Here is a 72,089-nt window from a genome sequence, read left to right on the forward strand (position 1 = left end):
ACTTTGCCTCATAATCTCATCAAGAAAAAAATCACACACCTAATTAAATGGGCATTTAAAAATTCAGGATGCGAATATATATGTTCAAACTCTTTTAGGTCATTTTTAAGTAACAACAAACAAAAGAACTATGTCAATTTGACCTGCTTTGATACGATAACTGCACTTGAATTTTTACTAGATAACTTTTTTGTTCGCTATGGTAATTCCGTATATCGTCAAGTTATCGGATTTCCAATGGGCCCTAACTGTGCACCACTTATTGCGGACCTGTTTCTGTATTGTTATGAGTTACAATTTATGACTAAAATCAGCAAAGACCCTTCGAAACAACATCTGATACAAAAATTTAATAACACTTTTAGATATTTGGATGCTATTCTGGCTCTCATTAAGGACGACTTAAGTATGTACACTAAAGAGATTTATCATGCTGAACTGACTTTCAAAAAAGCTAATACTAACAATGATTTACGATAAAAGAGATGATTTTTCATTTCGTATTGTTAATTATCCATTTTTAGATGGTGATGTTCCCTTGTAACCATCTTATGGTGTTTATATATCTTAACTTGTTTGATTCGCTCGCGTATGTAACAACGTATTTGAGAAAGAAATCTCTGTATTACTGAAAAATTATTACACCAGGGTTTTCGATATCACAAACTAGTCAAAACAATTACTAAATTTTATCATCGGTACAAGGACATCATTCGTAAAAATAAATCAACATGCAGACATCTTATTCGTTCAGATATTTCACATCCAATCTTTTATTGTAATATTCTATACAAAGCACAAAAATATCGTCATTCACCTCAAAGCTAACCAAACCTTTAACCAGACTTATTCAGGAGGGATTTAGTTACGATACTATAAGTTGATGGCATATTTTGGAATTAATATTGATTTACTTATAGGGTCTTTGCATCGGAAATAACCACATTTATTCTAAAACCAGTTGTTGGCAAGATACAGTTTTTGTTTTTCTCTTATATTTTATGATGGTATGATACTTAACCCCTAACGTGAGGGATTGTGCTTGATTTTCATATGATGAAGACATAATCTTTTAATCAGTTTAATTGAAGTCTGGAGCTGGCATGTCAGTAACTGCTAGTAGTCCTTTGTTAATTTATGTATCATTGTCATTTTGCTTAGTTTCTTCTGTTACCTATTCTGACATCGGACTCGGACTTCTTTTAAGCTGAGTTTTACTGTGCGTATTGCTGTGTGTTTGTTTATTCTACATTGGCTAGAGGTATAGGGGAAGGTAGAGATCTCACAAAACATGTTTAACCCAGCCGCATTTTGCGCCTGTTCCAAGCCAGGAGCCTCTGGCCTTATTAGTCTTGTATGTTTTTTTAATTTTAGTTCATTAATGTGTTTCGGAGTTTAGTGTGACGTCTATTTTCACTGAACTAGTACACATATTTGTTTAGGGGTCAGCTGAAGCCCGCCTCCGGGTGCGGGATTTTCTCGCTGTGTTGAAGACCCATTGGTGGCCTTTGGCTGTTTTCTGCTCTTTGGTAGGGTTGTTGTCTCTTTGACACATTCCCCATTTCCATTCTCAATTTTATGAGAAAAAGCAATTTCCATGCGTCTTTTACAGTTTATACATATGTCGTCCATCACTTTTGATATGACTTTTTTCTATTGTTCTCCGGGTTTAAAGTTTTCTTTTTTTTATATAGATATAATCGACATTTTCTACAAAAAATTGGTTATTATTCTGAATTATATTTTCGACTTTGCTATTGTGGTATTTTGTACTTGCAATAGTTATTTAGACTTCCCATATCTGTTTAGATTTAATCGATTTATATCGAGTTATCAAAAAGATTAATCAAAATTACAAATAGAATTCTGATGAATATTTCATAATTATTTCTTTCTTTAACAGATAAAAACAGTAATGATGTCTTAGAGTGCAAGTATTTGTTCAGCTTAAACATCTATGTCGTTATGTACCAAACGTCAAAGTAAAATTTGATTTCAATTTCCGCATAGAACGGAATACACATTCACAAAGAAAAAAAACATGATCAAAACCATACTTCCTGCCATCTATTTCAAGCCATGTCAATTGAAAAATATGGCTTTGCGTTATGTAGTTGTGTCGTTTAGTCTATTATTTTACGTAAGGCATTGTCTGTCAATTGGCTTCTGCAGTAGAACTGAAAGGTAATGTACATTGTAACATAAACATTACATAACGAATTCAAATGTTGTATGCCATAAACCCACTTGATCAAATGATCTATCAACAACTTTATTTATTTATCTATTGCTGTATTTGTTTGTAAGGTTTTCTTGTTATTTTAGTAACCGCGCAGATTTGTTATTTGTTTTTTTTGTTTGTTCGATTTTTTTTTTTTATTGTGTATTTTTAACGCCACTTTCAGCCAACTTGGCTGCTTTATGTCGGGTAGTTTTAATGTTTGGAGGAAGCTGTAGCATCTTACGAGAACCACCGATCTTTGGAAAGAATGCGGACAGTCCCTTGCAATTATGCTGCGAGCGGTTATAGAAAATACTCTGAGTTAACGCCCTTATGATCTATTTGAACATGTGTTGAACACGAAAATGCATAACATTTATCATATGTATTTCAATTGTGTTATAAGTGCTGAACCGAAAGTTTCGTGTAGTGAAACATGTTCTCATATTATGTAATTGCACGTGTTGTCAATATTAGACGTAATTGAATTGACATAAAATTGTAAAGTGTAACTTGTTCCAAACAACTTACACTAAATTAATGCTGATATGAAATGCGCACATCAATTTGATATACATGATATATGTATACACAAACAATTGTTTTAACAATATGATCAAGTGACTTCGTCAGCTTCCTTTTTTGTTTACTTAAACAACTACGGTAATTTTTTTCGCATCCAGAAACAAAATTATAGATCAACACTAAACTTCATAAACTCTTATTCCTTTTTTGTAGTGCGAAATCAAATGTTGGTATATTCTACTACAAAGAATATTTTTGCTGTGACAATTATGAGGCTCAAAAAGAAGTATGCCATGGTAAGTGGTACACATTAATAAGAAGCAGTTTTTATAAACATTTTGACCTCACAATGGTCTAAAAGTATTATTAAACCATGTGCAATTGCAAAATGGCTGTATTTTACTGAATTCTTGAAAACATATTCTGATTAGATATATGATTAATGTTACTTCTGTCAATTCTGTAATCAGATCGTTCATTATTCCTTACATAAAGCCAATCGATTAATCATTAGTATCATTAATCGCTATTGTTTTATTAATGACATTTTTAAACAAATTAGCCATCTAAGGTGTATTTTTTCATTAAAATGTCATGTAATATGCACAAACACATAACAGCATATTGATTTTGGTGGCATATCAGGAAAGGAATACATATTTCTTTGTCAAACAATCATCATAATGTATTGCTCGGAAATATTTTGCATATGGATATGTTTATTCAACTAAAACTTACTAATGCTTAGTATTCTAAGAAAAATATGATAAATATATAAGACGTTTTAACATGAATTCAGGATTACCTTTCTACTTTATATAACACTCCCGTGAACATTTCAAACATACACAAACACTCATACACACACACACATAGACGCAAACAGTTCTATTTCGGGCTACTAGACTTAGATCCTTCACGACGTTTTTAGAAATGAACGTCAGGTCGTATGCGATATTTAGTTCTTAGGATGTCAAAAAAGTTTTAGAAAACCCCTACCAACTTTTAAAAGTTTTAAAGTCATCTCTGTCAATATGACGTTATACCGTTTTTTATTATTATAAGACTTTAAGTATCTTTGAATATATGCTTCAATTTATATTCAAGTAGTTAAAGTTTGTAGTTGATCTTTTAATTTCATAATCTACATGCATGATCTAACGAGGGACACATATATGTCTCTTTCCCGGACAAAAGATTAAATAAAACAGTAAATGTGATGTTTTTCCTTTCATTATTTGGACAAATGAAGTTAGCTCTTAGTTCTAGATGTGATAATTTAATATAATACATGTAATACCTTCATTTATTTTGACATATATCTAGAAAATGTTTAAATCGTTATCTGGTTAAAGGTATCTATATAAATAACCTTCACCTTATATATTGAATTACGTTTCAAATAAACATTGGTATATGTGTATACGAAAAATATGAATTTCAGAAAGTAGATGTGTGTGTTTCCTTTGAACTATAACGCGTTCAATAAAACATGGTAATTTCATTGTCCTTGACCAAACTTCAAATTATTTGTCAAGTAGGTAATGTTATAAATACATATTTAAGTATATTTTAACATTTGATAGGCATTTTGTCAATATTATATAACAAAAAAGCTACATTTTATTGAGGGGCATTTGCAACCTAATCCCTTCATCATTTTTTGAACAAATGGGTTTCGATAATATAATGAAAGATTTTAAATCAGAATCCAAAACAACGCTAAAACACATGCAGATACAAAAACACAAATGCTTTTCAATAAACTCAGAAAGGGTGTTAAGATCAAAAGCTTTGACCAATATTTGAAGAAATAAGACCTTTTCATGATCATACGGTGATAAACAGGATTCACAAAATTCTTCGAAATAAATATACATAAAATAAAGGCTTGTTTAAATATCGAATAAAAGAATATATTTTCTTATCAAATTAGAAAATTTGAAATGCTTTTTTTAATGTATTCAAATACAATATGATCGATACATTCGAAGTAATAATATACATGATATATGTGCATAATATACCTGATATATGTGCCCAAAAACATTTGTATATTGGAAGTCAGGTTGTTATAAGCATGCTTTTTTCACATCTACTTTACCAATGCAAATAATACTATTGAGGGGCATTCGCAATCTGATCTCTTCATCATTTTTTGAACAATTGGGTTTCGATAATATTAATGAAAGATTTTAAATCAGAATCAAAAACAACGCTCAAACACAAGCAAATACAAAAACATCAATGCTTTTTGAATGAACTTGGAAAAGGTGCTAAGGGAACGACCATTTAACTTCGAGGGGAGCTATGGTTTTTTCCTAAACAAATATTCTGATCCCCAATTTGATGAAAAAAATTATTGTGGTCAAGCAGATGAAAAAAAAAATATTATGAATCTAGATTTTCCCCATACCTTATAGTGTTAAATTTTGAAAAAAAAAATTGATTGATAGCGTCGAAAAACTAAAAAAAAAATCTGACTCAGACAAAAAACCATAACCCACCCTACACCCACCCACTCCCCCTCCCCCCTCCTTGAAGTAAAATGGTTGCTTCCTAAGATCATAATCATTGAACAATGTTTCAAGAAATAAGACCTTTTCATGATCATACAGTGATAAACAGGATTCACAAAAATTTTCGGAATAGATATACATAAAATGTAGGTTTATTTAAATATAGAAAAGGAATATATTTTCTTATCATATTTGAAAATGTAAAATACTTTTTTTTTTTTTTTTTATTTATACAAATACAATATGATCGACACATTCGAAGTAATAATATACCTGATATATGTGCCCAAAAACATTTGTATATTGGAAGTCAGCTTGTAATAACTATGCTTTTTTCACATCTACTTTACCAATGCAAATGATACTATTGTAAGATATTTTAACATAATGTATTGGATTGTATGCTTTAACTAGTGATTTATGACCAGAAGGTGTGATGTCCTTATAGCCATAAGTGTGTTGTGATGGTATCACTTTCATGCTAAAAAATACTCTTACATTAAATATATGTTTTTTATAACGAGTGAGAATGGGATATCACTTGATATCAACTCGAGTTATTTGATTTCAATAACATAATTAACGAGCCTCAAATCTAAAATGTACGATACTAGAAAATCGTCGAAATTGAGTCAACCCTTCATGATGTTTGTAATTACTCTTGTATAGCGTCTCGTCTCTAATTATCAGTAATATCTTATCTCTCTTTTCCGTTCACTCAAAATAGTTCTGTCATAACTTTTTTAAACTTTGAAAATGTGGGAAATTTCTTTTATTAAAGTCAGAATATTTAAGACCAACATATTCTTTTAAATATTCATTATTAATACATGAATGTTTCTATCTTTTTATATGATTCTTTATCAAAAACTGATAACTTATTTGCGCAAAATGTTTTTCATTCATCTGTTATATAACATCATTCCTTTTCATTATTTCCCTCTCATAATATTATAAGATAAATTGCTTATCTTTAATATAACTTTATTTAAACATTTAATTATAACAAATAGTTCATGATTGTTTTTAGATTAAAAAAAAATTATGTATTTGGTAGCAGTTTTTTATAACTGCCTAGTGTTGAGACTACACATATGGTTCCACTTTAATTGTAGTTTATTGCATTTTCAAAAAGAAATGCCGAAATAATGATACATATTCCATTCTAAGCTTTATGAAATAATTTCTCATTTTCATCCTCATCATTGATGAATCGTTGCAAATTAGCTCGGCTAAATATATATGTCTTTTTGTGTGAATCCAGATAAATGTGTGTCATCTTTGAGAGTTGTAGCAGGTATTTTTAGTAGTAGGAAGAGATAAAATATTAGGAATCTCCTAGTTGCCCGACCAAACTGAGGATTACAAAACCTCTATCAGATAGCCAGTATTTGTTTTATAGCTGGATATATCTGCATAAAACATTATTGTAAATATAAGAATACTATAAACACTATGATTGTTTTTTGTGCGTATGCATATCTGATGACTAACTTCAGACAACAGTATTTTGTCAGTATTCTTATCTATACAAACAAAATATATCTTCAACTTTATTTAATGTCAGGTCATCATATTTATTTCAAGACATGTGTCTGAAAGACTTTATATTTTCTACAACTCTTTGTTCAATATGGATTTGACCTGAATTCTAACCTTTCAATAGATGTACGATTTTAACAACACATCGAATTTGAATATGTATATTTGAAATTATTTCAATAACCTTATGTAGTATATTAATATGAACAATGATAAGCTGCTAGATCGTTTTAAGACAATGTACGTAAGCCAAAGAGTTGATTCATTGTTTCTTTGTAAGAAAGAGGCGAAATATACCAAAGGGAATTCAAACTCACAAATCCAAAATCAAATAACAACACCTTGCTAAAAAAGAAAAAGTCTATCAGACAAACAACAGGACACAAAACACAACATAGAAAACTAAAAACTGAGCAACACGAACCCCATCAAAAACTGGTAGTGATCTCAGATATCCGGAAGGATAAGCAGATACTGCTCCACATGTGGCACCCCGTCGTGTTGCTCAAATAAGTACCAACTCGGTGATAAGTCTAAATCAGAAGGTAATTTTCGGGGAAACGGGGACGGGATTGTAGCTACGACAACTGGAACATATCCGTCGTCATCTGTGAAACAGATATTTCATAAGGGTCAACCAACTCGTGATGGCGTTCGTAAAATTTAGGAAGGATGATTTCAACTAACCCACTTGAAACTCTTAGTTTAATAGCTTCTTTGTGAGCAGAAACCCTCTATCAAGGTAATCATTATAAGAAATACAAGCCCTGGAATATCTTATCAACTGGGAGAAATATGCTCCGTATACAGGCGCTGCTGAAATGTTGCAACAAAGAAATGAAAGTTAACAACTAGGAAACAGAAATCATCTCGTTTCGCAGGTAGGTTAATGCTGTTCTACGGTAAATCGGCTATTTATTCATAAAAAATCATTAAAATGTGAATTTGTTTTTAATTTCAGTCAAGAAACTTTCATACCTAGAACGAATTTTGATCATCCCTTATATATATCATCCAAACTTTTAATTTCTGGTGTCTTAGAACCCCCCACTTGGTTACCATGGTAACGGGCGACATTAAAATATGGCGTGTGAACTTTTAACTTCAAGAACCCGGTATACCCCACAGAACTACACCAATGAATGAAAATAAAGTTGTATTTGGTTGATAAAGATGTTATCTTTCTTGTAACAGCTGTTTCTTGCTTAAAATATGCCTTTTTCTAACAAAAAAATAACAGAAGTGACATACAATCCAACCATGCCTACACCAAAAACCAAATTCCTTGTCAATTGTAAAAGTGTTGTGTTCATTTTAAATACAAAAAGAGCAATCTCGGTATTCATGAGCTTTCCAAGAATAAATATGCCAAGTTTTAAAGATACCAATAAATATTAACGGGGTGCGCCAATGCCATCTTTATAAATGAGTGATACACAAGTCCTTTCACGGCGACATTTAAACACCGAAATGATTAAGATTCGATTGTTCCTCTTTACGGTGTCAAAGTGCTGGGAATGAAATAAACGACATTTTGACAATTTTGACTTGAAATGGACACACTAAAGATGTAAAACAATGTTATTCTTTTAATTTTTATACTTGTATGTGTTCATGAATCTTGAAAGAATCACGGTGCACACGAATGTTATGAGGGAAAAAAGGGGGGACATTCTAACAATAGCCACCTTATATTTTGAAAGAGCTTTCGTTACCCCATGTTCTGTAAGAGCTTTAATATAATACTTTCATTTCTTTGTCTTCAATGTTCCAGAGTCAGTTTGAACATGTAATTCTTCCTTTTGTTGTCATACTGAAAATTGCTTCATTCCAAAGTTCACATGTAAGTGAAATGGCATGGATTATTTCATATTCAGCACTGTTATAGTTTTGATATATGTCCTCAAACTTTTATCTTTAAAACATTCATTTCACTTTCTTTTCATACATAGATCTAATATGCATATATCTTACATTATCTCAATATATGGTTATAAATGGTCTGACAATTTCCTTGTGTGTGTTGATCTTCAAAGCAAACCAGTGCTTTCTCTTTTTCTTCGATTACTTTTTTCCAATTTCAGTTTGTAAAAACTATTATAACACCATTGCTTCCAAGTCATCTTAATACTGAAAAATATAATGTAAACAGTAAAAATAGTGGTAATTTAAAAGTTATTGGTATTAATGTAATGATACAAATAGAAAACTTCAGTTAAAATTTTGTGTTCCAAAATCATTATGCATTGATTTAAAATGAACTTTTAATATATTTGTTTTCTGTAAAACTACAATAAAAGTTTAACTACAGTTTACTTTAACTGGTATTTACCCATCACAATGCTTTTCCAATTTGTTATTAATTATGACTGTATCAATATTGATCAATATTGAGTAAATGTTACCCTGACAATACAGCAAAATTTAATTATCCTTATGGGCAAAAAAAGCAGAATAAAAGGCTAAAAAATTAAATAATAAAAAAAGGACCAATAAGAAAAGAGAATAATGAGATGTTAAAACACAGAGAATAGAGAATAATGGGCAAAATAGATTAAGAATAGAGAAAATGGTATAAAAAAGAACAAAGAAATGAAGGACCCCCATCAAGACTCATACATTATAATATTAATGCTTGCATTGTGTAGACCTACTGTTTGATATTATAGAACTTCATGTCTTTAGGCATTGAAATGCCATTTTAATGTGTGCATGGTGTAAATCAATCTGCAAAAGAAGTAACAATAATTACTGAAAGGTTTCAAACTAAATTTTAACACACCAGATTGTTAAAACAAAAATAAGATTTATGTGAATGTTTTAAGTGATGCTTGTCAACTTATGAAAAGATCTACACAAAGAAACATAGACTTCAGATACACTTTTTTATAGGTAATCAATATAACAAATTAACATTAATCGAATGACTAATAGATCTATAAACATAAGAAGAACAAATTAATAAAGAAAATATTAAATGTACACAAAAAGGGATGATTTAAAATGAGAGTATAATGATTATCATATTTAAAACCATCAATAAAAAATTGTTTTTAAATTATCATGGCTAATGATAATAAATTATAGTTTTAACATATTTTAACATCTTATATGCTTGCCTAAGCAATTTTATTAAATGCAGGCAAGCCATTAGTATGATTGCATGCACAGTGCCATGTATGCATATATTTTAACTATCTTTTTGTTTTAGTTTTGTTATATGTTATACATTGGAATAAACATCTAGTAAGGAAATAATTTTTCAGGTGCAATTAGAGCAATCTGAAGATTCATGCTCAAAATATATATACTTAATAGATCTTAACAGATCAACATAAAATTAAATCATGACATGCATAAGACTTAGAGGCGAATTAAGGGGAAAAGGGGGGTTTGTGGAGGGGGCGGTGGCGGTCATGGTGCTCGGACTTTTAACAAATTCCACTTACGTTGCATTGTTGATGGCCATCATGGGCCCCTATTTAAAAATCTTGGACCCGCATCTGTGCATGGCAGGTCAGTCTGCAAATGTCGACATCAAGTTACTTAGTCAATGGTCAAAAACACAAACAAATACTGGGGTACATATCAGGTACTGTGAGAATATCCTGTCCCACATGTGACACCTATCATGTTGGTCTTGGTAAGGTCAAATTCGATGTTATGTCTTATTCGGTGATGTACCAATCTAAGAAAAGAGAACAAATAATGTTACGACAATAGAGTAATATTCCCTTACAGTCAACGAAGTCATATTGATATGGCACCCATGTGCTTGTTCTATTTCAGAATGTCCTACTGGATTCACATCAAAGGCAGGATCTAAATGTATTCCTTGTCCAGGAAACACTTACGGACTGAGATGTGCAGAACATTGCAAATGTCACGATGATGAAAGGTAATTTAATCGACAAAATTGATTTTTATATACTCAAAAAGTACAGTATAACATTAACAGTGCCATAATTTGTAACTGAAGACGATCTCAATGCCGTATTATTTTACATATAAGGGGCTTTGTGACTTTCATCCTTAGTTACATTCTTTCAACCAAAAGCATATTATAAAGAGCAATTCATCATTTTGATTTTATTAGAAAGTTATATTCTTGCTCAGTCTTTTTTTTATAATAATTTTCAAATAAAGACTTCATTGTCACTTTGTATGTTTCCACTTCGAGCATTTTTATTGCATTTCATTAGGAAACAATGTGTGATTACAATGATGAGGTTACTCATAATCACATAAAAATCTGATTACGGACCTGTCTTTGAAAAACAATGTATTTGTTTAAAGACGTGTTCTCAACTTCAATTTCTCTACCAACTTCATGTGATTTGACTTCACCTTACACATACAGTCTGTTGGATATGTTGATGAAATAACAATATAATGTTAAATAATTATATAGAAAAGGGCATTTTATGGCGTATTATGCTTTGTCCACTTGAGCCATTTTGCGATTAGTGGGACGAAAGATACCAGAGGGATAGTCAAACTCATAGATCGAAAACAAACTGACAACACCATGGCCAAAAATAAAAAGACAAACAGACAAATAATAGTACAGATGACACAACATAGAAAACTAAAGACTAAGCAACACGAACCCCACCAAAAACTGGGGGTGATCTCAAGTGCTCCGGAAGGGTAAGCAGATCCTGCTCCACATGTGGCACCCGTCGTGTTGCTTATGTTATTACAAATCCGGTAAATAGTCTAATTCGGTAAGTCACATTCGTGAAAAGGGAAGGATATTGTAGTTACAACATAAGGAACATATCCGATATCATCTGTGAAACGGTTATTCCATAACGGTCAACCAACTCGTGATGGCGTCCGTAAAATGTACGAAGGGATGATTTCAACTTCACCATTTGGAACTCTTGGCTTAATAGCTTCCTTGTGAGCAGCAATCCTCTATCAAGGAAATCATGGTAGGAAACACAAGCCCGGGAATATCGTATCAATTGGGAGATATATACTCCGTATGCAGACGCTGCTGGAATGTTGCTACATAGAAATGGAAAGTTCACAATTGGGAAGCTGAAATCATCTCTTTTGTCGTAAAGTTTTGTTTTCAACCGACCCTCATTGTCAATTTCTAGATGTAAGTCAAGATAACTATCGCATCATAGTAATTGGAACTTCTATTCGTTTGCAATTACTTAATTAGTAGGGGTTAATACCTTAACGCAGGGGAATGTGTTTAGTCTGTGTTCTATTCCCAAATGTGAAAATTTGACTGAGGTGTGATTCGCATGATTGATGATGCATGTATAGCAGAAAACAATTGCGCTGTCGATCAACTTGCATCGTTCCGAGAATATCCGATTTCCTCAGGTTATTTGTATCAGGATTGTATATTCTATATTGATTTAGAAAATCGTGTAATACTTATGAATTAAATGCTTTACACGCAGACGAATGATATATTCCAAAATAACTAGAAATCAGACTTTGGTAACTTTGTCATAAATTCATATTTTTCAGATGTGATCATGAACACGGTTGTGTCAAGCTTGGCGATGAAACCATTACCATCGACAAATCAGGTTTCATGCTTTTTCATTTCTTTAAAATTAAACCTACAAATTTCTAGATTAACGTACGCGTTCCTCAGAAATATTCAAACCTTAACATTTGGAAGCTAGGTAAATACGCTGCAATGTTTTGAGCTTGAATGTGTATGACCAAAAGGGACCTAAACAGAATAATCAATGAATTGTCAAAATCCGTCTCAAGAATACCTGTTGGGTTACTCCTTTAGTACGTAGTAGAAATATCTGTATACACAAAAAGGGAGAATCAATTGATGTGGGTTTGGAATTAATGCCGAAGTTTAATACCAGAAAGTTCTATGGACGCACCATATGTATAAAGTAAACTCTTTTGTTCGTGTTAAGTTGTTCCAAAATACATGCCATCTAATCAAAATAACTCTTGTTTCTTACTAAAATGTGTAGTTCAATATAAAAAAAAACACTGACCAGTAAAATATAAATAATGTACATCACCAGTAACATAATTCCTTTAAATGATAAATAACTCGGTAAACCATTTTAAATGAGAGGCGAAAAATAATCCCTTTTGCAAACCTCAGAGGGAGTGTCATGATCCCAGGTAGTCTGTTAATGTGGCGGAAGAAGCCAAAGTACTCGGAGAGATCCATAAGGGATCCTCGGCGGAAACAAGCAAACCAAAGTGATATCAACTTTTACCAAACGAGACCAACCAAGTACCTATGCCAGTTTAAACTCATTTTGGGTAGCAGATATGTGAGTTGGAGGTTAACAATTACCTTACCAATGTACTGCAGTTTCCAGTGTCCCGAGTCGCGGATCGAACCCGAGATCTTCAGCACTATAGTCATTGATCTTAACCACTAGGCCACGAAACAAAACCTTTCGCAATTGTATCTTATTTCAACAATATGCTAACTTAATTTTAAGCATGTCATATGTTTGTTATGAAAGATATATACTGTGTCTTAAAGTTGGGAATATATATTACATTTTTTTAATATATATTACCATCAATCTATTTTAACAGTTTTTTATTGCAATTCTATAGACGTGTATTTGAGTGCTATTCTATATTGTTTTACCCACAAAACATGCTCTTTAAAAATCTTTGATTCAACATTAATGGCAATCTGAAGTGAACAACGATAAGTCAGATAACTAAAGTTAAAATTTTCGGAAAAGGTCCTTGTCTCATACACTCACCTCAGTACTTGGTGCATTTTTCCAGTCCATAAGCACATGTTGTTTGTTAACAATGCTGCCGCTGCTTTTAAACTGCTGGTCCCTAAAGAAGATGCATGCAAACATCGAATGGTGGTTTAAATTCACTAAAGCATATTTCGTGTATCTTTTTTGCATTTACTAGAAACAAATTACCACGACTGTTTTTTTTTTTTTTTTATATTTCAAATATGAATAAAATGTCGATTCTGCTAAAATATAAAAATCAATCGACAAATGTGAATACAATATTTCAAGATAATCAATACTATAATCGAATCTGTAAGTCGCCCTCATTTCAGAAAAGTACTAACTCTATTGGTGCACAACAATGCAGTTGTGAAGCAAAAAGCATTTATTGTTTTATTATTGCAATTTATCAAATTAGATTCTGCCAAAACGCGTTAAAAGTGTTTGAAAGTTAACATTTTATAAAAAAACACATTTATAACACAAATAGTTCTTGGAAATAGTAATTTGCACCAGTCCCTCTTTAACCAGTCTTCTTGCTAAAACATAATCTGATTAGATGCTTAATTACATGTAAAACTTGGTACAAGCTTCGAATCGAAACTGTTTATATTGTATTCAACAATTATATGTCGGTCATATCTGTAAACATCCATGTTATACTAAACTAAACCTGTTTATGTGTAGCTTCTCCGTCTTCCAGATCAGATCAATCTGCAATAAAGGTGGTGTTTACACTGTAGATTGTTATACTCTCTAATGAGTATTCGATTTGGTTAAGTTAAACATACTGAAAGTCGGATCTCCTTTCCGTCATTTGCATCGGTTTTTGGATTTTTTGTTTCTTGTATTGTAATAAGTGTTGGCTATTGTTGCATTTACATAGTTTTACAATAAATATATACGGGTGAAAAAAAAATCAATTTCCGAGATATACTCAATTAAAGGTCTTTGGTAAACTCTGCTGTATTCACAAATATATTCAAATGTCCTCTTATTTAAGATTTCTATACATCTACAAATGTGACGACACTGTTGTCGATTTATCCTGCAAATAAGACTGGAAGCTATTTACTGACGGTAGAAGGTGGTGAATCGAAAATTGCGGAAGGCCCTTCTGGTAAAATGTACAATAAGTAATATGAAAGAGCTATTTCGGTATAAGATAAACTTAAACGCATGTTTTAGTGTGTAAAAATCTATAAATTACAAATAATTAAAGATGTTACGAGAGTTTAGCATTTTGGTAGAACTTAAAAGCGAAAATAAACATTCGAAAAATATATAAAAGAAGAGATGATCTATTTTATATTTTGTTTTTTGTAGTTACTTTTGCTAAGTTTAAGATTAAAATTTTAATTTTGAGGTAAAGACGTTGATAAATTAAGGCCTGTAGATTGAATTTTGTGTGTAACGTTTTAATTAGTTTGTAGTTAAAAGTAAAATCCCAAAAATACTAGATCCGAGGAAAATTCAATCGGAAAATCCCTAATCATATGGCAAAATCAAATGACAAAACGCATCAAACGAATGGACAACAACTTCTGGTAAAATCAGTTAATAAGAGCTGTTATAATAACGTTTCAAACATAATCAAATTACTTTAAAAGAAGGCAAAGATGATCAAATGGCTCACGAATGTACTAATATATCATTATGATTGTTTATTATTTGCCATACAATTATGTTTTTCTCCTGTATAACTCTAACAAAACTAGAGAAGCACATTTTACTTCATTATATAGTATTCTACATTCTCGTTTGAGGACACATTCTTTTATTACCTTGCATACTTTTTATGTTGTTTTTTTTTATTATTTCAGATGCTTCAACGAATAAGATAATTTCGTATGGTATAGGTGGGGGCAGTGCAATAAGTGCTATAATTCTTATAGCTTTGTCTGTTTTCATTTGCTGGAGGTATAGGCTTATGAAGAAAAAGGAGAGGCTCGACTCTATTCATTCCAATGCACCGTTGACTCAACAGTCTAATGTCTCGAACACGGTCGAAGACCAATCAACTATTAGCGAAGAGGCACATGATTATGAAGAAATTGATGAAATTGATATACCATGTGAACCGATTACAAGTAGTAACACTAATGACTCCAATGATAACAGCGTCACTGATGGAGCAGATAATGAAGGATATTTGCACCCTTATCATTCATTAAATTATCCCGATATAATTCAAGAAAATGATAAAGAAAGGGAAAAGAATGATATCGATATGAATATCCAAGAAAAGTATCAGTATTCCTTGTCAGTAAAAGATTAAAAAAGGGCTCAAAACCTGAAGAACTAGTTTCGGAAGAAGATATTATTTATTTACAAGTTATTGATAAACAAAATATGGAAGATGAAGGTGACCAGAAAGCAGAGTCCAATAAAGTTCTTTTCTTTTTATGATAGTAAACGATGATGTTTAAAAGAAAGAACAATTTTAAAACCACTTTTTATTGAATTAGACCAAAATACACTTCAAAATTAAAGAAACAATCAATATTGATATCAACAACATATTCTTATAAATAACATGTTCAACCAATGTAGATTTTAATAGGTTTGGTTTTTTTTATTAATGAAATAAGTTATAATAAAATGTGACCCTAATTATTTCCGATAAACAACTAACTTGCCAATGTTAAATAAAAGCCGCCACGCTGCATCTCTATATCAAAAAGGATATTAGGGATGTACTTCAAAGAGACAGCAAACCAGCAAAACAAAGCCAATACACATTAATGAAGTCAAAGCATACATATTGTGGTAATCAAAGTTAAACCCAATATTAACGGGCAAGTTCTCACATTTTTATCCTCCTGTCCAGCGCACAAAATTTAATTCGAGTCTATACTAGGTATTTGCTTATTAAACAGTGACGGACAACCAGCATACAAGCAATGAATGTTGTATTACAAAAAACAAAAAAGATCGAGTAAGTAAGATGAGAGGTTTCCTTCTGGTACAGGGGTTGTCAATAGTAGGTTAAAACTAAGGTCTAGAAAGGTCTTTCTTGTAGGAAAAACAAACCAAATGTAAATCGTATTCTTTATAGCTACTAAACTGATCAATGATCTCACTAATATAAACGTCTTTTGACCTGCTCATCTAATATTCTGTAATTATAAACAAATATAAATGTTCAACAATGGCGAACTCTAATATATTCTTAGTAATTTCATTCTGCTAGTTTGCTGTGTCGTTGAAATTGACAATATATATTGTTTATTAATGAAACAAAGCAAATATCTTCCATGTTCTGATACGTGTACATTGATTCTTCGAGTAAATTCTAGTGCTGAGCCATCAAAACATGTTCTGGTTAAAAACAATTAAGATTACACTAATTTGTATTGATTGATTGGCGGCCCGTCTGTGATCAAGAGGAAAAGCGAATAATTATTAGTACCACCGGTAGTCCTTTCAGCAAGTTGATAATGTAGATAAAATAGCCTTGAATTTAGAAAGGGTTGGTTCCGAATGTATACATAAACAGAATGAACAGAAACTAAATTATTATCGGACAAAACAAGTTAAGGTTGCAATATTAATGCTTGTAAGCGGTGTTAGGAATTTGACTTAAGGTAAATATTCGCAATGCAATTTTAATTTTATCTATTGTTAACATTACAAATTTCTTAACTGTGTTCAAGATTGAATTAAGAATAAACAAAAATATGTATCCTATATACAATTCCAGTTAAAATTGTAGTTTCACACCTAATCTCTGCGAGAATGGTTGCAATGGTATTTCAACTTGCTGAGAATTAGGAACTCTTAATACGCATGGCTCCGGAGTTAACGTTTATATTCCGACCAGATGTGACTGAATATTGAAATCTAGCACAACAAACCGGAAGACCTATTTTAACAAGGCTTGTACATCTAAAACGGTAAAAATCTAGATGACCATATGTCTATACCACAAGTATTTAACCATTGAGGATTTCTTATTTATAAGAAAATAACAATGCTTGATTGAGATATATGAGAGTGAAATTGTTTGATTCCATATAAATTTTCCTTGAAGATGAATAATAAATTGAAACCTAATTTAAAAGCTTATTTCGGTTATATTTCATGTAAAAGATGGCGATATATAATTCGCAAATTCGTAAACCCATTGCAATACCTATAGAGAAAAAAAAGAAAAATCATTGAAGTTGACCTTCTAAATATAAAAGAGTAATAAATGGGCAGTTATGAAAAACAGCATGTATTAATCTGTATCTATTACATACTTTAGAGGTTAGGTTTGAGGTAGATACAACACCAAGTTACTGGTGCCATACTTCCCCAATAATTCCTTGAATTTGAAATCTATCAAAAAAATAAGATGATGCAAACAAATATTGTAATTGCATTATGAGACCTAATTGAATCACGCGCATGTCAAACCTATCGAAATAGGCAACAACAAAAAAATCGACATCAGGAAGAAGAAAATTCATATTGGCCAAAGATAAGTCGTCCTCATATTCTCATACGTTTTGGATTAGAATAAACGTGCCTAGTTATAAAAGAAGTTAAAACAAAGGGAAACCAAACCGTTTTACGTATGAATTATTAAGACTGATTTCAAACGTATAAGTGAAATTGAATTATTTAGAAGGGTAAAACGGATGTAATTAGACAGATGTCGTCATAAAATCTGCATATACTAATGGAAATTACCATCAAGTGGTATATTTAATGGTATTTATTAAATTAAGGAACACCTTTGCAATGAAAGGGGTTCATCTTGTTTACGAACGGAATAACAATCACTTGACGATATTATGTATGTCAAAATGAACATTGATATCACATGTATAAATTAAAATGCTATCATTTTTTTCGTTTTGCATTCGTTTTTAGTACAGAAGATATTCTGTCGTGTGAGTATAGCATTAAACGAATGTTGCAATAAATATACTCATAAATCATCATGTACAAAAATGTACTGTATAAATGTTCTGTCGTAAGAAGACCAGCGAGATGTAAGGTTAAGTAATTTTGTTATTGCTCTTTGATTTGTGAAACATGTCATTGACATACAATATAACGCACACATATTTCTAAAACACTTTTGATTATTTGCAAAAACTCTTTTATTCCGTTCTTAAACAAGATGAATCCCTTTCATTGCAAACGTGTTCCTTGATTTCATAAATACCATTAAAACACCACTTGATGACAATGTTGTCAATATAATGGAATTCTATGCGACTGTCGTACAAATGGGAGGTTTAGCTAGCTATAAAACCAGGTTTAACCCACCATTTTCTTCATGAAGAAATGCTTGTACCAAGTCAGGAATATGACAGTTGTTTTCCATTCGTTTGATGTGTTTGAGCTTTTGATTTTTTCATTTGATAACAGACTTTCCGTATTGAATTTTCCATGGAGTGCGGTATTTTTGTTATTTTACTTTTTTTTATAGTAACTGAAAGTGTACATAGGTAATCATGTTTGAACAGATGTATTATAGGTATGTTTATTTGAACATAGGTTGGTGAATATGAAGAAATGGTATACATTAGATGCACTTTCCAAATTACTGTTAGTTATACAACAGTAATAATCTTTCTACTTTGTATTATTCGATGTTTCTTGTTTAATTTTTGACACACATCTTTCTTCCGACAGTATGACACTGCTAGACAAGAGGACAGTATGAAAACTAGTAATAAACCAGTGCAAATGATGTAGATACACTGGCAAAAATGCCACACATGTGTACATGCGTGACACATGCGTTTCACATGTGTGTCACACGCATGTGAAAGAGACGTTTCATGCCACGCATGTGATACATGTGTGGAAAACACATGTGATACGCATGATACACACATGTGATCATGCGTTTCACATGTGAATAACATGCGTAAGGAAATACACCTGTGATACATGCGTGATTACTGCATTTAAAAGGCATGGTGCCTGTATTAAATATTTTTCAAAATGTCCTCCTATTTGTCCAATTACCATGATTGTTGACATGCATCTTAGTTCTCAAGTGAATTACATGCGTTTTGTAACACATGCGTTATACATGTGTTTTCTATATATATACACAGGCAAATTTTGTTCACGTAAATTTCTTTTGAGATTCACCTCAAACAAGCTTATACATGAAACTCATGTGCAATTAATGTGAATTGAGCTTTAATGTGAAATTCATGTTAAATGTTTCATGTGAAACTAACATGAATCAAGCTTTCATGTTAATTTTTCTAAAATGAAATTAAGGTGACTATTGAGCATCAATCACACAAATTCACAGTATTTGAGCATATTTTAGATAAGTTAATGCTAATCTAGTACACATTCTATTTTGATATATATAAATATTCTTCTTGGTCTTGACTATGTGTTCATACTTCCATTATATTTTACTTTCTTGATCCTAAACAATACAAAAATATTTATCTATCAACTCCCAATATCTCCAATTCAAGAGATAGGATGCAATAAAACAAAGAAGGCAAGCAAATATCCAGGTCACCTTAGTTCACTCCTAGAATTTTTTCGGTTATGGTCAAGTCTCAATACTTTTTTTTTAAAAGTGATGTAAGGATTGGTGATTCATTTATAGAATATGCATGCACTGATGTGTATTTCATTTTTAATATGTATGTACAAGTCATTTTGTGATTATCAGTCATGAGACAATGCAATCACATTGTGGAAATTGTCTCACTTGCGAAAAGATCCCAATTTTTTCTTTTGAAAGTTTTGAGGAAAAAAAGTAGTTCACCCTGCCACATATTCATGTGCCTGTTTCAAGCCAGGAACCTTTTCAGTGGTTGTCTAAAGTCTCATCCTAATAAAAAAAAATATTTAAAGAATTTGGTGTTGATGGAAGCTCTTTGATTGGTATAGACTCTGGTTAATTAAGTAGATCATGACATATACCATATTGAAAGTCTTGCTGTTATTTACAACCATTTCCTTCTTATTTCATATATGTATTTCAGTTTTTTTCATTTCAACACCAATCTTAATAAGGTTAAGGCAAAAAGAAAACAAATGTTGACAAACAACAGGCATATACCATTAGAAGATCTCAAAGTTTGGCTGCACAATAGACTAAAAATTCTTGTTATTTCAAATATTTATATAAAATTCAGTTTAAAACATACATTTTCCATTTTTAGACTATAATTGTCATGTTGACACAATAATTTGAATTTGAATTGTATTATATTCTGAGAGTACTTGTGGTTGAAATAATATACACAATATTTAATTTCATGTGTTTTAGATTCTTAAATACACCACTCCCATATAATGACTACATGTCTGTTAGTAATGTTTAAGAGTTCTCTCCTGCATGTAATTGCTGTAATTGCTATTTGTACCCAATGCTTCCTTCATACATTTCACTACAAACCAGTAAAAGTCTGAAATGGCCTATATCTGTACTCGACTGTACTTATTTTTACTCGACCAGTCTGAATTGGTCTGAATTTTACTCGACATTACTCGACCCCAGTCTTAACCATACTCGACTGTACTGATTTGTACTTGACCCTTATCTTTGCCATTGAAAATAGTCTGAACTATAACTCGACCAGTCTGAAACAGTCTTAACCCATTTTCGACCTATTTTTTTCAGTCTAAACCATACTCGACCAAAGGTCTGAACAATACTCGACCAGTCTGAACCATACTTGACCAAATAACCTCTTCTTTTTCTAAATTTTAACTGTTGAAATAAACTTCTTTTTAACTGACATGACAACAGCCACAATAAAATAAAGATATATTATATAAACAGATTTTTACATTCTTACATGATTCTCAGATTTATGGAATAGAGATAGTTAAATCAAATTATCTTATATAATAATTTAATTATATTAATTTTAAAGTTTTAGAGTTTTGTTAAAAAAAGATTTTCTTTTACCTAAAAACCACACCTATACTGAGGGTAATTAAACCTTATTAAGGTGCTTCTTGTTTGGCATGTGTTTTTTTTTTAAATTATTTTTCCTAAATTCCTAAATAAAAACTACATAGGTCTCATGGTTACATACAATTAATGTACAATAGTTATATAATTATCTTTTTAATGAGGTAACAACAGCCAACAAAATCACTGAAATTGTTTAACCTTGTTTTAGAAATATATCTATTATTATAATTTGGGATATATTATATACAATATATATCAAAAAGGGATAAAAATTAAAGAAATTAATAAAATTGTTCTCATTAGTGGTGAAGTATAAAGTAATACCTCCTGTTTGGGACAAACTCTTGAAAAAGATCACACCTGGTCAGAGAGTATTAAATTCTAAATAACATTCATTCAAAATTGCAACATCCTGTGAAAGTTAAATCGCAAGGCCTTTTGAATTCACTAGATAAGTAATACACGAGTTTAAGAAAAATAGGGCTTTCTTTTTACCTGTAAAACACACATGTACTGAGGTAATTAAACCTTATTAAAGTGCTTCTTGTATGCCATGTCTTTAATTTTGACAAAAATTATTCAAATTTAATTGAAATAAATTTTTACTGTAACTTTGGAACACATTTCCTTTTTTAAAAGTTTATCACAGGATTACTATGAAAGTTCTAGCTATTATCATGATTATATTAAATTCTTGGTTTAACAAAACAAAGGTGTCATTTTTAAATTTATTAAGTTGCTTTATATGCTATTTTATATATATTTTAATAAAAAAAATGTTCACTGCATTATTAACTAAACTCAACTGACACCATAAATCTATACGAGGCTTAAGTTAATGGTGAAAATTGTCCAGTAACCATAAAATATATCTGAAACATTCAAAAAATTTTGAATAACATTGAAAATATTAGTCACAATTCAGTTTTTGAGATTATTTGATCAGCTTGTTTTATTTTTATTTTAAAGGTGATATATATGTATGTATATAAGTGTTGATGAATATGGTGATGAAGTTATATTATGTTTATTGTGAAATTTTGGTTTCAATGCTATATTGAATACATTTTTAATTTCAAATTATTGTTCAAATTTCTTGCCAGGGGAAATAGCTGTTGTTAAAAACAGTTCCTAAATTGATAAAATACAATAGATAGATACAAAATATAGTTCTAGGTTGGTTAAGACTTGGTCGAGTATGGTTCAGACTAGGTCGAGTATGGTTCAGACTAGGTCGAGTATGGTTCAGACTAGGTCGAGTATGGTTCAGACTAGGTCGAACATGGTTCAGACGCGTATAAAATGGTTAAGTACTGGTCGAGTAAGGGTCGAGTACAAGTTCAGACTGTTAAGTATGGTTCAGACTACAGTCGAGTATTATTAAGTAAATTTTAGACCAATTCAGACTGGTCGAGTAAAAATCAGTACAGTCGAGTACAGATATAGGCCATTTCAGACTTTTACTGGTTTGTAGTGTTTGCACTTATCCTTCTAAGATGTTGCTTGAATGATAAAATCCTGTAATACATTATCAGCCATCAGACTTTTGGAATACAGTTGCTGTAATAAAAAAAATAAACTGTAATCACAGAGATATGTCTCGCTTTTTAGTAATTTCGATAATGCAAATGTTGAAATTAAAATAGCAACACTTTAACATGTAAGATTTGCAAATATTCAAAGTCAATGAACCATGACTAAAGGTACATGGCTAAACAATCTCCATGGAAATTAGATGTGCCAATGCTAATACAACGCATACCAAATACCATTGACTTATCATAAGTAGTTCCCTTTAAAAAACCTAAACACAAACTAATACATGTAAACTAAGAAAATTTTAGTCAATAAACGATAACTGAGGGGGGGGGGGGCAAATAATCACCATGGTAATGAGATGTGCCAATGCTAATACAACTGCATACCAAATATCATTGACTTACCACTAGTGGTTTCCCATAAGCCGACCTAATCACAAACTAATACATGAAAACTAAGCAAAAGTTTCAAAGTCAATAGACCATGACTGAGGGGGCAGGGCCAAATAATCTTCATGGAAATGAGATATGCCAATGCGTATTCAACTGCATACCAATTATCATGAACTTACCACTAGTGGTTCCCCATAAACTGACCTAGTCACAAACTAATACATGAAAACTAAGCAAAAATTTAAAAGTCAATAGACCATGACTGAGAGGGCGGGGCCAAATAATCTCCATGGAAATGAGATATGCCAATGCTTATACAACTGCATACCAATCATAATTAACTTACCACTAGTGGTTCTCCATAAACTGACCTAATCACAAACTAATACATGAAGACTAAGCAAGAATTTCAAATTAAGTCAATAAACCATAACTGAGGGGGCGGGGCCAAATAATCTCCATGGTAATGAGATGTGCCAATACTAATACAACTGCATACCAAATATCTTCGACTTACTACTTGTGGTTCACTATAAACTAGACCTAATCACAAACTTATACATTGTTGACGCCGCTGTCGTCACCAACGCCAGATACAGCATACCTATGCCTCGCTTTTTGACTCCGTCAAGCGAGACAAAAACAGCATATATTTTTTGTGAAACATACATCAAATATTGGCTTACCAATCAGGTAAAAAATGATAACATCAATTTAATCTCCAATGATTTACCAAACTTACATATATATATATATATATAGTGTGAATAACTGGAGTGGAATATAATAGTTGTTGTTTATCATATTTATTTTTCGTTTAATGTCTTTTACGTAAATTGGAATTGTATTACATCTGTCGTTTTAGGACCTTTCATAGCTTGCTAGATGCAGTATCAGTTTTGCTCATTGTTGAAAGCTGTTCATACAGTGATCTATAGTTGCTAACATTCAGTCATTTGGACTCTGGTGGATAGTTGTCTCATTGGCAATAATACTACATATTCTCATTTTTATCAACATAAATTACCGTAATAATGAAAACTAACTCTATAAGTATTCATGCATGTTTACTACACATTACCTGTATATATAATATATACTAGAATACTCCCGGGACATCATGGGGTTGTGACTGAAGCAAAGTACCTTAGCCTTATTTTTAGCCTGGATTTTAAGATTTTTCGTTTTATCATCTAATAATGTCATGCTGGTCATTAGGTGCACAGTTTTCTCTGCTTTCAAAATCTTTCTTTTTGAACCCTTCGACCCAGAACTTGTTAATTATCTGTAGTAATAATTATGTGGAAAACAAATGGGCCTGGAATGGTGTAATTTTTAATCAACACCATTGTCCTATATATATAAGTTATAAATAAAGTTGAATTCTTTGAATCGTCATTTTTATGTCATGCCGGCTCACAAATTGGACCTTGTTATTTTAGTATTATAGATCTAGATTACTTAGTGCTTGTAGAAACACAATTCCTCATTTTTCAAGCCCCTTTCTTACATGTCTTAACCTCATTTAAATTACAATACCAACTAAAAGCTCCAAGGAGCCTGTGTCGCTCACCTGATTTTTTTTTTATTTTACAATTGATGCATAAAATAATGCAACCAATATACTTTTGCGTTAGTTTCAAAGATATAAGTCAAAAACTGCATTTTTCCCCCTATGTTCTATTTTTAAACTAGATACCCTAATGCTTATTATGGCCAAGTTTGGTTAAATTTGTCTCAGTTGTTTCAGGAGAAGACTTTTGTAAAAGATTACAAAAATTTACGAAAAAATTGTTAAATTTGACTTTAAAGTGCAATAACTCCTTATTGGGTCAATTGACCATTTTGATCCTGTTGACTTATTTGTGAATCTTATTTTGCTGAACATTATTGCTGTTTATAGTTTATCTCTATTATAATGTTCAAGATAATAACCAATAAATTGCTTTGCCGAGCGCAGCTGGATACGACCACAGAGGTCCAACCCTGAACAGTTGGGCAAAAATGGACACAATATTCGCGCTTGATACAGGTCTGAATTTGGATTGTAATTCAATATTTGACACATAATAGGTTTCTGACACAGAATAACTGTAGTCAAAGAACTTAGAATTGGTTATATGATTTGAATTTATATTCAAAATTTTGCTTTTGTGTAATACACTATGCTGTTGCGAATTTACCTCCCCCCCCTTTTCAAAAAAAAAAAAAAAAATTTGAAGGATTTTCTTTTTGATTTTGATTTCTGAAATCTTGAGGAGAAAAAATTGTCCCCCGTCCCCCTTTTTCCAAAAAAAAAAATCTTTCCCTCAGTTATGGTCATAATTTCAATTCAAATTTCCAAGTTGTATTTGAAATACCTCCCTTACACTGTAATTTGTACTTAAGTAATTGTCCATTAACCAGGACATCCTTGTTTTTTCTCACTTTTTTGCCCCCAATTCCTACATGGTTTGAGCCATAACCCCCCAAAGCCAATCCTAACCATCCCTTTGTGGTATGGAAACTTGTAGTATAATTTCAACGAGATCCATACACTGTTCCACAAGTTATTGTCATGAAACTAGAAAAATGCTTATTTGGGCCCCTAATTCCTAAACTGTTGGGACCATAACCCCCAAAATCAATCCCAACCTTCCTTTTGTGGTTATAAACCTTATGTTTAAATTTCATAGATTTCTATTTACTAATACTAAAGATATTGTCCGGAAACCAAGTGTCTTCGGGCGACGGCGACATCGTGATACCAATATTTTTTTGCGGTCGTATAAAAATTGAAAAAAAAATTCTTAAAATTACCAATTCAGGGGCAGCAACCCAACAACGGGTTGTCTGATGCGTCTGAAAATTCGACAGAGATAGATATTCACCTGATGAACATTTTTACCCCATGTCAGATTTGCTCTAAATGCTTTGGTTTCAAAGATAGAAGCCAAAAACTGCATTTCACCCCCATGTTCTATTTTTAGCAATATTGGCCATCTTGGTTGATGGCCAGGGTCAACGGATACATTTTTTAAACTAGATACCCTAAGGATGATTTAGGCCAAGTTTGGTTTTATTTGGCCCAATAGTTTCAGAGAAGATTTTTGTAAAAGTTAACGGACGACGACGGACGCCAAGTGATGAGAAAATGATGCAATTAACAGCAAAAGTAGGCGAGACACTGGGTTCTGCGGAACCCTTACGATTTTTTTGAAATTGCCTTGGAATTCAGTATTTTTGTTATACCATTTGGAAATTAAATACTGTAACAAATACATACCAGCTACATTTATATATACTGTAGCTATAGGATCTCCTCAATATCTACGTAATCCTGTTGTTAATTTCATTTAAACATATAATGTATATAGCTTCCCTTCCACTTATATCTGAGGAGCTAATTCTGAAAATTAAAATTCCTGTGATTATCATATAAAATCTTAACCTGATGCAGTCTGCTTTCCAATAAGAATAAATTAGGAATACAGTTATCCCTTGGTAAAGAAAGAGAAAACAAGTGATTTTTTTTATATTATAACCAATACTGCACATGGTAATTGGAACATCACTAGTTTTCTGAATTGGATTGTTGCTCACTTTGTCAGGATCTTTTACAGCTGACTATATAGTATGGTTTTGTTCATTGTTGAAGGTCATACAGTGACCTAAAATTTTTTACATCCTCTTTGACTAATGGAATGTTTTCTCATTGACAATCCTACCATACATTGTAAGACCTTATTTATAAAATACTAAAAATTTCAATCTGTGACAATAACATTTTATTAATTAAATAAGGTAATCTGATCAACATTATGAAGCAATGTTCAAAACACTCTGTCATTGTCTGACAGCGATCAAAGTAATTTTAACTTCTATGACAATGTACAATGATGTATATATGTGCAAGACTCAAAACTAAGTATTACAACTAAATTCATACATATATCCATATACATTTACAAGGTACTTAAAAAATCAGCGAGACTGACGCATAAAATGTAGGTAAAAAAAATATACTTTTGTTGGATCCTGCATCATAATTATAACAAATTAATTGAAGGCAAGTCATAATCATTGAGTACATGTACATTATATTTGAACTTAAAGTAAAGGATAATCTGATTAGTCTCTAATCAGTAATGAAGCCACACAACACTCTGTGACAACAGTGACATATAAGTCTCCCATAGATGCACATACTATTATTTTAGGTCTTTTGTATATATATGTTTAAGGTTACTTAGAATTGGCTGTTGACATACATGTACACATGGACTGTCAGGCATGGAGTCATTGGACCCTAGGTTACTCCAGTCCATTATCAGTCACTACCAATAGTCAACTCCTCTGTCCATTTGTTGTAATACAATGTACTGCTGAAAGGGAGAAAACAGTACTTTATTAATAGCAACAGTACTTTATTAATAGCATGTGGATGCAAGACTATAAAAAGTATTCAAAGAGTTTTGCAAACAATTAGCTTATACATTTAGGAGAATTCTGTATTTACCTAGTGATGTGACAGTAAACAGTGGCGGATCCAGAACTTTTTATAACTAAGGTGGGGCGGGGGGGGGGGGGGGGGGGGGGGGGGGGGGGGGGGGCACTCCAGTCAGGCTTCAGTGATTCCCTATATAATCAACCAAATTTTTACCACAAAAGGGGGGACAACCCCCCCCCCCCCCCCCTTGGATCCGCATATGGTAAAATCAAGTTTAACGAAGGCCAAGCTTAAAATACAATACAGTTATCTACTTTCTAATGCAGCACATTAAAATAAATACCATGTAACAAATATTTTGGCGTAAAATGAAATAAATGAAAAAGTCCGTGAAACTGTTGCATTGTCTTTAGCAACTAAACAATGTGACGTCATATGCGTACTCATGGTGTCAAACATAAAATTCTAGAAGTACATTTTATTTATACCTTTCGTACGCTTCAGAATGGTTTCAACGTTGACAAAAAGAATGGAGGACCTTTCACTGGACTGAAAATTTCAAATAGTCCAGGACCTTTCATTTTTTAATGCAAATTTTAACCCCTGCATGTAGACCAATTTGAAAACCTGGCCCAAAATGAATAGACAGCTGCACCATGAGCACATGATACACCAATCACTTATTTAAAGAAAAAAGTTCAATAACTTTTCAATGTCATAATCAGACATTCATGAAAAACTAAAGGGAGGTTATCTTAATAGATATAAACCAGTCACCAAAGTTTCATGATAACTGCTCAAAGCATTGTCTGAAATATGAAAATCCCCCCTTTTTTATGAATAAAATCACATAAGTTAACTCTGAAACATAAAATCTAAAATTAATAAAAATCAAAAGGGAGCTTACGACAATAAATATAAACAATTCACCAAAGTTTTATGAAAACTGCTGTAAGCATTTTTGAGTTATTGTCGATAACTGGAAAATCTCCCTTTTTTAAATGAATATAACCCCACAACTTGGAAACATAAAATCTTAAATTTATAAAAATCGAAAGGGAGCTCATGTCGATACAAACAAGTCACAAAAGTTTCTTGCCATTTGGTGAACACATTTTGAGTTATTGTCCCAAAACTGGAAAATCCCCCTTTATGGCTTTAAAGTTTTTTAATGTTTTTTGGATATCAACAACTTTGTCAAACATACATGGAATTTTGACATGGGATTTGTTATATCTGCACACAAGAACACACATTTGTATGTGTTTTTTTCTGCATAAACATGTAATTCATAATTTATCAAAACTTCTGACATAGTCCCATTGTGCATCTCTTTTTTATGCCCTTGTCGTAACGGAGGGGGCATTAAGTTTTACACTTGTCTGTCTGTACATCCTTGCATACTTGCATTGAGAAATAGGTTTTATACCCTTTTGATATATTGAATATTTTGACATTACACAGTCATACTTTTCTTAAGACTGCATAAAATGTCAAACTGTGAAACATTGTTACACTAAATCTGTTGAATGTAAACTGATAGATATTTTAGTTTGGGAAAACATGTTTTTTGCACCTTTTTTATTATAAGACCTATTGATGAATCCAGTCCTTTTTGACTAATTTTGAAAGTTGGTTCTTATGTTGTTTGCTGTCTGCCATTACTGTATGTAGTTTATATTTTTCATCCTTGTAGTTTACTTTATGGTATTGATTTTGATCATTGTTTAAGGCTGTACATTGACCAGTAAATGTTTACATCTTTGTCCTTTGGTCTATTAATTGATAGTTGTCACATTGAGGATCATACCTCATATTTTTATATTTATATGCTAGGTCATTGAAAAAGCTCCAAGGATACAACATAATTTAATTGTTATATATTTGCAAATTCATTCTGATAATGCAAAAACATAAATTGATTGACTATTTTTCTTATTTTAATGTCCAGAGGCAAATATTTTATGTATTCTAAACGAGAACAACTTATCATGATCAATTCATAATATAGGCCAGTCTGACAATGCTTGTTTTAGACCCTTTTTGGTCTCTAATTCCTGAATGGTTTGGGCAAATACCCCCAAAATGAAACTTAACCCTCTACTTGTGGTACAATTTCATAGCAATTAAAATACTTATAAACAAGTTATTGTCCTGAATTTAGAAAAATACTTGATTTGGGCCTTTTTTTGGCCCCTAATTCCTACACTGGTTGAACCATGACCCCCAAAAATAATCCCAACCTTCCTTTTGTGGTATTGAACCTTTAAATCTAATTTCATAGACATTCATACACTTAAACTGAAGTTATTGTCCGGAAACCAAATGTCTTCGAACAAGTTGATAGCAATATACGACCTCAAAACTTTTTTGCTGTAGTATACAATATGGTTGTTCTTTTAAACATTTTCATAAATAATCTACAAGAAATGTAGACCTGTTTGGGATTGCTTGCAATGCAATTTTCATTACATTAAACAATGTATATTTCCAAGGAATAACTTCTGTAAACCTAAATTTTAATAGCACTTACTTTCTTACTCATACATTTCAAAGTGACATTATTCCTGTATAAATTGCCAAATAAACGGATCACCGATGTAATAATAAATCTTAATTATAAATTTAATACTAAACAGAAAACAATGAACTTGCGGAAAAGATGGTATACCGCAAACAAAAGGTGCAAAGGTTTTATTTCTTGGTTTCCTTAAACTGACCTCATCATGAATATCAACAATTTTTTACGACTATGCCTCTATTGAAAACAGCATGCCTAAGTCACAGCTTCATAACTGTTGTGGGTAGACAAAAAAGAACAAGCGATTAAGAGAGCTTTGAATGCAATTTTCTATAAAAATGACCTGTAAAAAAATTAAATTTGTCACTTCTAACATGGATAATTTTCGAACTTGCCCACAACATTACAAGAATCAAACTATAAACTCTTTGACCTCAAACTTTTAAAAAAATCTTCGAAACTGCATGTACAGAGTCTGACAAGAAAAAATTATTCAAACATAGTTATCATTTTTATTACATACCTCTCATCACAAAATTATTCATTGACTTCTGCTCCTCATATGCACATAAATCAATAGGACGATCTATGACTCCACTATATAATCTAGAAAGCAATGCCTCAAATGAATTCTGTCCTGTTGCTTAGCTTCTCCTACTTCTCAAAGTAATTGTACTTTCGTTGAAAAAGCTAAAATAAATAATGTTTAATAAAATGAAGTTATAATACAATGTATCTGCCAAAATTGCCTTTAATATTTTGATCTACAAAATTGGCTTGGTTTGATCTTTTAAAACTAGACCAACAAACTTTCCCTGAAAAAAAAATGACTACAAAAAAGTATTTAATCATTTTATTAATGTTCTAATCCATCATATAAATTCCATATGACCCTTGAATGAAGGGATGAACAAAAGTGATTACCCCGGTACATGTATATATTACAGGATCTCTAAATCTGTCATGATTTATAATGCCAATCTTTGGGGATTAAGTTATTAATAATCATGATACTTTGAAATTTTAAGTCATTCAAAGTTGTTTAAATTACACCAAAAGTTGGACTATTTTATATTAGGTAGTATCTGAGAAATGGACTAAACCAGGCAAGGTTTGGTGGTAAATACATTGTACATGTACAATGTACTTTGTTTTTGGCTTTGAACTAGGTGTTAGTAACTGGGAGTACTCTCAGATCTGAACTTGGGTCTTTTTTGTTGTGGGGATGTATAAGTACCCACCACGTCTTGTGTGTGGTTTTGTTAGATGTCTTTCTACTTTGTATAGATCTGACGAGTTAAGCCCTTTTCACATCAATATACCAGGTTAGGTGGGTTCGGCACCACAAACTACTAGTCTAGCCCCACCCCATTCTGTACATAATTGTATGTATGTGCTTGTTCCATGTCAGGAGCCTGTAATTCAGTGGTTCAGTTTGTCGTTTGTTGCTGTGTATCATATTTTGGTTTTTTTTTTCTTTGTTTTGTATATAAATTAGTCTGTTAGTTTTCTTGTTTGAATTATTTTACAAATTTGTCATTTTCATTTGGGGTCTTTTATAGCTGACTATATGGTATGGGGTTTGCTCATTGTTGAAGGATGTACAGTGACCTATAGTTGTTAACTTTGATGTCATTTGATCTCTGATGGAGAGTTGTCTTTTCTCATTGGTGTAAACAAGATTTTATTTTGAAAATAATTAGGTTATTTAAACATTACAATATGACAGTTTTATTAGGACTGGAAAACAAGTGAATTTTCACTGACTTTTACCAATTCCTCTCTTTTCTCATTGGCAATCATACCACATTTATTTATTTTTATATTTACATTATGTACATGTAAAGTAGATCTTTCATCTTCTGGAGGTGTCTGATTCCTAAGTACATGTACAACAGGGGGCCCTAATTAACAGCATGATTTTGAGTCGGCTAAAAAACAATCAGATAGATTATGATACAATTAACAGGTTTCTTTGCAATTATTTTGCAAATAATTAAACTAATGCAAGAATAAATTTATTTTCCAATAAATACATAAATTAAATAATAGTAAATAATGAATCTACAATTATATTTTAAGAAGTGAAACATCATTTAAATTCAATAAATAGCATATATTAAATTTCATTTTTTTTTTTTAATTCTGGGTAGATAAGTTTTCATTTTTTTAAAGTACATGTAGGGCGAGTTGGTTGACCTTTATCTGTTTATAATATATTTATTATATATTATCATGATTATATTCATTTGGATTTTACCCATGTTTACCCAAGTTAGGCAAGTTGCCACTGTTGGCAGAAGTACATTGTATATTTAACAGGATTTAATCCTTTTCATAAGTGGGGCGATTTTTTTATACGACCGCAAAAATTAAAAACATTTTGGTCGTATATTGGTATGACGTTGGTGTCATCCGGCGTCGTCCGAAGACAAATTGGTTTTCGCACTCTAACTTTAGTTTAAGTGAATGGATCTCCGTGAAATTTTACCATAAGGTTCAATACCACAAAAGAAAGGTTGGGATTGATTTTGGGGGTTATGGTACCAACAGTTAAGGAATTAGGGGCCAAAAAGGGGCCAAAAATAAGCATTTTTGTAACTTCCAGACATAACTTGTGTGTTAGTGTATGGATCTCTCTGACATTGTACCACAAGGTTCCATATCACAAAGGGAATGCTGGGATTGGTTTTGGGGTAATTGCCTCAAAATTTTAGGAATTAGGGGCCAAAAAAGGGGCAAAAAACAAGCATTTTTCTAGTTTCATGATAATAACTTGTGTGTAAGTGTATGGATCTTTCTGAAATTGAACTACAAGGTTCCATATCACAAAGGGAAAGCTGGAATTGAGTTTGGGGGTAATCGCCCAAAACATTTAAGAATAAGGGGCCAAAAGGGGCCAAAATAGCATTTTTATAAGTTTCCAGACAATTACTTGTGCTCAAGTGTATGGATCTCTCTGAAATTGTACTGCAAGGTACCATACCACAAAGGGAAGGCTGGGATTGATTTTGGGGGTAATTCCCTCAAAATTTTAGGAATAAGGGGCCAAAAAGGGAAAAAAAACAAGCATTTTTCTAGTTTCAGGACAATAACTTGTGTTCAAGTGTATGGATCTCTCTGAAATTGTACTGCAAGGTACCATACCACAAAGGGAAGGCTGGGATTGAGTTTGGGGGTGATGAATCATAAGGGGTTTCAAAAAATTTGGGGGGGGATTTTTTTTTTTTCCTTTTTTTTCTTTTTTTCCTTTTTTTTTTCTTTTAAAATTTTCCATTTTAAGTTGGTTATTTCTGATTTATATTTAAAAGCAAATAATAATGATATGGTAGGAGATACACACCAAACAGGATGTGTAAATTATTATATAATAAGTATTGTGCAATAGCAAGAAATTTTCAATTGCACAGTATTGCACAATAGCAAGAAATCTTTCATTGCACAGTATTGCGCAATAGCAAGAAATCTTCAATTGCACAGTATTGCGCAATAGCAAGAAATATCCAATAGCACAATATTGCGCAATAGCAAGAAATTGTCAATTGTACAGTATTGCGCAATAGCAAGAAATATTCAATTGCACAGTATTAATTGCTTATTTCTTGACCAATTTCAATGGGGTTTTATTCCTGAATTCTTGGGGTTCTTTAATATGCTGAATCTAACCGTGCATTAAGTTTTTGGATTTTGGGCCCCGATTTTAAATTGGTCCACATTGAGGTCCAAAGGGTCCAAAATTAAACTTTGTTTGATTTCATCAAAAATTGAATTATTGGGGTTCTTTGATATGCTGAATCTAACCGTGTATTTAGATTCTTAATTTTTGGTTCCGTTTTCAAATTGGTCTACATTAAGGTCCAAAGGGTTCAAAATTAAACTTAGTTTGATTTCAACAAAAATTGAATTCTTAGGGTTCTTTGATATGCTGAATCTAAACATGTATTTAGATTTTTGATTATGGGCCCAGTTTTCAAGTTGGTCCAAATCGGGGTCCAAAATTAAACTTTGTTTGATTCAACAAAAATTGAATATATGGGGTTCTTTGATATGCTGAATCTAACCATGTATTTAGATTTTTTGATTTTTGGGCCCCGTTATCAACTTTGTCCACATTGAGGTCAAAAGGGTCCTAAATTAAACTTTGTTTGATTTCATCAAAAATTGAATTCTTGGAGTTCTTTGATATGCCGAATCTAACCGTGTAGTTAGATTCTTAATTTTTGGTTCCGTTTTCAAATTGGTCTACATTAAGGTCCAAAGGGTTCAAAATTAAACTTAGTTTGATTTTAACAAAAATTGAATTCTTAGGGTTCTTTGATATGCTGAATCTAAACATGTATTTAGATTTTTGATTATGGGCTCAGTTTTCAAGTTGGTCCAAATCGGGGTCCAAAATTAAACTTTGTTTGATTTCAACAAAAATTGAATATATGGGGTTCTTTGATATGCTGAATCTAACCATGTATTTAGATTTTTGATTTTTGGGCCCCGTTATCAACTTTGTCCACATTGAGGTCAAAAGGGTCCTAAATTAGACTTTGTTTGATTTCATCAAAAATTGAATTCTTGGGGTTCTTTGATATGCTGAATCTAACCATGTATATAGATTTTGGATATTGGACCATAATAGGTGAATGTCCCATTTAATAAGATTTTTAAGTTCTTAGACCACATTCATTCTGTGTCAGTAACCTATGCTGTGTCAAATATTTAATCACAATCCAAATTCAGAGCTGTATCAAGCTTGAATGTTGTGTCCATACTTGCCCCAACTGTTCAGGGTTCGACCTCTGCGGTCGTATCAAGCTGCGCCCTGCGGAGCATTTTATTTTATTGTGGGGCAAGCAAGTTGGTATGAAGGGAGCTACCACTATTATTCACTCTTTTTGGTCCTGGCTTTTATTTTTTTACTCAAAACTCCTGTCCCGCATTTTTTCAAATTCCGTCAAAGCCCCCTCTCCCATAAAAATCAAATGGTAGCTCCCTAAACAAGAGTGGAGCGATTTTAAAATAATGGGGCGTTTTGCCAATGGCAATGGGGCGAGTTGACTTGCTTCCGTTTTTGCCAATCTTTGACTGATTTTCGGGTTTACATGCATGACATGGATAAAGTAAAATGGTTTTTCGTGAAAAGTATAGCACTAGCATCTTCCTAAAAATGCGCATGATTATATTTACATTTCATTGCACTTTCCAAGTACAATAAGTTGGTACGTAATCCATCAAAACGAAACACTTTCGTTGCGTTGACTTTCTAATGTATATTGCTTCGTTCCCCGGATTCAGTTAATCGACAATGTAAGTTACTAACCCATTTCAATATAACTTTTTGATCCATCAGTTTGAAAAATCAAAGGGATTTGTATCAACTATCTGACTATCTTTGTCCATTCTTTTTAAACAGTAAAACATGAATTCAGCAGCAGACGAGCGTCCATGGATTTTGCGTCATAGTAAAAATACGGCAACGGTGAAAAGATTTCAGGGTTTCCGTATTCGACGTGCCAAGCTTTCGTACATTTTAATTTTACGTATATATATGAGAGTTAGTCTGGAATCAAGAATGGGGATTTAAATAAGGACACAAAAAAAAATATATAGATAGTTGAAAAGCAAAAATATAGAAAGAAGGATCATAGAGAATAATTGAGTATACTTAATTATGAAGAATCATGCAAAGACATTATTCTCAGAGCATATATGTCTCTGGAAGAATTGAGAATAAAGAAAAACTAAATAAAGAATATTCAATCATTTATATATTATTTATAACTCATTCACATTTTGTTCCATTCAGAATTAAATAACTCTGCTGAGGGGGGCATGGGAAGTTTGGAAAATTGACAAACGATAATTACTCTAATCAGAGAAGAATTAAATGTTAGACAGTTAGAGTGTAATAAATAAAATATAAACATATATTTTTCAAAATGATGTCACAGAAAACACAGATTTTTTTTTATTACTAATAAGATTCTGCAATTTGAGTATCTATGTCCAACAGATGTCAGTGAAATAGAAATTTTACTAATCTGATAGACGTTTAGTTAAGAATCTGTGACAAGTTCTTTTGTAATATTATTAGGAAATTGCCTACCGCCTCCTTGATTTAGAATTGCATACTCTTCAAGATTAAGCTAGCCTACACAAATAACAGCCAGTTTTGGACTTGATCTTTTTGTCCAAGGTTAAACAATATATTTTGTTTTATAATTTTCAACTCATGAACTATGCAAATATTTTTAACACTATCTCCTCATGATATTCGACGAAAAGCTCACCAGATCTTATCTTCACATGTTTGCCAATATGGCGAATCAAATCAAAGTTTTACTTACTTAATTTGACAATTACATGAATACTCAAACCTAGGTTGCCACATGTTGAGCAGGAAGTTCCTAACTTTATCATCACAATACTTGAGTTCACCCATGTATTTTGGAGGTTCTAGTTGCACATAAAGGCGGATTTAGAGCACCCTGCCCCTCCCCTTTTTGTGGGAAAAATTTGATCTATTATATCGGGAATCACTGATGCATGACTAGGGAGGCCCCCTCTTAAGCAGTCAGTGGGCCCCCTTATGAAAATTTCTGGATCCGTCAATGGCACAATCTTTAGTTTTTGTGTAATGTTAAGCCCAACGGTTACTGGAGATTTCTGTCCAGTATTTCATACCAAGGTTGTTTGGGTATCACAGTTTTAAATCCTTGGTTGATCTATTCTTAAACAACTTCTTTCCAGTAGTACCCTCACAATGGTATTAATGACATTAATGCCTCCAACCTGGGACTATTATGGAGACTATTATACAATAGTCCCAGCTCCAACACTGATTGATATTTATGTTCCCCTTATAAATAGAATAGAGAAATTGAGGACATTTGTTCCACATTTTATGAACTTTGAAAAAACACAAGCACATGTAACTTTTGACACCACCTGCGGGCAAGTGCCTGCAGGACACTGATGTGGTGGCACTGGGTGGTGGTAAGTTTATAACCGCCGTTACAGTAAACCCCTCTCAACCCACCAAATGCTTGCTTGAAACACAAGTAAAATATAAGCAGGTAATTATGTCCTTTGCTTTTATTCCACACCAAAGATGAAGAAATGTATGATAAAGTTATAATGGTATATTATTCTGTGCATTGTATAAGCCTAAAAATTAAAGGGACGAAAGTATGTAGTGACTATTGTTTGTCGTGATTTAAACACGATAATAGTGTTGCTTTCCCCTTTATCTTATGAGCCGTATTGAACAGGACAGACTACCCCAAACACTCTGAAACTTTTCAAGTACTTTCTATATGCTCATGTGTATTATCTTGTTAGCATAGTTTTGTACTTGGACAGATAATCAGAATGGTCAACAATCAAGTATTGCCAATGTTAATTGGTTACGTTTGTTCAGAGACATATATACACATATGTCTCTGGTTTGTTTGAACTACCAAAAGGTAATTTTTAAATTTACACTTGTACAATCCAATGTCAATGTTACATACAATCAGTCATTTTTGTTACACAAGGGTTACAAATAAGAAAAAACTAAATAAAATATGCAAATGTATAATTTAGTTCCATAACTGTATGAAGCACCTAAGACTTAAATATATTTACCGGGTGTATCTGTCTGTCTTTTGTCCAAGATAGTTGGCAGATATATAGGAATAAAAAGAGATGTAAGGTTATTGTAACACACCTTTGAGAAAGTTATTCAAACAATAATAACAAAAACACAACACAACACAACACATCTAGATATTCCAAGTTCTAAATCATTTTTTTTCAAAGTGGTGAAGATCAAAAGATCTGCCATTAACACCAAATTCTCCCAATATAAACGCATACTTCTTTTACCTGTGTATATGTATTAAAAGAAATACCAATGAAAATCTTAATTAAAATAAATGTTTAAAGATTAAACTTTTAATTGTTCAAATAAGAAGAAGATTTTATGGGGGAAGGGGGATGATTCACAGAATCCCCTGGCCTACTCCCTTTAGGAATTATATATAGAGAGAGACTTTTTACAAGTCTAGTCTCACTTTTTCTTCAGGATCCTGGACCCATATCTGACAATTATTGCAACTTTATTTACTTTGCCTTTTTTTCTTGCGATTATTTTCCTAAGTTGATTGGATAAAATACCATTTATTATGGTGACAATTAAGGATAATCAGGGGCTGATCCAGCCATTTTTAAAAGGGGGAGGGTCCCAACACAGGATAAAAGGGGGGTTCCAATTATGTTTCCCCATTTAAATGCATTGATCATTCAAAAAAAGGGGGTTTCATGTGAAAATAAATTTTTTAAAAGTAAAATAAGATTTTCAATGGAATATATGTCTTACAAGGTATTAGATGTTAATAAACAAGTTTTAATTTTGATGTTAATTTTTTTCAACTTGGACACAATTAACTTTTTTTTCATGTGAATTTCACATGAAAAATTTAACGTAAAATTCACGTGAAAAATTCAACTTGAATTCACATCAACAAAATTTTCCTGTGTAACACATGCGTTTGACTATACATGTGTTACACATGCAAATATCGCATGTGTCACATGCGTTTTCCAACACATGCGTGACACAGGTGTTTTTCTGACACATGCGATTCACATGCGTGTATTTCGCATGTGTACCACGCATGATTCACATGCGTGGCAAGAAACATGTGTATTACGCATGTGACACACCTGTGACACATGCGTTTTTAGGTACATGAGTGACACATGTGTGGCATTTTTGCCCTAGTAACAATGGTATCCATGTACTCATCTGGATAAAAAACAAATTAACGTATTTATGATGAGTTTGTTATGATCATTCTGGATACATATTAAAATAAGAAGACGTGGTATGATTGTCAATGACACAACTATTCACTAGATAACGTTGATATATGCAATTGTAGGTCACCACAAGGCCCTTCAACAATTAGAAAAAACCCGTACTGTAAAGTCAGTTACAAAAGCCTCGATATGCAAAATGTAAAACAATTCAATCGAAAAAATTAATGATCTAGTTTGTCATCAAAAATAGATCAGCAGGGTGGGTTACTTTTTTAAGTTATTTAGTATGGTTTTCAAAACAAAATAGTAAATAATGCTTATACACTGTATAAAATCTCCCCATTTAAGAATGAAGTCCTAATATTCCAAAACGTAAAATCAGATTTGTTTTTCAACGAAAGAGAACTTATGTCAGTATATATAAACAATCCACCAATGTTTTATGGAAATTGTTCAAAGCAATTTTTGAGTTATAGTCAGAAAACTGGAAAATTCCCTATTTTTTAATAAATAAAATCCCGGAAACGTAAAATCTGAAATTTATAAAAAATCAACAAAAAGTATCTTATGTCAAAAGATATAAATAATTCACCAACGTTTCATAAAATTGGTGAAAGCGTTTTTAAGTTTTTGTCTGACATATGAACGACGGATGGACAGATTGGCGGACGGACAGACAATGATACGTCCCGTAAACAGGCCTCAAAAACCTGTCAATATTGCCTATTGCCTATTGCAAAATAATAGCTTCCTAATTCATTTTTTATTTTGTTTATTTGCAATTGGATTGAAGACACTGACATTATATTTTCGCGCAATAAAACTTGTGCATTGTATAACAAAATTTATTACATATTTGTTCTAAAACATTGGATTATGCATACGCAAGAACCGCAGATCGTTCCTTCTAACAACAATGACGGACGAAAAACGTCGATAAAAATGACAGCGGAATTTGTTAAAGAAATATAGAACACTTATACTGTAAAGACAATATGACGTTGACATAAAAATGTTCAAGGACTATAGTTTTGAACGGTTGGGGAGCTTCTAAGGATGATGTTTTTTTTCAGTGGCGAACAAACATCATATGATCTTGCCAGACGGAATGATATTTTGTTTCTACTTTTTGATCATTTATATATTATGTGATAAATAGATATTATTATATGTACATGTCCTTTTTCATATGAGCCCTGGTATCAGTCATCGACCCATGTGAGCCCTTGACTAGCGAAATACAAAACTCAAAGGAAATACATCAACGGAAAATCCCTTATCAAATTCCAAAATCAATGCTCAAACACATTAAACGAATGAAAAACAACTGTCCTATTCCTAACTTGGTTCATGCATTTTCTTATATAGAAAATGGCGGGTTTAACCTGTTCTTATAGCTAGCTAAACCACTCACTTGTATGACACTGGCATAGATTTCCATTATATTGAAAACAATGTGTGAGCAAAACAAATGGACATAACAGGAAAAAAATATCAAAAATTGGAGTACAGCAGTCAACATTGTATAATTCTTATCACTATGAAAACACAACTAAGTCAACAAAGAAAAACATGGCATATAGACAAAGCACATATTAAGCAAAAATGAAAGACAAGAATACAAAAAAAGACTATAGCACAATCTCGCAATGTCGAGATGTATCAATATCGAGCCACTCCAAAAGAATATTACCAAAAATGGACTAAACAATAAAGGTTGATAATAAACAAAGACAAATAAAAAGAACATGTCACTTAGATGATAAAAATGTCATTAACGTACCTATACTTCATGACCTCCACGTATTATTTGTGATGTTGATATGGAATGTTTATCAACAAGGTCTTAGTATCTTCCTATGAACTTTTTTTAGAAACAGGACGAGACGATCTGGTGACGTTTTATAAAGTATGAGTAGCAGCTGCAAGCTCTTAAATATCGAATGAGTTGGGACATGTATATCTTATATGCGGTCGGTATATTGCTGCTAAGGTGGGAAAAATTCATAATGTTAAATTTAAAATCATCTCGTCATAGATGCTGGTACTGAGATGACCATTTATGTCAATTTCGAGATAAAAGTCTTTAAATGAGGCGGAGGAAGCCGTCTGTTGTTTTTTTGTTTTTTTTTTTTTTTAATTTTTAGTTCTGAAGGATATTTAATGGAATCTAATCAGAAAAGTTTTGATTGTTAATAGAAAGAACATCATCAATATATCTGAATGTGAAATTAAATGATCTTACATCTTCGATTTTCTAGTTTTTGACAAGTGTCTGAAGGAACTCCGACTCATATGAAGTTAAGCAGAGGTCGGCAAGGAGAGATGCACGGTTCGTCCCTAATGGAGTGCTGACAATTTGTAAGAAAAAGTCTACCTCTCAATTCATCAAATTATTGTCAATAAGAAACTCCAGCATACCGATCACTTGTTTCTCGGTGTATCATGTTTTACCTTTTTGGTTCTTTTTTAACAAAATATGCCGTATGATCTCCCCAAGCAATATATTTATAGCGTATGCTACCATTTATATATTGGAAAGCATTGTCGATTGTTTCATTACGATTTTCAATTTCATATAGAGAATTGTCGCATAAAGGGTTGAAAAATTATTTAATATAGTACCAGATATCATTGAGATAAGTTATAATTACTAGAACATTGCTTGACTTTTATGTTATAAGTTATTAGTTACGCACGTCTTTCTTGAAGGGTGATTGAAGGATATGCATGTGTCTTTAAGTGATATATCGGGAGAAAGAACTAAATAGCAATTATGCAAACATATTGATGGATTACGTGTGTGATTTTCGTTTGATAAATGTTAGATGTTAAATCGACTGAGAAAAATAATAAATTTCAAGGTATGTTATTTAACGAGCGTGCTCGACTATAAGTGATATCGGAAACCAAATGTGATTCTATATTTTAAACCATTCTATTAGATGAAAAATAAAAATCCAACAGAAACAGTTGTTACGGCCAGAAATCACCTTTAAATTGTAGCCAACAAAAGACACAAATCAATAATAAAATTTAACAAGATTTATTATACACAAGTTTACAAGAAGAATTACACAGATAGAAGTGTCATGTGAACTGTCAAAATATAATTCCGATCCTTCGTTTTTTCTTTCTCCGGAATCCTTCTCTTAACTGTACGGAAATCCAAACAGAATATTTCGTCCAATAAGTCACAATCTAGTATGATGTTGTTCGTAAATAAAAGTGTCAATTCAAAAACTCCAGAGAACTTCTGAGAATCCAATGTCTATGTCTATAATTTCGGTATCTGTGTATATAGTTGTCACGGAAACTTCTAGAACACTGTAGACAGGAAACTCCTAGAAAACTTTGGAACGAAAACTTCTAGAAGTTTAAATTACGCATCTTTTATTATGATCATTCTGGAATGTAAGTCAAATAGAAAGTTCTAATCATTCCATCAGTCTATATGATTGTTCCAGTGATTTCTAAACTGCACAGTTATACATTATTTTGTAAACAACTAATAATACATGTAATAAGGCAATACAAAACAAATTAGGCCAAATAAATAAACATGATAGTTACAATATAATAACACCTCCCCCCTTAAAAAAAGTTTGAGTGTAACCAGAACTTTTTATGAACAATATATACAAAAATATATGGTATGTATACAGTGTTTTAATAAGAACTAGACAAAACATCTGCTATTACATTATCTTTACCTTTAATATTTTTTACAATAACATCATATTCAATATGTAACAATAAACTCCACCTATTCAACCTCTGGTTCTTGTTTCTCATTGTATGTATGAAGGTGAGAGGATTATGATCAGTATAAACCAGAATATGATGCATAGTGGGATTCAAATATACATCAAAATGTTGAAGTGCAGACAACAGTGCAAAACATTCTTTTTCAATAGTTGAATAATTTTTCTTAGAAAAATATGATATAGGTTTCTCAACATTATCATCTGTCTCTTGATATAAAACAGCTCCAACTCCTACATCACTTGCATCAACGGCAAGTTTGAATTGCTTTTCAAAGTCTGGAGTGATAAGAACTGGACTGTTAATTAAAAGTGATTTGCTATTTTCAAAAGCGTTTTGACAATTATCACTCCAGATAAATTTAGAATCTTTCCGTCAAAGACGAGTCAATGGTTGAACAACAGTAGCAAAATTTGAACAAAATTTTCTGTAAAATCCAATCATGCCTAAATATCTGATAAGTTGTTTTTTTATTTGTAGGAGGAGGAAATTTGGCAATTGCATCCACTTTAGCCATAATAGGTGTCACTTGACCTTGGCCAACTGTATGCCCTAAATAATCAACAGTGGCCAGACAAAATTCACTTTTACCAAGATTAACAGTCAAATTTGATTGTGACAATCTACCAAAAGTATCATATAAATGTGTTAAACGCTCTTCCTAGCTATCACTACATACAATAAGATCATCAATATAAGCATAACAACAGTCTAAATCTTTTATAACATTATTGATCATTCTTTGAAATGCAGCTGGAGCACTTTTCATACCAAACGGTATAACAGTATATTGAAATAGACCGTCTGGTGTGACAAAAGCTGATATTTCACGAGCTCTCTGTGTCAATGGTACTTGCCAGTAACCTTTCAATAAATCAAATTTGTTCACAAATTTTGCTTGTCCAATGTTATCAATGCAGTCGTCTTTCCTTGGATTCGGATAGGAATCAGATTTTGAAACTGAATTTACTTTTCTGAAATCAGTTACGAAACGTAAGGTTTTATCCGCTTTGGACACAAGGAGACAAGGAGAGCTCCATTAACTGTTACTCGGCTCAATAATATTATTGTCAAGCATATATTTAATTCCTTGTCTCATAAAATCTTGTTTAACGGGATTGAGCCGGTAAGGATGTTGCTCAATTGGAGAAGCATTGCCTACATCAGCATCATGACAAACAGCAGTGGTTTTGTTTTGGCACATCTGGAAAAAGATATTTAAAAGAAAATACCAAAGATTTCAATTTTTCTCTACGATCAAAAGTCAGATGTGTAAGTTTTGAGTCTAAATTTCACACAATTTCTGATTTTTTCAATCTAACATTTTGTTCCATAGTCTTTAAATCAAAAGTTGGTTCAATTATATCTGGTTTGTCATAATTGTTCTCCAATTTAACCATAGCTAAAGTGGCAACTGGTTTGCTCTCACCTTCATTTATACGCTCAAAATATGGTTTTTACATATTAATGTGACACCCTCTATTTTGTTTACGCCGACCTGGTGTTTTTACAATATAATTCAAATCATTAATTTTACTCTCTATGGTATAAGGACCACAATATTTAGCCTGTAAAGGATGTCCAGAGACTGTCAAAAAGTACCTTATCACCAGGCTCAAAAACTCTGTCCCTGGCATCTTTATCATACCATATTTTCATCTTATTCTGAACAGTTTGTAAGTTTTTCTGATCAATTTGACAGTATACAATTTTTCTTTAAATCTAGATACATAGTCTAGAAGATTCAAGTCAGTGTGTTCAGTAAGCCATTTTTCCTTCACCAATTTTAAAGGTCCCCTTACAGTATGACCAAACACTAACTAAAAGGGACTTAAACCAAGGGATTCTTGAACAGACTCGCGGACCGCAAAAAGTAAAAAGTGAACACCATATCATCCCAGTCTCTGTCAAATTGAAGACAAAAAGTTCTAATCGTGTTCTTCAATGTTTGATGAAAACGTTCTAAGGCACCTTGATATTTTGGATGATAAGCACTTGACCTATACTGAGCAATCCTTAACGACCTGCTGAAATAAACCTGACATGGAATTTGAACCCTGGTCGGACTGTATAGACTTAGACAGTCCTAATAACGTGAAAAAGAGCTTTGACAATTGTTGGCGTCTTGATATTCCTTAACGGAATAGCCTCAGGAAAGCGAGTGGATGTACACATGATCGTCAATTAATACGCATTTCGAGTCTTGGTTTTCGGTAAAGGTCCAACGCAATCAATGAGTACTCAGCTGAAAGGTTCTTCAAAGGCTGGAATTGGCAGAAGTGGTGCTGGTGGTATTTTCTGGTTAGGCTTACCAACAACCTGGCTTATGTGGCATGATTTGCAGTATTCTGTGACATCATTTCTTAGTCTGGGCCAGTAAAAAGGCTGTAAGATCTTTAGGCAAGTCTTCCTTACACCTAAATGTCCAGCCAAGGGGGTGTCATGGGCAAGACCAATAATTTCTTGCCTATAGACTTTTTTATAGAACCCCCACTTGGTATACCACTCTCTATTACCCCTCTGGGGTAGCATCAGGAGGCCTCCACTTCCTCATTAAAATGCCGTCTTGATGATAGTAACATTCGGCCACTTTGTCTGTGTTCTCCTGTGGTTGAGCCCTCTTGCGGAGCTGAAGAACCTCAGGGTCTTTATTTTGTTCTTCAACAAATTTCCTTCGGTCTAATGAATGGCTGTTCACGTCTGGCCATGGTATAATTCCATTCTTGTTGGTACTAGGTGGTCTTACTACGGCCTTCTCTGAGCTACCGATACCTTCAATGTCGGCAAGGAGAGTGTCAGAAAGGTCAATGTAATCAAACTGGTCTTCTTGCAAATTCTCATTTTGTTGTTTTCTAGCCATCGCCCTAGTAATAACACAAGCTGGATACAGTTCAGCATCATCTTCCGGTGATTTAAAATCCACAACCGGTTTACTGGTAACAATTGTACTTTGTTCCTAGCTAGATCATTTCCTAACAATAATAAACACCCTCAACAGGGAGATTAGGACGAACAACCACAACAATTGGTCCAGTTATCAAATCTGACTTCAGGTAAATACGATTAAGGGGAACATCTAAACAACCTTACTCCACACCTTGTACCAAAACGGAGGCACTAACAGAAGTCTCCTCGGACAAAGGCAACACACCTTCTAACAATAAAGTCCGAGAAGCTCCAGTGTCCTGTAAAATCTTAATAGGCTGTGGAGTAGTATTATCAACAATAGAACCAAACCTATCAGACAAAAAGGATTTATAATCCTCCATGTAATCACAAAAACTGGACTTACAAGCCTAACTCGCAGGACATTCCAACTTATTGGTAACAAGGGGTCGTTCAAGCACTAGTCTTGGGCTTATTATCTCTTTCATTCTTCTTCTGGAGTCTAAAACAATCAGCCATCAAGTGACCATTCTTCTTACAATAAGCACAATTCAGTGACTTCTTCTCAAAAGTATCACATTTTGGACTAGACATATTATAACTAAACTGACTCTTATTCTGTGCAACAGGCTTACCATCAGTACGCTCAGTACTTTGATTCTTGTAATTTTAACTCGAAGTATTAAAATTTTGACTTTTGAAACTTCTTTTATGTTAAAGGGTATAATTATCTGAAATAACAGCTGCATCTTGTAATGTCTCAACAGTTTTGTCGTCTAAATGTGTTTTTAAATCTTAGTGAACACACTGCTTGAACTCTTCTAATAACATTAATTGTCTTGTTTTTTCAAAATTGTTATTTATTTTCTTTTACGTAAGCCATTAATCAAATAGATCTTCTTTTTCCCTAGCAAATTCAACATAGGTATGTAAATCAAACTTTTTAAATGACCTAAATTTCTGTCTATATGCTTATGGCACAAGCTCGTAAGCTTTCAAAACTTTCTGTTTTACCGTGTCATAATCAGAACTTTTTTCTGATGAAAGTGCTGAGTACATTTCAAAGGCCTTGCCCTCAAAAACACTTTACAGCATTGTAGTCCAATACGGCTTTGGCCAATTGAAATTTTGAGCAATTTTCGCAAACTGTGGAAAAAATTTATCAACTGTTTTTTCACAAAATTTGGGAACCAAACGTATATTTTTTGCTGCATCAAAATAAAAATGTTCTGATTTTGAGTCTGCATTAATGTTGCTTTCTACTTTGTTGACCATTTCAATTTTCATTTTCTCCATTTCTAACCTTGCCCTCATTTCAAGTTCTGTCTGTTTCAATTTAAATTCATCTTCTCTTTCTTTTAACCATAGCTAAAGTGGCAACTGGTTTGCTCTCACCTTCATTTATACGCTCAAAATATGGTTTTTACATATTAATGTGACACCCTCTATTTTGTTTACGCCGACCTGGTGTTTTTACATCTCGAACCTTTCTTTCATTTCAAGTTCTGCCTGTCTTTTTTCTTTTTCCTTTTTTCAATTGTTTTAATTTAACTTCGTTTTCCAATTGTTTTAATTTAAATCCATCTTCCTTTTCTTATTCAAGTTGTTTAAATTTAAGTGCATGTTCTAATTCAAGCTGTTTTAATTTGAAAGCATCAACATTTTAGACCTTGAGTTCAAGAGCCTCTTCAACTTAAATTTCTGCGTCAACTAATTCGTCTATTACCAAATTTTTAATAATTTGTCTTTTCATAGATCCTCTAAAATTAATGTTTAGATGTTTAGCAAGCAACACTAATTCCTCTCTCTTTAAGTTATCAAATCCTTCCAGGTCTGGCGTTTTCAAATATTTACCGGCATCAAATGCCATTTTGTAGAATTTTGTTGGCTAATTCTAATTCTATAAATACAGAAAATTTTATTCTGATATTAACATTATCCCGGACAAGCCCCAATTTCTGTTACGGCCAGAAATCACCTTTAAATTGTAAACAAAGAAAGACACAAATCAATAATAAAAAAATTAACAAGATTTATTATACACAAGTTAAAAAGAAGTATTACACAAATAGAAATGTCAACTTAATTGTCTAAATATATGTCCGATTCTTTGTTCTTTCTTTATCCGGAATCCTTCTCTTAACTCAACGGAAATCCAAACAGAATATTATGTCAAATAAGTCACAATCTAGTATGATGTTGTTCGTAAATAAAAGTGTCAATTCAAAAATTCCAGAGAACTTCTGAGAATCCAATGTCTATGTCTGTATTTCGGTATCTGTATATATAGTTGTCACGGACACTTCTAGAACACTGTAGAAAGGAAACTCATAGAAAACTTTGGAACGGAAACTTCTAGAACAATGTGAGAAGTTTAAATTACGCATCTTTTATAATGATCATTCTGGAATCGTTATGTAAGTCAAATAGAAAGTTCGAATCATTCCATCATTCTCTATGATTGTTCCAGTGATTTCTAAACTGCACAGTTATAAATTATTTTGTAAACAACTAAAAATACATGTTATAAGGCCACACAAAACAAACTAGGCCAACTAAATAAACATGATAGTTACAATATCATAACACAGTGTATCAAGCATAAATAAACATTTTTCTTTTCCTATTCTCATTACAACGAATAAAAATTGTTTGAACTATTCAGACGAGTCTTAAATATCAATACAAGCAAACTGAAAATATTTTTCATTCTTCCCTATTATCAAAAAGGAAGCAAAAATAGAAACAAACGCATGATTAAACATATTTATGGATGCCCCTTTGTGTGTCTTTAATTAAAGTGGAAACTTCTTTTTAATATTATTCAAACATTTTTAGATTAACGTCATTTGCACTGCCGATATACCGATATAAAATTGAGAATGGAAATGGGGAATGTGTCAAAGAGACAACAACCCGACCATAGAACAGACAACAGCAGAAGGTCACCAACAGGTCTTCAATGCAGCGAGAAATTCCCGCACCCGGATGCGTCCTTCAGCTGGCCCCTAAACAAATATATATACTAGTTCAGTGATGATGAACGCCATACTAAACTCCAAATTGTACACAAGAAACTAAAATTAAAAATAATACAAGACTGACAAAGGCTAGAGGCTCCTGACTTGGGACAGGCGCAAAAATGCCTGTTATATTTGCCACTGGGCATATAACAACAGTGAATAATTCGATTATGTGACGCGTTTCTATTGAAAATTTAATAAACACGCCAAATATAAAACACAAACCGTAGTCAAATATTATTCCTATCCCCTCAAATTCTATTCACTTGTACTTTATTCAAATTATAACAACGACCTATCAAATAATATACCGAATACGCCATTTTGACCATTTAAGTGCCTTGAACTATATATTCTGTTAAACCACAATGTTATTTAGAAACTGTCCGAGTATTTTTTTTCTGCTTTAATGTAGAAATCAAAAAGTTACAAAAGATTTATGCTGTACAACATCAAAAAATAACATTTAAAATTTCAAAGAAATGTTAATTAAACGGTAAAATTTAAAGCAATTTTTTACGTGAAATATATCATGGATATGTTTCTCTAATTTTTATTATTTAATAACGTTAATGTGTTCAATTATTTTTTAAAAATCAACTAAGTTAACACATTTGATATTTTGTAGATGCACAGAAGATGAATGGCACTTCAAGGAAAATATTCGTTTTACCCGCTCGGATACTATCAGTGACAGAAATTCAGCCTGGATTTGCATCGAAAAACAAATTGTGGATAATGTTGTTGAATATAATGAATACGATACTATCAGATTATTACATGGTATTTTTCATATCGCGTGTATTATCAGCCCTAGGTTCAATATCAGCCAAAGAGCCGCATGGCTCGAGGGCCGATATTGAACCGAGGGCTGATAATACATGCGATATGAAAAATGACATGTTATGATCTTTTTATCATATGCTTCAACAATGGAGAAAAATAAGTTTAATATATTGATCATTTTAAGTAACGTTTTTCGAATTGGGACAGTTGTAAATCAACTGTTACAACTTTGAAATAGTTGTATCAGTCCTTTAATGACTGTGACAGTTATTTCTAGCGTTGTTACAGTCGATTTATGTTGTAGACAAACACTTTTAAAGTTGGGACAGTTACAAAATAACTGCAGCAGTGAAACTTAACAACTGTTACAACTTTAACAAACATTATCAGTCTTAGAACTACTGTTACTGGTATGGACAGTTGTTTTTTCGTCCATTAGTGGTAGTTATCAAGTAGAAGTTCAAAAAGTGAAAAGTTTACAGACGACGGACTCTAAAAATAATAAATAGAATATGATATCTTTCTATTATATGGCTCAACAGAGGAGAAAACAAAAGTTTAATATATTTTTATATAATTATTTGATAAATTATGCTGGAAAGTTAATTGCAATGTTTCCAGTAATATGTGCCCCAGAAAACATCTGAATTGTCTTGTTTTTGTAATTTTCATGAACTATTTCCTGTAATTCGGTCGTTTTCTTGGCATCATTTGACTCATTGTTAGTAATGTCTTTCAAAACAAGGCCTAATTCAGCTTCTTGTGATGCTGATAGTAATTGGTCATCATCGTCAGATGACATGTCATTAATATTATTATTTTGATCGCTTTCTTTTTCTGTTCAAGATGTTTTGAGATACCACCACTACCGACATTTGATAAAATATGAGACATTTCTTGTTGCTGATTCAAGGAAGCACTACAATATTCATTAACAGATTGAAAATTTTTGTGGCCGCTAATTTGCATAATTTGAGTAGGAGGGATTTTTTCATGTGCGAGAGCGGTAACTGTAGTTTTCCTAGCACAATGATTAGTTTTACGCCCTTGGACGCCGGCCTCTTCACACATAGTTTTCACAAAATCAGAAAGTGTGTTTTTTCCCATGGCCTGCTTCCGATACCATATCCCATCTTTGACATCTCGGTTAATCCCTAAATAAAAAGGACCATCAGCTTCCAACATGTCTTCCGGTCTTCTCTTGGCATACTCCAGATAAGTAGCAACAGGACATCTAGGATTTCCTACAAATAATAATAACATTAAGCTTACATTATTTCAGTATTGAAAATTAAAGGTTTTATACATAATCGTACATTTTTTATTTACTTATCTGTTGTTTAATTAGGATTTTTATTTCACCCCCTTGTTGATAACAAAAAACACAAAAGCATGATGTCAAATTTGTTGTTTTTTTGTGATTGATATATGTCTTTTTCTTTATTTTGTTGATTTATTTACCAAATTTGTTTGCATTTTGTTAATTTATTATTAACATGATTAATTAGTCGATGTTGAAGGGGCTCATGCGAAAAAATTATCAACCTTTTCCAGTAAGCGTGATATGTAATTATCAGATAAAATAAGCGTGAAAATGCGAACGTATCCTCTTCTGGGTTTTAATTTTAGCAAACTAAGCGTGATATGTAAAAAAAAATTTCTTTACCAGTCTCAGTGAAAAATTTTCACAAATAAAAACTCAAAAATATAAGCACGATCGTGTGAAAGCAATGTGAATAGATTGCTTCAATTTATAAAATTCAACAATCCAGTCTACCTTACACTTGAATTTGTCTTTGAATATAACAAAGTGTCACATAAAATAATATATTATTGGAGTATCTTTTATCAATCGTAATCCAGCTTTCAAAAATAATTGTTTATTGTGAACATTAATAAAGTTATATCCCCATCACATTTGTTTACTTTTGACAAAAAGATTTATTAATAATGTTTCTGAATGCATAAGTATTCATGCATAGCTTACACCATATAGACAATATGTGACACTCTCTAGGTTTACCAAACTGTATAGTTTTTATGTTGCAGTTTGTGTGGTTTTTTTTTTTAACGTGTGTTACATTTTTCTAAATAACTGTTTATATGTAACTAAACAATAATCTTCATCTGAAGATCAATACTGAAGGTCGTTTTTGAAAATATATTACATTAACCCAAAACGTTATAAATTCAAAAACATGTAGTCGTGCGAAAAGCTGTCATCTATACAATAGATATTGCTTTGAAGATTTTTTTTATTGAAATTTGCATTTAAAACAGAGAAAACAAGTAAGACCATATGTATCGTATGTCTCTGTTCCTTACAAATATCTTTCACTTGTGGCTGATAGTTTGTAATGATGAAAACTGTATGCAAACCTTATAGGGTCACCTTGATGCATGATAAACTACTTTATTGTAAATTCAAAAGTCTCTTTATTTTTTTTCGAAAATGCAATAACACATATTGCACTTGAACATTTATTTTCGGTTCTGTTGGTTTTTTATATTTGGGAAACGGTCCAGTTTTCATGTAGTATGTATTGTTAACCTTATAGAATAAAAATAAATTATATGTTCCTCTGTCAACAGCAGTCAAACACATATATCATATTAAAACGGATATGCATCCTTTTAGTAATAATTTTCACGTTTCACGCCATGGTTTTTGGGGTTCGTTTTGCTTAGTCTTTGGTTTTCATTTTTGTTTTTTGTTTGTCACTTCAGTTTGTTTTGAAACAAATCTAGAATTTGAATCGAATTAAAACGATTGAGACTAAATTAACAAAATACCAAATTGGCTTGTCATAAATTGAAAGTCAGAGAAGGAAACTGTAGAAAAAAATAGAAAGACAAAGATCAATATGCCGGTCTATGTGGTGAATACGTACACAAACACAATGAAGATTTTTGTTGTTGTCTGTCTCATTGACATACATAGCACCTTTTATTTATAAACATGGCATTGAACATCACTTGAAAGGTAAGATGACCTGGACGTGTACGAAATGTCGCTCCCCTATTAACAACGTCAAGCTGGTTCATAAGATTTACCAATACATTGACCATTTATTGCACGTCCGCTGTTTTGACAACAATAGCATTCCCTGCCATACACACCATTTTAGTGCCGTCGCTGAAAGCAAAAAAAAATAGCCTATTTGAAGAGGTTTGGTTATAATATTCTGAAAATAAAGGTTAAGCATTTTAAAATGATATAATTACAATGTAGTTGCATCCATAAATATGTTTAATACATTAACGCCCATCAAATTGTAAAATGTGCAATTGGTAATCTTTCAACCTCCAGAATAACTTTGCCAGACAACATATGGACTTTTATTCCACTGCTTCTTGTATTCATATTATCATACGCCAAATTGTGTTTATAAAAAAGTAAGAAAATCAAATCCAAGATGTGAATATGAAAATGAACAAAACATCAATGGAAATCCTCGACCATCAAACATAGAAACCGAAAAAGCAGAAAATCTTTGTATAACCGAAATTACCATCAAAACTTAAAATGAGGTATAGAGCATGTAGAGGCTTTGTTTATCCCATTGTACATACTCCATCCAACGTTTTATTTAGTAGTTAGATATAAGCTGGTTTTGTAGTAAATAATAATGGTACCCAAACCGGCAATTAGGAAAAAATACATATAGTAATATTTCTGAGATCTGAGATCATTTATAACATGTATACCGCACTAAACTTACAACGGTCGACACGTGATTATCTACGGAAACTAGTTACTACTGTAGTAATGATATCAGTCGTGCTGAATATAGCGCTTACTAAATATCTGAAATGGGCTAAATTTTGTAATGAAATTTTGTATTTAAACTGTTCTATGATGTTAAGTACCTGTCTTTGTAAGAATCATGCAGGTTCCTGTTGATGGGCGATTCATAACCCCTCTTCAAATGTCTTTATATTTCGTTTATGAAGAAGGTATGGTATGCAAATAAGTTTCATATATTATTTTTTTTCTTTTGAACCTTGGTTGCCATAGAAACCATCCTTACAAAATTTTGCCAAAATACGTACAAAAGTAGCCATTGAAAATTGAAATATAAGGGATTTTAAAGAACCATTGAAATAAAGTGTACCAATACAAACAATAAATACATTTACAGTATTGACAAACAAAACCCCAAACTATACAAAAACGTTAAAATTTTGAATTTACTACATAGGTTGTTTACATAGCAACCATTTAAAAATTCGAAAATGAAAAATTTCAAAAACTCCTAAATTTTAAATCTGTTTATCTCCCAAGACCAACAATACAATTACATGTCAGTGACAAATTTTAAAAGACAACATTCTATATATTCATCAAATTAAAAGAAAGTCGTGTGATTTTTTTTCTTTAAAAAAAAAATTTTTAGTAAAAAATTGTCAATTTTCACCAAAATTCAGATTACCAAACAGATGAATAATCAAACATTTTGAACTTAAAAAGCTAAAATATTCCATTTGTATGTGCAATTCTGACACACATTTGTTAATTTTAAAGTAGAATATATGATTAATGAAGATATACTTGTACAAAACGAAAACTCATCACTCTGGGTATGGTGCACCCCCCCCTTTTTTTGGAAAAAAAATCATTTTTTTCAAAATTATAAAATTTGTTGAAAAAAATGTGGAATCTTATTGTGTTTACTTGTGAACTAAGCATTTTAAGAATTTAAGCATAACATTTTTCAGAGTTTGAAAAAAATGGTAATACGCATAACCCGTTGTCGTGCCTGGGATTGATGCTGTGAGTGAAAAAGAATAATATTGAACTCCAAAAACATTTAAGTCTGTGTATAAAAATAAGAGGATGTGTTGTAATTGCCAATGAGACAACTCTCTGCAAGAGACCAAATGACATAGAAACCATTTAAAAATTCGAAAATGAAAAATTTCAAAAACTCCTAAATTTTAAATCTGTTTATCTCCCAAGACCAACAATACAATTACATGTCAGTGACAAATTTTAAAAGACAACATTCTATATATTCATCAAATTAAAAGAAAGTCGTGTGATTTTTTTTCTTTAAAAAAAAAATTTTTAGTCAAAAATTGTCAATTTTCACCAAAATTCAGATTACCAAACAGATGAATAATCAAACATTTTGAACTTAAAAAGCTAAAATATTCCATTTGTATGTGCAATTCTGACACACATTTGTTAATTTTAAAGTAGAATATATGATTAATGAAGATATACTTGTACAAAACGAAAACTCATCACTCTGGGTATGGTGCACCCCCCCCTTTTTTTGGAAAAAAAATCATTTTTTTCAAAATTATAAAATTTGTTGAAAAAAATGTGGAATCTTATTGTGTTTACTTGTGAACTAAGCATTTTAAGAATTTAAGCATAACATTTTTCAGAGTTTGAAAAAAATGGTAATACGCATAACCCGTTGTCGTGCCTGGGATTGATGCTGTGAGTGAAAAAGAATAATATTGAACTCCAAAAACATTTAAGTCTGTGTATAAAAATAAGAGGATGTGTTGTAATTGCCAATGAGACAACTCTCTGCAAGAGACCAAATGACATAGAAATGAACAACCACAGGTCATCGTACAGCCTTTAACAATGAGCATAACATGATTGTCTGTAAAACAAATCTGAACAATTTAAAAAAAAATTGCCCTAGACTAAGATCTGCTAAACAAGAATGCACACCCTGAAATGTCTGGTTGGTTTTATTTATCAATGAATTACTTTTGAAACGCTGTTATATAAAGATTTTAATACAAGTATCATATTAACTTAACGTTATCAATATTCTAAGAAAATGAGGTCAGGGTAAGATGAACTATGTCAGACAGACGAAAGTGAGAGAACGGAAACGAAATATTCAGCAATTTTTCCATTTTTAAAGGGCATAACTCATTAACAGTACAAGTGACACCAATAAAATTCAAACTAGATCTGTATTTTATGGTAATAAGCATTGTGAATAAGTTTCAAAACACTTGGTTATGGCTAACTTAAGTTAGAGAACGGAAACAAAAAAGTCAACAATTTTTCCATTTATAAAGGTGTATAACTCTAGAACGGACGTACTTACAAACAAGGGTACAACTTAATGCCCCCTTCGCTACGGTGGGGACATACAAATTCTACATATTCTATCTGAGGAAATATATACCAACGATCTATCTTAAACTGTGCAAGACTTTGTCAATGTTTGTATGGTATATGATGGAAAAGGACAGCTTGTCTATCAATTTTTTTTTTAAATAACCTAACTGAATTATTATTTGTATTAGGCAGAGTTATCGCATCTTTATAGTTCTCAAAACATATTCTCCTTGTGGGCTTTGAGGAAAATTTGCTGGTCCTAACTAGTATATACTGTTTTGATTTTCAAAACCTTAGGATCACCATGTGCAAAGATCATTCATGGAATTTTGGTCAATGTTATCAATTGTTATATTTACACATTTGTATGCCCCTGCCCTGGCGGAGGGGGCATTAAGCTTTACCATTGTAAGTTGGTTTCTGTTCTCTAACTTTAGTTTGCCGCAACCAAATGTTATGAAACTTAATTACATTGCTTATTACCACAAAACACAGACCGAGTTTGAATTGTGGTGGTGTCACTTTAACCGTTCTAGAGTTATGCCCTTTTACAAATAAAAGTATTACTGTATTTTTCGTTTCCGTTCTCTAACTTTAGTTTGTCTTTACCAAATGTTATTTAGATTATGCACAATGCTTAAAAGCACCAAATACAGATCAAGTTTGAATTTTGGTGGTGTCACTTTTACTGTTCTACAGCCATGCCTCTTTACAAAAGGAAAAAGTTGCTGAATTTTTCGTTTCTTTTTTCTTTCTTTAGTTTGCCTCAACCAAATGTTATGAAACTTTTACACAATACTTATGACTACACAACTTACATAAAGTACACATTTGGTTAGTGTCACGTTTACCGTTCTTCAGTTATGTCCGTTTGTAACTTTTATGATATGCAAGCGGGAGCATCATCTGTGTCCAATGAAAGCATTCCGCATTTATTTCAAGCTCTTTTGCATAAGTTAGATTTATTATATATTTGAATAGAAAGAACGGTTCTGTAGTTCTTCTTCAATTTCAATTTTGACACAGTTAAATCGACATAGTGACAAATAAGTGTTTGCATAAAGGTTTCGATACATGTCGAATTACATGGGAGGTAAATAGTAACAGCCATTATGTATACATAATCTGACTCTGCGCAATAGTATACTAGTCAACAAAAGAAACGATACAAGGCATTGTATTAAATTTTCCATATATAATGAAATTGGAACACTGTACCAAACTTAATAACTGTCCCATTGGTTTAATTTTTACAGAGTGTTATTTTCTTATCAAAACCACTGATTTAAGACAAAAGACCGATTTTTTGTTTTTTTACTTTTGTTATTTTAAAAATAGTCTATTTTGCCAAAAAAAAATAATAATCAAAATTAGAACTGAAAATTTTGAATTTAAACATGGTCTGCTTAAAATTTTGATTGCCGTCCGTCCTTGTGTCCATCTGGCTGTCCGTGTGTTTGTCTGTCTGTCCTGTCCTTGCAGCGCTCTCACATGTACAAATCTTGTCAGATTTTTACGAAACTAATACTTTAGGTTAATATAAGCAACATCTCAAACAAGTTATATATTGGTGGCCAATCGACTTTTTTAAGAGTTATTACCCTTAAAAATATCAAATTTATGGAAAGTGGCCTAGTTAGCGCTCTCAAGGGTACAAGTTGTTTATTTTTCATTTTCAGTATATTTCTGATTGAACGGACGTAGTTTTTAGCTTTTCTCATCACTTGGCGTCCGTCGTCCGTCGTCATCCGTCGTCCGTTAACTTTTACAACAATCTTCTTCTCTGAAACTACTTGGCAAAATTTAACCAAACTTGGCCACAATCATCATTGGGGTATCTAGTTTTAAAAATGTGTCCAGTGACCCGGCCAACAAACCAAGATGGCCGCCATGGCTAAAAATAGAACATAAAATGTAGATTTTGGCTTATACCTCTAAAACTAAAGCATTTAGAGCAAATCTGACAGAGTAAAATTGTTTATCAGGTCAAGATCTATCTGCCCTGAAATTGTCAGATGAATCAGACAACCCGATGTTGGGTTGCTGCCCCTGAATTGTTAATTTTAAGGAACTTTTGCCGTTTTTGGTTATTATCTTGAATATTATTATAGATAGAGATAAACTGTTAACAGCAATAATGTTCAGCAAAGTAAGATCTACAAATAGGTTTACTTGACCAAAATGGTCAGTTGACCCCTTAAGGAGTTATTGCCCTTTATAGTCAATGTTTAACCATTTTTCTTAAATTTTTGTAGTCTTTTACAAAAATCTTCTCCTCTGAAACTACTAAGACAAATTTAACCAAACTTGTCCACAATCATCATTAGGGTTTCTAGTTTAAAAGATGTGTCCGATAACCCCGCCAGCGAACCAAGATGGCCGACATGGCTAAAAAATAGTACATAGAATAAAATGCAGTTTTTGGATCATATCTCTGAAACCAAAGCATTAAGAGCAAATCTGACATGGATAAAATTGTTCATTAGGTCAAGATCTATCTGCCCTGAAATTTTCAGACCAATCAGGCAACACGTTGTTGGGTTGCTGCCCCTGAATTGGTAATTTTAAGAAAATTTTGCAGCTTTTGGTTATTATCTTGAATATTATTACAGATAAAGATAAACTGTGAACAGCAATAATTTACAGCAAAGTTAGATCTACAAATAAGTCAACATGACCAAAACTGTCAATTGACCCCTTAAGGAGTTATTGCCATTTATAGTAAATTTTTCACAATTTTCATAAATTTTGTTAATTTTTGTAAAATTTTTACAAAATATTTTCCACTGTAACTACTGGGCCAAGTTCATTATAGATAGAGATAATTGTAAGCAGTAAGAATGTTCAGTAAAGTAAGATCTACAAACACATCACCATCACCAAAACACAATTTTGTCATGAATCCATCTGTGTCCTTTGTTTAATATGCACATAGACCAAGGTGAGCGACACAGGCGTTTTAGAGCCTCTAGTTTAGTTCACCGTTTCATCACTTGGCGTCCGTCGTCGTCTGTCCGGTGTTAACCATTTCAAACATCTCCTCTGAATCCACTGAACTAATTCCAGCCAAACTTAAGCTGAATGATCCTTAGTATATCTCGAAAAATGTATGTGTGTTTTTTTTTATTTTGTCAAAAAAACATGGCCGCCATAGCTAAAAATAGAACATAGGGGTAAAATGCAGTTTTTTGGCTTATATCTCAAACACTAAAGCATTTAGAGCAAATCTGATGTAGGTAAACATGTTTATTAGGTCAAGTTCTATCAGCCCTAAAATTTTCAGATGAATCTAACAACCCATTTTTGGGTTGCTGCCACTAAAGTGGTAATTATAAGGAAATTTTGCAGTTTTTGGTTATTATCTTGAATATTATTAATGACAAAGAAAAACTGTAAACAGCAAAAAAGTTCAGCAAAGTAAGATCTTCAAATAAGTTTAATGACCAAAATTGTCAATTGACCCTCTTAATGAGTTATTGCCCTTTAAAGATTTTTTTCACAATTTTTTCATCTATTTTGCTTACTTTAAAAAATCTTCTCCTGAAACTGCTGAATCAATTTCAGCCAAACTTGGGAGTATTTAGTATAAATTTTGTATTTTATTTCCTTGTAATTCAAGAAACATAGCCACTATGGCTAAAATGGAACATAGGGGTAAAATGCATGTTTTAGCTTTTGAAGAAAATATTACAGATACAAAGAACATTTAAATGGAATTTTTAAGCCACTCATTGATATATATTGAAAAGCATAAATAATCACTGATGAAAGATTTAACCAAAAAATTACAAGTGATCGATTCAGGCTCTTGAGAGCCGTTTGTTTAGAGTTAAAATTTAAAGACAGTCTGAGACTAAATTTTTTTTACATAGACTGAAATAAAACTTGGACAGAGACTAATTTTCAAGACCATGAAATAGCATCTAAAAATTTCAGTTTGCACAAAACAAGTGTATTTCATGTATTTAGGGACGCAGCAATCCTTCATTCAGTCATCAGCCTTTCGGCTGTTTTCTGTTGTTTGGTTGGATTGTTGTCTCTTTGACACATTCCCCATTTCTGAAAAAAAATATAATATCTAAAAATGGGGAAGAAGGTACTATCATTGCCCTAACCCTTTGAAGAAATTTCATGCTTCAATGCTCAAAATGTTCAGAATTTAATACCATCTTTCTTTTAATTTTTGATAAATTTTATAATTTTGAAAAAAATGTTTTTTTTTCCAAAAAAAGGGAGGGGCACCATGCCCAGAGAGAAAAGTTTCATTCTCTACCAACATATCTCTATCAATATTATATTCTAATTTATAATTACTAAATTTGTGTCAGAAATGCACATATAAATGGAATGATTTAGCTTTTTAACTTCAAAATGTTTGATTATTCATCTGTTTGGCAATCTGAATTGTGGTGAAAATTGACAATTTTTGACTAAAACTATTTTTTTAAAGAAAAAAAAACACACGACTTTCTTTTTATTTTATGAATATATAGAATGTTGTCTTTCAAAATTTGTCAATGAAATGTCATGGTATTGTTGGTCTTGGGAGATAAACAGATTTAAAATTTAGGAGTTTTTGAAATTTTTCATTTTCGAATTTTAACACATTTTTAAATGGTTGCTATGGAAACAACCTATTTGGTAAATTCAAAATTTTAACGTTTTTGAATAGTTTGGGGTTTTGTTTATTGACAATGTAAAAACCTAATTGTTTTTATTGATTAACTTGATTTCCATGGGACTTTAAATTCCCTTATTTTAAATTTTAAAAAGGGTCTTTTTCACGTATTCAGGCAAAATGTTGTTTTGATGGTTACCATGGCAACGGGCAATAGACAGGGAAAACAAAGACAGAATTTTACTTATCTACCAAAGTTCTTATGAAATAGGGCCAAAAAAATACTTCTGTGACATGTCATGAATCACCCTCTGCATGATTTTTACAAAGACAGGTACTTAATTGAAACGTTTAATTTTGAAGCAAACTTCCTTTAAAAACTCGTGTATCCAAATAAACTTACATCAAGTATACTACCGAAAGTAGAAAGCCCTCTTTGGATCTGTTCTTGTTAAAGAAACAGATTCAAGACATTAAACTATAGCTAAAATAAATGCCAAATGTGAACATATAAAATTTTCAAGTGTCAACTTTCCATTTCACAGTAATGACATACTATTTGATCCAATCGTATGAAGTTTTTATATCTCAGTTGATACTTTACTTAATATGTTAATGTTCTTATTACAATATCATACTATCTGATTTTATAGTCAGTTATCTGTTAGTGTCCAACTCGCGAGATACATGTTATTCGATGACTTAGATCATAAGAAACAGAATAAAAGTCTGATTTTGAAATTTTCCTATGGGTTACTTTCCTAAGTAGATTCGAACATGTCGAATAGGGTTGATGCATACATAGCAGAAAATGCGTACCCTTTCTTGCTCAATTTAGAGTTCGAATAATTTTAAAGGATTGTTTACATGTATTGGTATATTCCAAAGAGATTAAAGAACCATTGTTGCTTCTTACCTAAGTATGAACACGACGTAGTAAATGGTCTATAAAACATATAATTGTTCAGCTTTAAAAACAAAATGAATATAACATGCTTCCAGGAAGTTGGTAACAAATATTTTATGCAAGTGCGTACTAAGAGGTTTTCTTAGAAGCATTAATAAGGCGACGATTCGTTTTATTTAAAACTCATACTTTTTGGTAAGGAAGTTTGACTGTAATTATAGAATGCAAATTTTGAAATGGTATAGCACTTCCTGAATTTACGATTAAGTTGTTTATAGAGCCAGTAAATTTACATACGGTCCGATTTTTTTAAATAAACCTATTCTTAAATATTATCAATTTAACACCGTAGTAAAATCTGTATATATTGATTTTATCAGTACTAACATTGTTTTCGTTTTTGAAAACTTAAAACATTACAAAATATATACTGCTATATATGTACAGTTATGAGTACTCATGATCCTACATCCTGTTGATACAGTTTACTTTTATTTTAGAATTGCGCAAGGTCATGCGTTTCTCAAACTGTTTATGGTGCGTTGGATGTGTACTGATTGATACTTTAATCTTGGAAAAAATGATTATCCTAAGTTGTAATTTTTTTAGAACCACCTTTTAGTAGCTGCGATTACTCTTATATGTTTTTGTGATTTATTACGACCTTTTGAGTTGCGCACTTAAAACATATTTAACCTCGTTATTTTCTTTCTGTGTCTGTCCCAAGTCAGGAGCCTGCAATTCAGTAATTGTTGCTGGTTTAGGTCGGTCAAATTGGTTTGTATTGTTATAAAAAAAGTAAAATAACAAAAATACCGAACCCCAAGGAAAATTCAAATCGGAAAGTCCCTTATCAAATGGTAAAATCAAAAGCTCAAACACATCAAACGAAAGGACAACTGTCATATTCCTGACTTGGTACAGGCATGTCCTTATGTAGAAAATGGTGGATTAAACCTGGTTTTATAGCTAGCTACAGCTCTCACTTGTATGACAGGTGCATGAAATTTCATTATATTGACAACAATGCGTGAACAAAACAAACTGATATAATAGGTCAAAATGTCTTAAATAGGGGTACAGCAGTCAACATTATGTTATAATCCTAATCACTATAAAAACAAACAAATATGTCAACAAAGAAAAACAAAATGAATATATACAAAGCACATATGCAAAAATGAAAGACAGGAATACAAAAAAATTACCATAGAACAATAACGCAATGTCGGGATGTATAAGTACTGAGCCACGCCAAAAGGATATTACCTAAAATGAACTAAACAGTAAAGGTTAATAAATTACAAAGACAAAAAAAGAACACTATAACACGTAGTTAAGATAATAAACAACGTCAGTACCTATAATTTATACTTCAAGACTATCATGTATTACTTGGGAAGTTGATACGGAATATTTATCAACAAGGTCCTGGTATCTTCCGATGAACTTTTTTAGAAAAAGGACAAGACGTTCTTTGACATAAGCCTGGTTCATCAACTTTCTGCTCAGACACTGGTGACGTTTTATAAAGTATGAGTGCAGCTATAAGCTTTTGAAGACCGAATGAGTTGGGAAATGTATATATCCTATATGCAGGTGAAGTTGGTATATTGCTACTTAGGTGAGGGATATTGATAATTTCAAAATTAGAATCGTCTTGTTTGTAATAGTTTTTGTTCTGAGATGACCGCATATTTCAAATTCGAGGTATAAGTTACAAAATGAAGTGGAGGAAGCCGTGTCTGTTGTTTCCTTAATTTCTAGTTCTGGAGGATATAATAATAGAACCGAATCAGAAAAGTTTGGATAGTTAATTGTAAGAATATCATCAATATATCTGAATGTGAAGTTAAATGTTCTCTCTTCTTTGATCTTCTTGTTTTTTGACAAGTATCTGAAGGAACTCCAACTAATATGAAAATAAGAAATGGTCGACAAGGAGAGGCGCACAGTTCGTTCCCATAAGAATACCGACAATTTGTTGAAAAAGTACACCTTCAAATTCAACAAATATGTTGTCAATAAGAAACTCCTGCATTCTGATCACTTGTTCCTCTGTGTAGCATGTTTTACCTTTTTGTTCACTATTAACAAAATATGCCGTATGGTACCCCAAAGTAATAAATGTATAGCGTATGCTACCATTTGTATATTGAAAAGAATTGTGGATTATTTCTTTTATACGATTTTTCAATTTCGCATGGGGAATGGTGGTATACAGGGTTGAAAAATCAAGAGATTTGATAGAATTAATTTCAGAGTAAGATCGAGATTTAGAATTATCCAGAAGTTCTTCCGAGTTTTTAGAATCCACGTATGGTAAATACCACTCCGCGAGTAAATAGTTTCACAGTATTTCTGAAGACCCTCTTTCACTGCGGACATATTTTTTTCTCAATCTAATAGACAATGCCTTTGTAGAACATGCAGATGTACCGTTGTTTGTACGGAACTTTGTAAAGCTTAGGTATCCAATACAAACAAGGTAAGTCCTCAGATTTGCTGTTCAATGTAATGTCCATTGACACCACGAAGGACTTATGATTCGCCAAAATCTCATCCTTGTCAAATGATATGTTTTTGTATGTTGGATTACCTGAGTGCTCATTTATTCCTAATTCTTTTACAAGACACTCGTATTTGTACGACTTACATACAAAGACAACATGTTTTGAAGCTTTGTCCGTAAGAACAACATCATATTCATCGTGAAGAGATGATAGACATTTCACCGCTTCTTTGTCTCTGAAAACGGACTTTGGGCGATCATTCCGATAGTTTTTCAACTCATGAATTCGACGTTTTACCAGATACCTAATTGTGTTGACCCATTCTGACAAAGTGTCCAGTTCAATTAGGCCATTTATAATCTCGTTTAGACTGTTTCACATTTGTCATGTCTTGGTTTTTTAAAGTTGCCTATGCTGTATTGGTTAACAATTCTTATATCTTTTTTCACAGCAGTTAGTCGCATTGGCAATCAAGCCACTTTCCCTTTCTTATATTGAAAAAACTCATTTTTTTTTTTTTTTTTTTCATTCTATGCCAACATTGTGCTGGTACAAGGAAATGTTTTCATAATTTAATGTTTATCAAATTTGAATATATAGTGTATTCGTCGCTTCCTGCTATTAGTCATTTAGTTTAAATAAACCTAGTGAAAGCTGCATTTTTTGTAAGGCGATTTCGTCCATATGATATAATAGTGTCTTTTGCTCTCACGGATTGTATCCCCTCGTTCACAAAATAGATACATACAAAACGACACAACCAATACTGTATTCTGCTAGAAGTAATTGAACGTAAGCTGAAAGTTCTTTACTTATTATGACAAAACATGACTGTTGGCATTCGTTGTGACATTTTGTAAATATAAACCGTGATTTGGTCTTTTGCAAAATTCATTTACACTTTCTATAATTGTTTCTTTAATAAGTAAGTGGTCTTTATAAGAGAGGCCAATATGACGACTTGTAAGGCAAACTGCACACAGAAACATCGAAACCTTTGCTCTACAACCGAAACATTGATTGGAGACAAAAGATCAACTGATGTGTCGACATGAGTGTCGAAACCACTGAAATATGAACCAACCCCATCTTTTGAAAAACAACATACTTCAAGCGTTCTGATCATCAGCTAATTTGTTTTTCAGAACACCTCAAGACCTGTGTGATGCTCGCAAAGTCGGTACGCGAGACAATTTATAATAATCTTCATAATTTGCACAAAATTTGAAGGCACAACGTTTAATATATTTGCTTGCATCGGCTTTATTTGGACTTTGCAGCTGCTACTGTAATCAAACTTTATAGAATGTTATCGGTGTCTGAGCAAAATATGTGTGCGCCAAGGTTTTGTCAAAGAGCGTTTCGTCCTTTTTCGCAAATAGTTAAACGGAAAGTAACAAGACCTAATAGCTAAATATTCATCACAAATAATACAAAATGGTCTCGGTTTATATGTTCTAGTTACTGAAGTTGTGTATTTTATTATCTTTACAGTTTTCCCTATGTTTGTCTTTGTGCTATTATGTTCCTATTGTTCGTATGTATGCATCTATTGGGTTTTTGGCTTTGGGCGTTCCTGATGCAGAGGTGCGATTCAGATGCAAAAGCCTTTTACAATGCTGTTTGTTTTCTGTTGTATTTATATTTTACTTGATGTGTACTTTGTTGAGAAAATTTACACTATATACTGTATCATGTGTATGTGCTATTAACTTCAAATAACCTGTTTGTTGGTGTAATTGTCGAATGTACTATCAGCTACAAACACTTTATTTTGTTGGCGCTTTTGTTAGATTTATTTGCATTTTTGCTTGAATTTTGTAGTCAGTTGTGTTATATGTCTATGAAGTATCTTTACGCAGTGTTGGCTGCTAGGTCCCAACTATTGTCACATTAACCTATTATGTCTATAAAGATAAGAAGATATGGTATGATTCCAAATGTGACAACTCTCCACCAATGCCAAAATGATATTACTGTGTGTTTTCCAACCAACTTGTGTCAATATAATGAAACTGAATCAACTGCCATAGAAATGGGAGGTTACGTTAGGTATAAAACCAGGTTTAAGGAACCCTTTTCTTTGAAAAATGTCTGTACGAAGTCAGGAATATGACATATGTTTTCCATTCGTTCCCTTGATTGATAATGTCTAACGTTTGACTTAGTCAGTTTTTATGGACTTTTCCCTTTTTAAATTTGCCTTGGAGTTCGGTATCTTTGTTATACTTTTAATGATAGTTATAATACCACACCTTCTTATTGTTTATTGTGAGAGCAAATGTCCACCCCGAGAAATATAGCTTTGACAGCATGACACCTGTATAATGAACGACGAATTTTTCACATTCTGGCCAGAGTGATTATTTATTATCATTCATGTATATGACCTATTGGAAAAACTGTGACTTACAGAAATAACGTAGGTATAAAAAGATACAAGTGGTCCACATCTTCGCACAGAATTAAACGATTCGAAAATAAACGCTTTTAGAAACGCCTGTTTGACTGCACATGCGTATATTTAGAGAACAGCATTGTTAATATAATACAAGAGTACGCCTTCTATAATAATTGTTTACCTCCATTATAATTTCAGATAAGATTTTTCTGCAGCTATCACTTAAACTTTACGAAAATGGTCTTAAGGTCAGACTAACAATGACAGCCATACTTTATCTAGTTAACCTATTACTCACTGTATCTGACAAAACAGACCTATGGCTTAACACTAGTCATTTTTTGCTGTTCGGTGTGAGCCAAGTCTCCGTGTTGAAGGCCGTACTTTGACCTATAATGGTTTATTTCTACAATTTGTGACTTGGATGGAGAGTTGTCTTATTGGCACTCATGCCACATCTTCTTATGTCTACTTATAACAAAACAAGTTTGTTAGGCGGCAATGAAACCATCAAAATAACGTCAAGATACAAGGAACATGTCCTGGATGCAATATTCTCGCCCTAAGATATCTAATTAACAGAATTAATATATACTTATTTTTGTTTCATAAATATGAAATTTAAAACAAAGAGCTAGCGTTTTTGGCGACAGCTACTACCGCATAAGCATTGGTGTGTCTCAAATTCTGCGACATAAGTCACAGCTTAGACTTATAACCAATATAACCAACTAAGGAAAAAGTTAAACAGTATTTTCAAGAGGACTATGTGACAGAAAGTTTGTTTTTTTTTTACTTTGTGAAAGTTATCTTTTTTGATAAATATTTGATCAAAAATAAATTCGATTGATCCACAAGTCTTAGGATATAAATATTTTATGGTCAGCGGATAATCATTCATATTGTTTTATTCTCTTGACAGATATATTTGAATAAATTATGTTGTCAATTTAGATAAATTAGTAATTTAATATTTAGCTGCTATGCGGAAATTTATTTGCTGGATACAAATGACACTGAACTATGTACATTTTTTGTATTTTATGTGAATTGTGATTTTGATATTTTAGAAGAAAAAATACATTAATGCCAATGGTGTATTTTGATTGTAATTTTTTTACCAAATCTAATTATAATCAGAGGTTCCGTAAGGTTTGTGTATCGTGGTGTGTACACGAGCTACAAATAAATATAACGAAGTAAAGTGAGAGATGGATTTTTATCAAATAGATGTTTTCTAAGAATGTACAGATGTAAAAATTGTTAAGCAAATTTCAATACAATTACTCCAACCACACTTGGATAGAAGTATTAGATATATTCCTTTTGCCTTTTATTTAAAAGATGGATTTAGCTCCTGTTATAAGTTCTTATCTTCTAACCATTTTAATCGGTTTGTTATTTCAAACATTCTCAGATATAAAACGTTATTTGCAATTTTTGATTTCTTTTTATTTTGTTTGTTGATTTCCTTGTTTCCCAATACAGTCACTCGATTTAAACGCCTGTAGTGAGGATGAAGTGATTCATTTCAATGGGTTTTTCCTGTTGTTGGATTTATTTAACCTTTGATGATAACTCATACAGTTATAGAACATCATTTTACAATGAAGTGGATTATGATTTTTCATTAATTGAATTATTCCATCAATTTCATCCATAATTTTGTGCATATGTATATTTGGTATGATATTCATTTGATACCGAATCGTTTGGCAAGTTAGGAATGATAGAATTTTCATTTGAAAGGCTTAAATTTTGTGGTTTATGTCGATCTGACGGGTTAAATCAGAATAAGGAGATGTGGTATGATTGCCAATAAAACAGTTATCCAACAGAGTCCACATGAGCAATTAGTGGTCACATAACGGTCTTCAACACAAAGACTAACCCAAAGCGTATAGTTAGCTATAAAATGCTCCTACATGACAAAATATGAAACAATTCAAACGATAGAAATAAACAGTGGATTGATTTATGAAAAAACAATAAACGAAAATCAAAATTGATAGACAACCAAGATGTCTCATTGGTAATCACAACGCATCTCCTTATTTTTTTATATTTATCAGTTTGATTATCAATTAACGTTCTCGCAACTATATGCACTGTAGCATGAATATTAAATAATTTATACAAAAAGGTGCTACTTTAATCACCTCTTTAGGTTTATCTTTATCTCGCTGAAAGAATATGAGCTTTGGATTGTTTTATCGTTCAACACCTTTTACCCCTTGCCCGGCTTTGGCTATACTTTTTGTCCTTTATGGTTCATCTCGTCATTTTTTTAATAAGATTTGGCTTTTCAAATATTTTGGCATGGATCAATACTGAAGAGACATTAAGCTAGATCATAGGTATATATTTCCTCAGATAGAAACTTTTTGTACTTTGCCAAAATAAAGATTTTTCTATGCTTTTTCCAAAAATATATTAAAAAGTATGGGTCACCGTGCTATTTTTCAAGCTACGGGTCGTACGAAATTGCACAAATTTGCTTAGATTGTTCATGAAAAAACACATTTTTGTGCATAAAAAGAAATCTATGAGACAGAGTTTTGAAATAAAATATGAGAAGATAGGTTTTATAATATGCTTTAAGAAAATAAAAAGAAAAAATGGTGTCACCGTACTTGTTTTCTTGCTAAAAGTAAAAATTAAAATTTCCCTATCAGTCCAGTATAATTTTTTTACTAAAAGAGTTATCTCCCCTTAAATGGCCAAGTTGAAAAAATGATTCTAAAAACACAATTATTTGCTATTTATTTAAACATTTTGAAAAATGCAAATAAATCACCAAGTTTTCTTTCATTAAATAAACAGTCTAACCTATAAATTGCCTATCTGTCTCCAAATTTGCAGATTTGGGCAAAAATCTAGACCGATTGTGTACTGCGATTGTACAATCCAAGATGGCGGTATACCATGAATCTACCTTAATTGTCGAAGTGCGTATCTGGTGCAGTATAATTGGTACCATTTTAAAGTCCTTATTAGTAACAAGTATATTAGTAATGTTGTTTATAAGTGCGTAAATTAAAGGCGTTTTTGTGAAATTTTTATTAATTCACCAAAATGTTGGAAGATACCGAAGGGACAATGAAAAGTTGAAAAGAAACCGACAAAACCCTAGAAAATTACCAAAAACGACAAAATGCCAAACAATAGTATAATTATATAAAACTACATGGAAAAATGAAAACCGAGCAATGAAAACAACACATAAACGGGGTGATATCAAGTGACCTGGACGGTTTAACAGATATATATCTATTTAAATGACACATATTACAAGCCTTTATTGTCCATATGATTTATTTCAAGCATATCAAACTCATGATATATATTGCTTAGATAAAAAAAGATAAACTGATTTATCATGTATAGTTGTGCGTGTTTAGCCTGCTTGTTATGCACACACTGGTTCATATTCATAAAATTGTGGTGTATTGTTCGTTTGAACAGCTTTGTCTGCTCTGTCTTTTGCCTTTCATTTTTTTCTTGAAGTTTCTTTTGCTACGATTGATTAGAAGAAATACCGCAACTGTCACTGTCAATGTAATTGATGTCGTACATATAATATAAATCACTACCGCTCGGATCCTCATCCCTACAAATTGAATAAAATCGTTTGATTAATTGCTGCTTTAGAAATGCTCTATTATATAGTTGAATTCACATTAACTAAGCAGAATGCAGCAAATTAAATCAATACATGATTTTACAAATGCAGATTTTACAGTAAAACATGTAACAAGTAAATTGAAATGTGTCTTTAAAAACTGTAAGCCGTTTTACAAACCTTACGACTTCAACCACGCAACACAATCAAATGGAGACAAACTGTAAGGCACACTAACTGATGATGCGTTGTTTCTACAACTCCTGACAGTAACGACACAGCCCTATGATTGTTACTATATACCACATTCTAATAATCAAAAAGACATAAAACAGTTTGCAAAATTTTGTACTTTTCCTGAATATAACGACATGCAGAAGCGTGAATTTAAAAAACCTTACCATCAATCTTTGCCTGTCTTACTGTACCGTTTGTTGAGTTTGAGTTAGATATGGAAGTCCAGTTTGCTAATGATAAGATGAATGTTAATATAATGTGTATATATTGAGTATTACGAATTTGAGTATTGACGAATATGTCTATGTTTTGCAATATGCTTTTAGTAATCATAAATATTTGTGTATATTTCTTCACATTATAGCATATACGATATTTAACTGTGTATTCTATCAAGTAGATGATTTCATATATTGACCAAAAATGTGAAATGTTTGTGTACAAGACTTAAAACAGGTAGAATGCAAAGCTGTTCTGGACATTAAACTGTGTATCCTGTTTGGAACCGAAAACAAATAACATTTATGTTTTCAGACAATGTTAGTTAGTTGTCGTTATATTGCAACTGTCAAAACCGTTCTAAGTGACTTTCTTTGAGTAAAAATAAACCATTTTAAATTTGTAGCGTACCACATTTCATACATACAATTTTACAAAAACACAAACATTCAAAGTTAAAAACTCCTATAATTGCGCAAATTTGACGTTTTAATTTGAACCAAGTGTTAAGAGTTTGTAATGTTACCTCCAATATCAGATGAATAATCAGAACTAAGGCTAGATGTATTTATTGACATCATGCATCCTTTCACATTATCACACCTACGGTTAATAAAAACCAAGATAATTTGAAGAAGATGGTTAACAGATCAACAATTTTTCATCTGAAAATGCAGCTACCTGACATTAATTAAAAAAAATCAATCAATTCGATAAATAACTGCAGATCAAATTGTATTTCAAGACTAAATTATTTTTAGATATGGGTTCGGTTAACTTTATACCCCTAATTCATACAACATCTATAGCAGCGAATACTCCTCAGGGGCTAATAAAACAAACATGTTTAGATGTCGGAATAAAACATAGAATAAGGTGTTTAATACCTTTTACAATTATATACAAATGTTAACTGAGAAGTTTGAAATATATATCTGTAATACACACATTTACATAAACCGTGCTGTCAGATTTGAAACAATAGACCGATCGACGTACTACAAGCGTAATACCTCTCGATTTACCCCTTTCATGAAATGTGAAATAAAATGTGATATAAATGAAGGAATAAAGCTTATCCGTATTATATTTCTTTCATGAAAGACCAGCGACGTCGGATATGTTTCTATTTTTTTAACCAAGATCCGTTTCTCTTTTCGTAGAACTAGACATGACCTTATTAGACATATCATCGAGTATGTACTTAAATTTGGCAACACAATGGGTGACACATGTAGAACAGGATCTGCCTACCCTCGTGGAGCATATGAGATCACCTGGACTCATGTTGCTTAGTATTTAGTTTTCTATGTTATGTTTTGTATTTTGTTGTTAGTCTTTTGATCGGTTTTCGTTGTTTGCAATGGCGTTGTCAGTTTGTCTCCGACCTACGAGATACCTTTAGTATCTTCCGCCTCTCTCTTCTAGCAATTGTTTGTTAAAATGTATGGATATGGTGTAATAATCCAAACGCAAATATATAATACTTAGTTATAAAAAGTTCGATGGCCTGATTCAAGAGGATAATGTATAGTTTCAAATATATGGTTATCTAGCTTTCTCGCCAACCACTCGGCAGCCTTACAAACTGTCTTTTTCATTAGAACATGTTTAATTATAGTCATTTCACATAATTTATATGTATCTCATACTTTTATACCATTATTTATGATTTGCACTACTTAGCAATCATCTATACATATATAAGATCATTTTTTTAATGAGAAACACAACGGGTGCTACTGTGGATTCGTTATTATTTGTTGGGTACCAATTTTCGTGGATTTCGTTGGTACAGGTACACCACGAATTTAACTGTTCAATGAACTTCACATCTTTTATAAGGTTGTATGTAGACTTTGGCAAATCCACGAAATCAAATATCCACGAAAATGCAAGTTTTTCTTAATCCACG

The 72,089-nt window shown here is 32.0% G+C and overlaps 2 protein-coding genes and 1 long non-coding RNA gene across 5 annotated transcripts in view; 1 reads left to right on the plus strand and 2 right to left on the minus strand.

The window, feature by feature from the left end:
• The first annotated feature begins 2,089 nt into the window (after positions 1 to 2,089).
• Positions 2,090 to 16,139, plus strand: LOC127705559 (uncharacterized). Its single transcript, XM_052209886.1, has 5 exons — positions 2,090 to 2,184; positions 2,960 to 3,042; positions 10,597 to 10,705; positions 12,301 to 12,362; positions 15,347 to 16,139. The coding sequence occupies exons 1-5, from the start codon at positions 2,096 to 2,098 to the stop codon at positions 15,799 to 15,801; spliced, it is 798 nt and encodes a 265-aa protein (XP_052065846.1). The 5' UTR covers positions 2,090 to 2,095; the 3' UTR covers positions 15,802 to 16,139.
• Positions 16,140 to 26,677: 10,538 nt separating this feature from the next.
• On the minus strand, positions 26,678 to 32,322 carry LOC127706889 (uncharacterized). The gene is made up of 4 exons (XR_007984614.1): positions 32,147 to 32,322; positions 30,831 to 30,997; positions 27,608 to 27,721; positions 26,678 to 26,745 (listed from the first exon to the last, which is right to left on the minus strand). It is a non-coding gene; the product is annotated as an uncharacterized LOC127706889 (long non-coding RNA).
• A 37,077-nt stretch (positions 32,323 to 69,399) lies between these two features.
• Positions 69,400 to 72,089, minus strand: part of LOC127706879 (uncharacterized) — an 8,498-nt gene continuing 5,808 nt past the window's right edge. For 2 of the 3 annotated variants that reach the window (XM_052211613.1, XM_052211612.1), the window contains exons 4-6: positions 70,701 to 70,777; positions 70,120 to 70,185; positions 69,400 to 69,706 (exon numbers count right to left, since the gene is read on the minus strand). In XM_052211613.1, coding sequence (XP_052067573.1) covers positions 69,528 to 69,706; positions 70,120 to 70,185; positions 70,701 to 70,777 — 322 coding nt within the window. In that variant the 3' untranslated portion in view covers positions 69,400 to 69,527. The remainder of the gene's footprint in view (positions 69,707 to 70,119; positions 70,186 to 70,700; positions 70,778 to 72,089) is intronic. The other variant, XR_007984601.1, reaches the window with a different exon arrangement.

Source organism: Mytilus californianus, unplaced genomic scaffold (assembly GCF_021869535.1).
Source record: "Mytilus californianus isolate M0D057914Y unplaced genomic scaffold, xbMytCali1.0.p SCAF_6, whole genome shotgun sequence".
NCBI classification, from domain to species: domain Eukaryota; kingdom Metazoa; phylum Mollusca; class Bivalvia; order Mytilida; family Mytilidae; genus Mytilus; species Mytilus californianus.

Bases quoted from the DNA above. Each gene is read 5' to 3' on its own strand.
- LOC127705559 (XM_052209886.1), top strand. From the start codon at position 2,096: ATGGCTTTGCGTTATGTAGTTGTGTCGTTTAGTCTATTATTTTACGTA. The intron at 10,706-12,300 runs GTAATTTAATCG...CATATTTTTCAG, and splicing joins AAATGTCACGATGATGAAAG to ATGTGATCATGAACACGGTT. The intron at 12,363-15,346 runs GTTTCATGCTTT...TTATTATTTCAG, and splicing joins CATTACCATCGACAAATCAG to ATGCTTCAACGAATAAGATA.